Source organism: Arachis hypogaea, chromosome 19 (genome assembly GCF_003086295.3).
Source record: "Arachis hypogaea cultivar Tifrunner chromosome 19, arahy.Tifrunner.gnm2.J5K5, whole genome shotgun sequence".
Lineage (NCBI taxonomy): Eukaryota > Viridiplantae > Streptophyta > Magnoliopsida > Fabales > Fabaceae > Arachis > Arachis hypogaea.
The window spans coordinates 118,821,806-118,888,501 of NC_092054.1; the positions used below are offsets into that span (position 1 = coordinate 118,821,806).

Genomic DNA, 66,696 nt, shown 5'->3' on the forward strand with positions numbered 1-66,696 from the left:
TGGCCGTCCTCAGCATCGGGGTGGTTCATCAGGGGCACATCTGCTGGTCCTAGTGATAGACCCACTGGGCATGCAGCGGCAGAGACCCAGGAGGTTTCTTTTACACATGTTTTCAGCTCCCAGATATACCACGACATCGATAGCCAGATGTATGATGACCCGGCGGGTCCGACTTTCACGATGGATATGGACCATGAGGTTGGGACTTCACAGTTCTATTCCGACTTTGCAGATCTCATCCGGGATGACGGCCCTCCATATTTTCATCAGCAGACCCCACAGGATTAGGTGCCTGAGACCCAGCCCCAGATGGACGTTGTGCAGGGCTACCACCCAAACATGGATGATTGGCAGTGGTACCAGCCACAGATGTCTGACCCTCATGGATTCCAGCCCCAACTACATGTAGACCTGAATGAGCCCGTTGGCAGCCCGTATGACAGTAGGTTGGGATTGGGTGGGACGCCTGCATCTGCATATGGGACAGGGTCGCATATCGATCCTCCAGCATAGCAGCACCAGAGGCACACCAGAGTGAGACGGGCCGCTCGATGTGGGACAGGGTCGCATCTCCTGGGCGCATTTGGACATGACTCTGCCGACGAGGATGAGGATAGGCAGGGGCCGTAGCTTACTATTTTATGTTTCCATTGATGATACCTATGTATGTCGGATTTACCATGTACTTTTGTATTATATGTGTTTGTACTTAGTTTATTTCTATTGAATTAGGTGTATGTAATGTATGTTTTTTGTTAACCTCACATGTAAGACCCAGAAATTTTGGAAAATTTTTTTATTATGAGCCAATTTCAAATTTATTTATTTATTAGAGATTTTATTTTCAAAAATTATTTCATTGAAAATAATTAAATCAGGTTTTGATAAATAAAATATAAATTTTACTTAATTTCATTATTGTTGAATAATTTTCTATACTTAAATTATAAAATTTAGCAGTTGTAAAAGAATAAGAATTTTATATGATTTAATTTAAAAAATTGAGATTTTAGAATTTAATATTTTAATTTCATAAAAATAAATTATATCATCTCTAATTTTAAATTAAGATACTTTATTAAAATCTAATTAGCAAATTGATAATTAAGTAATATTTTTTAAAGTAATTTAAAGGGATTAAATTAGATTTCGAATTAATAAAATATACCCAAATTTGATTAGAATTACCAAATCCTAATTAACCCAAATATTCCCAAATTAAACCCTAACCTTCCTAATACTAACAGCACCGTGACCACCCCCCAAAACCCTCAGCTGCTCACCCCTTTCACCAAAACAAAACAAAAAAAAAAGAAAAAGAAAGAAGAGGGAGAATGGAGAAGGGACAGAGAGGAGAGGGGGAAACTGAGAAGAAAAAAGTGGGAAGAGAGGAAGAATGCCCTGGCGCGTGGAGGGTCTTGCTGCCGTCGTCGCCGCTAGTCCAGCCGCGTGCGAGAGAGAGAAGGTTCGCAGATGAAAGGCGCAGTGGGATGGAAGAGGACCCACGCCCTATCGTCGCTGTTCACGGGGGTCACAAGCCGCGTCGTTGTCGCTGAGGAAGGAAGGAGCACGAGCTTCCGCCACCATCGTCGCTGGCGATGTCGCAAAGAGGAGAGAGAGAGATCGGGCAGAGGGAGAACGATTCACGCTGTCAGCTGCATCCACGGGAGGAATCGCCGCCATTCGTGTCTCCTGTAGCTGTCAGCTTCGCGTCGAGCTCCCATGGCTGTCGCCGCCGAAGCCTTCACTGTCCTTGCCACTGGAGCTGGTCACTGGAAGAGAGGAGGTGACGGTGGTGGGAGATGCCGTTACTATTCTATCTTTGCTCATTGAAGGATGCAGGAAAATGCTGTTGCAGTTGTAGGAGGACGCTCTTACCGTTCCAAACCCATCTGGTTCTAGTTTTGGTACTGGACCGATTTATTTAGGCTGGTTTCGGTTCTTCTGAGTGCTGGAATTGCCGCCGCTGCTCCGTTTCCATGGGTCCCTAATTACAGTAAGCTATTCTCGTTCCGAACATCCATAATCGTCATTCTGTTATAAGTTACTGAGGAATTTATGGTGGTATTTGTTATATAATTGAGTTTCGGTTATTATAGGTGCGATTAGAGTTGCTGTGCTTGCCGGGAGTTGTCACTGAAGCTGTTGGGCCCGCCATGGTTGCACCCAGGTTGCTGCTGCGTCACCGGAGACCACAGCTAAAGCCTCTGTCTTCTTGGGTTTCTATTGCCGCGAGTTACTTAGTTATACATTGTCGCCGAAACCAGGCCAGATTTACTGGTAACTGTTTCTTCCTTTCTTGAATTTGTTCCGCTTCTATTTTGTTCCACTATTCTTATTATTGTTGGTGTCTTTGCTGCCTTAATTGCTCGGAGTGATGTTACTGCCGCTAGGACGGATGCCCGGGTTTGATTTCTATTTTTTTCTGTCGCTGGGAGCAGACACCAGAGCTATTCTTAATGATTCGGGTCAGGTATCTTTTTCGATTCTAGGCTGTTTACATATTTTACTATCTTTTCCATGCTTGTTTTGATTTGATTTTTGTATATGTCTTTGTCTGGGTTTCTTGAAACAGTTCCAGCTACTGTAATTGCAATTTGTAATAATGCGATTACTATAAGAGGCATCAGAATTGTTGCTGTCCTCGTGGGGTTAATGTTATCGCTACTACCATGAATTAAAAGGAAAGGGAATTATCACGATAAGTTATGCGAACTCAGCTAACTGAGATAGGGGTTTTTCTTAAAATCTATTTTACATTACAGAGTTGTGATAAATAGATATTGATGCAAAAAGATATACTTCTGTGATTATATTTGTCTTGTGGACGTGATGGTTTGTTGGACTAGATTATTGGGTGCTTGATTGCATGAGTGGTGTATAGTTGTTGATAAAAACCGGTTTGAAATGTTATTTACTTGATTATTATGAAAGATGGATTTTCTTGATTTTGGAGTTTACTTGGAAATATAAATGAATCGATTTTGGAAATAATTTGAGATATGAAAATTGATTCTGAGAGCGGTTTGATTTTGAGTTGGTTTGATTTTTATAAATGATTTAATATTTGAGCTGATTTGATTTTAAAAAAGAGTTTTATTGTTGGAATTGGTTTGATTTGAAAATAATTTGATATTGGAACTGGTTCAACTCGGGAAAATGATTCAGATTTGGAATTGGTTGATTTGAGGAATGATTGGATGGGACCCGAAAAGGGTGGCAATGTCCAAGTTTTAGAGGAGATGCTACCGAAATTTTATAAAATTAGAAGTTTTATTTGAAGTAGTTATTTTAAAAAGGTTTAATTTTAAGAATTATATGGTTTAAGATTACTTTATTTATCAAAGGAAGAGTTATGTTTTGGATTGGGAATTGTCAGCGAATGGAATGGAAAGAAGGATGATGAGGATTTTCTGTGAAATATGATTTTGAATGAAATTGGAAATTGGAAATGAAATATGGATTGATGAATGATGATGATGTTGAGAATGACTTAGACATTGATGAATGTTCAATGAATTATTTATATAGCTTATGAAATTGAATTATCTGAGACACGAGTTTCCTTGGATAAAGTGACGTGGCTTGCCACCACGTGTACCAGGTAGAGAACTCGATACTCTCTTGACCCTACGACGTAAGTGTGGCCGGACACTATATAAATTCCCAGGAATGTTACCCCATTGAGCAATATTAATTATTTGAGAAAAAGCTATGCATAGACTCTTGGGGATGCACATCGGGGGACAGTCTAAGGACAATTCAGACTTGTCGGGCTGACTGGATAACCGACAGACGAGCCTCATCAATCATAGGACAGGCATGCATCATATGCATTTGTATGCTTTGCTTGGGTTTGAACTTGTTTTGGCTTGCCTAATTGCTAAACTGTTCTTAACTGCTACTTGAACTATTTGCTGTAACTGCTACCTAAACCTGTGCTTTCCTTGTTTGTCTTGCCTGTGTTTGTCCTGGCGTGCTACACTTGAGAATGAACTTTGGTGCTGAATTAATGATTGTGTTGTTTGATTGCGTGGTTGGTTTTTGATTGAGATTTTCTTATAAGTGGTATGCGAAATTGTTACTCAGGTTGTGAATTATTATTCGAAATTGATTCCCTGGCAATGGCACCAAAAACGGATGCACAGAACCATGGTCTAAACATATCTTCACAACTTCGCATAACTAACCAGCAAGTGCACTGGGTCGTCCAAGTAATACCTTACGTGAGTAAGGGTCGAATCCCACGAAGATTGTTGGTATGAAGCAAGCTATGGTCACCTTGTAAATCTCAGTAAGGCGGATATAAAATAGTTATGTAGTTTTCGAAATGTAGTAATAAAAGAAGGATAGAAATACTTATGTAAATCATTGGTGAGAATTTCAGATAAGCGTGTGGAGATGCAATCGTTCCTCTGAACCTCCGCTTTCCTGCTATCTTCATCCAATTAGTCTTACTTCCTTCTATGGCTAGCTTTATGCAAGGGCATCACCGTTGTCAGTGGCTACATCCCCTCCTCTTGTGAAAATGGTCCAAGATGCCCTGTCACGGCACGGCTAATCATCTGAGGTTCCCGATCATGCTGGAATAGGATTCACCCTCCTTTTGCGTCTGTCACTACGCCCAGCAATCGCGAGTTTGAAGCTCGTCACAGTCATTCAATCATTGAATCCTACTCGGAATACCACAGACAAGGTTTAGACTTTCCGGATTCTCTTGAATGCCGCCATCATTCTAGCTTACACCACGAAGATTCCGATTAAGATATCTAAGAGACACTCATTCAATCTAAGGTAGAACGGAAGTGGTTGTCAGGCACACGTTGACAAATGATTTTTTTTTCCGGTATAGAAATTATCAAATGATCAATCGTAGTATAGTCTAAACCGACGCAAAATCCTTTATCAAACAAATCTACAATCTATATCCGAGAGTACTAGTCTCCCGAGTCGTTCTCCCTTGGAATTGCCAAAGTGTGCATCTTATTGATTTAGTAAGCCTTGTTGGAATTCTTTGAAGGTTTTAGCAAAGTAATGAGAAACAAACAATCAATTATCAAAAGACTTGGCTTAGGGTTGGCATTAGAAATTCTATCCTTATAGTCCATTCAATGTTGACAACAATTAGGCCTTGCTTCATTTAGTTATCCCCTAGGTATAGAGGGAGGTCAAATGAAAGCAATCAACTTGAGTCACAAGTCCTAGCTTCACCTTATGGGAATCTAGCTTTAGTGCACTCCAAGCCAACTAGCAATCCCTAATTCCAAATCAACTATTGATACAACTATTCAACTTCTTCCAAGGACCAAACCCTATGCCAAGTGTGAAAATTCTACTCCACAGCTAGTGTTGTCATTTTATCAAACATGTGATGAGCAATAAGGAAAGTCATAGTAAAATGAGAAGGAAAGTCAAATTGAAAGTATTGCAACACAAAGATCTAACAACAAATCTCAACGAGTAGTAACGAAAGTCCAAAATAGAGACGAAATCCAAATTACAAAGTTGAATTCTAGATCTATGAGAATTGATCAATTGCATCTACTACTTGAAATTGGAGAAGAAAATCTATGACATGAACAAGGTGGAGTGAGAATTGTAGTGGATCTCACCAAAAAGTCATTGAAAATTCAGAAATTAGATGAGGATGAACCCTAGTGAAGCTTGGAATCTCCCTCTTCTTCTCCCAAAAAGTGTAACTCACTCTCTTCTCCCCAAAATATCTAGATCTAGAAAATGAACTAACTAAGTGTGCTTAACCCTTGTTCCTTTGGTTTTCTTAAGCTTTTCCCGCCAAGGTGTTTCTCCAAGAGTGGGATCCTTAACTGCCTCCACGCCTAAGTCACGTGACTTCTAAAAGAAATCATATTCGTAAATCGGCGCGCACGCGCCGTTGAGACGTCTTGTAATGTGCGCGGAGGCGTGATGTACGCGTGCGCGCCCATGAAGATCCTGGCTTAGCCGCTTCTCAAGCCGGCTCTTGGCTTTGGCTCCACGTTGCCCTATCCGCGCGGGCGCGCAAGGTGCGCGCACGCGCCCATGCGGAAATTTCCAAAGCTCAATCCTCATGCTTCCTTCCTTTGTACCTGTCTTCCTCCTCTCTTTCGGTCCATTCCTACTCTATATCCTGAAACCACTTAACACACAAGTCACGGCATCGAATGGCATCAAGAGAAGATTAGAAATGTATCTATTTTAGTGCGAAATAAGCATGTTTTCATTCATGAGGCGAAACTAGGAAAGGAATGCAAAATCTTGTATTTTCATATAGAAAGTGTGTGGAATCATTGATAAAACCCCCGAAATCGGCACAAGATAAACCCTCAAATTGGGGTTCGTCACACGTTCATAGGGAATGATGATAATTGTCACATTCATCACATTCAGGTTGAAGTACGAATTAATATCTTAGAAGCGAAATAAGATGAATTGAATAGAAAACAGTAGTACTTTGCATTAATCTTTGAGGAACAGCAGAGCTCCACACCTTAATCTATGGAGTGTAGAAACCCTACCGTTGAAAATACATAAGTGATAATGGAGTTCATTGGTCTCGGTCCCAGAGGGGAACCGGAGTAACCAAGACTGCGAATACAATGATAAAAAGTTCTATTTATAATAAACTAGTCACTAGGGTTTACAGAAGTAAGTAATTGATGCATAAATCCACTTCCGGAGCCCACTTGGTGTGTGCTTGGGCTGAGCTTGAATGTTACACGTGCAGAGGCTCTTTCTGGAGTTGAACGCCAGGTTGTAACGTATTTCTGGCGTTCAACTCTGGTTTGTGACTTGTTTCTGGCGTTTAACTCCAGACAGCAGCGTAGAACTGGCGTTCAACGCCCTTTTATGTCGTCTAAACTTGGCCAAAGTATGGACTATTATATATTGTTGGAAAGCCCTGGATGTCTACTTTCCAACGCAATTGGAAGCGCGCCTTTTTGAGTTCTGTAGCTCTAGAAAATCCACTTTGAGTGCAGGGAGGTCAGAATCCAACAGCATCAGCAGTCCTTCTTCAGCCTGTGAATATGATTTTTGCTCAAGTCCTTCAATTTCAGCCAGAAAATACCTGAAATCACAGAAAAACACACAAACTCATAGTAAAGTCCAGAAATGTGAATTTAACATAAAAACTAATGAAAACATCCCTAAAAGTAACTAGATTCTACTAAAAACATACTAAAAACAATGCCAAAAAGCGTATAAATTATCCGCTCATCACAACACCAAACTTAAATTGTTGCTTGTCCCCAAGAAACTGAAAATCAAATAGGATAAAAAGAAGAGAATATACTATAAATTCCAAACTATCAATGAAACATAGCTCCAATCAGATGAGCGGGACTTGTAGCTTTTTGCCTCTTGAATACTTTTGGCATCTCACTTTATCCATTGAAGTTCAGAATGATTGGCTTCTATAGGAACTCAGAGTTTAGATAGTGTTATTGACTCTCCTAGTTCAGTATGATGATTCTTGAACATAGCTATTTTATGAGTCTTGGCCGTGGCCCTAAGCACTTTGTTTTCCAGTATTACCACCGGATACATAAATGCCACAGACACATAATTAGGTGAACCTTTTCAGATTGTGACTCAGCTTTGCTAAAGTCCCCAATTAGAGGTGTCCAGGGTTCTTAAGCACACTCTTTTTTTGCTTTGGACCTTGACTTTAAAACCACTCAGTGTCAAGTTTTCACTTGACACCTTCACGCCACAAGCACATGGTTAGGGACAGCTTGGTTTAGCCGCTTAGGCCAGGATTTTATTCCTTTAGACCCTCCTATCCACTGATGCTCAAAGCCTTGGGATCCTTTTTATTTACCCTTGCCTTTTGGTTTTAAGGGTTATTGGCTTTTTGCTCTTGCCTCTTGGTTTTAAGAGCTTTTGGCTTTTTCTGCTTGCTTTTTCTTTCTATTTTTTTTTTCGCCTATTTTTTTTTCTCTTTTTTTTTCTGCAAGCTTTGTTCTTTGCTGCTTTTTCTTGCTTCAAGAATCATTTTTATGATTTTTTCAGATTATCAAATAACATGTTTCCTTGTCATCATTCTTTCAAGAGCCAACATATTTAACATTCTTAAACAACAACTTCAAAAGATATATGCACTGTTCAAGCATTCATTCAAAAAATAAGAAGCATTGTCACCACATCAATATAATTAAGCTAAGTTCAAGGATAAATTCAAAACTCATGTACTTCTTGTTCTTTTGAATTAAAACATTTTTCATTTAAGAGAGGTGATGGATTCATAGGACATTCATAACTTTAAGACAAAGTTACTAACTACTAATGATCATGTAATGAAGACACAAACATAGATAAGCACTTAACATAGAGAAAACGAAAAACAGAGAAAGTAAGAACAAGGAATGAGTCCACCTTAGTGATGGTGGCGTTTCCTTCTTGAGGAACCAATGATGTCCTTGAGCTCTTCTATGTCTCTTCCTTGTCTTTGTTGCTCCTCCCTCATTGCTTTTTGATCTTCTCTTATTTCATGAAGGATGATGGAGTGCTCTTGATGTTCCACCCTTAATTGTCCCATGTTGGAGCTTAGTTCTCCTAGGGAGGTGTTGATTTGCTCCCAATAGTTTTGTGGAGGAAAAGGCATTTGAGGCATCTCCGGGATCTCATGGTGATGAGCTTCATGCGCCTCTTGAGTTCCATGAATGGGCTCTCTTGCTTGCTCCATCTTTTTCTTAGTGATGAGCTTGTCCTCTTTAATGAGGATATCTCCCTCTATGTCAATCCCAGCCGAATTGCATAGGTGGCAGATGAGGTGAGGAAAGGCTAATCTTGCCATAGTGGAGGACTTGTCAGCCACTTTGTAGAGTTCTTGAGGTATAATCTCATGAACTTCCACTTCTTCTCCAATCATGATGCTATGGATCATGATGGCCCGGTCTATAGTAACTTCAGACCGGTTGCTAGTGGGAATGATTGAGCATTGAATGAACTCCAACCATCCTCTAGCTACAGGCTTAAGGTCCAGTCTTCTTAGTTGAACCGGTTTGCCTTTTGAGTCAATCTTCCATTGAGCTCCTTCTACACATATGTCCATGAGGACTTGGTCCAACCTTTGATCAAAGTTGACTCTCCTTGTGTAGGGGCATGCGTTCTCTTCCATGTTTGGCAAGTTGAACGCCAACCTCACATTTTCCGGACTAAAATCTAAGTATTTCCCCCGAACCATGGTGAGATAATTCTTTGGGTTCGGGTTCTTACTTTGATCATGGTTCCTAGTGATCCATGCAATAGCATAGAACTCTTGAACCATTAGGATGCCGACTTGTTGGATGGGGTTTGTTAGAACTTCCCAACCTCTTCTTTGAATTTCATGTCGGATCTCCGGATACTCATTTCTTTTGAGTTTGAAAGGGACCTCGGGGATCACCTTCTTCTTGGCCACAACATCATAGAAGTGGCCTTGATGGGCTTTGGAGATGAACCTTTCCATCTCCCATGACTCGGAGGTGGAAACTTTTGTCTTCCCTTTCCCTTTTCTAGAGGATTCTCCGGTCTTAGGTGCCATCAATGGTAATGGAAAAACAAAAAGCTTATGCTTTTACCACACCAAACTTAGAATTTTGCTCGCCCTCGAGCAAGAGAAGAAAGAAAAGATGAAGAAGAAGAAGAAGAAAATATGGAGAGGAGGGGGAAGGTGTGTTTCGGCCAAGAATAGAAAAGAGGGTTGTGTTGTGTGAAAATGAGGAAGAATGGAAGGCTTTATATAGGGAAGGGAGGGGGGTAAGTTTCGGCCATTTAGGGTGGGTTTGGGTGGGAAATTGGTTTTGAATTTTGAAGGTAGGTGGAGTTTATGAGGTAGGTTTATGGGGAAGAGTGGATGGATGTGAGTGGTGAAGAGGTGATGGGGAAGAGAGATTATGGTGATTGGTGAAGGGTTTTGGGGAAGAGTGTTTATGGGATTGTGTGAAAGAGGGGTGAGAAGAAGTGAGTGGAGGTAGGTGGAGATCCTGTGGGGTCCACAGATCCTGAGGTGATCCTGTGGGTTCCACAGATCCTGAGATGTTCAAGGATTTACAACCTTGCACCAAATTAGGCATGTAAAATGCCCTTGCACACAACTCTGGGCGTTGAGCGCCAGGTTGGTGCTTGTTCTGGGCGTTCAGCGCCAGCTCTCCTCCAGGGTGCATTTCTGGCGTTCAAACGCCCAGATGCTGCCTATTTCTGGCGTTCAGCGCCAGAACCATGCTCTGTTCTGGCGTTGAATGCCCAAAACATGCTTCTTACTGGCGTTTAAACGCCAGTAAGGTCTTCCTCCAGGGTGTGATTTTTCTTCTGCTGTTTTTGATTCCGTTTTCAATTTTTATATTTATTTTGTGACTCCACATGATCATGAACCTAATAAAACATGAAAAACAAAAATAAAATTAGATAATTAAACATTGGGTTGCCTCTCAACAAGCGCTTCTTTAATGTCAATAGCTTGACAGTGGGCTCTCATGGAGCCTCACAGATGTGCAGAGCTTTGTTGAGACCTCCCAACACCAAACTTAGAGTTTGGATATGGGGGTTCGACACCAAACTTAGAGTTTGGCTGTGGCCTCCCAACACCAAACTTAGAGTTTGACTATGGGGGCTTTGGTTGACTCTGCTTTGAGAGAAGCCTTTTCTGCTTCCTCTCCATGGATGCAGAGAGAGATCCTTGAGTTGTAATCACAAGGTTGTCCTTATTTAATTGAAGGATAAATTCTCCTCTGTCCACATCAATCACAACTCTTGCTGTGGCTAGGAAAGGTCTTCCTAGGATGATGGATTCATCCTCTTCCTTTCCAGTATCCAGGACTATGAAATCAGCAGGGATGTAAAGGCCTTCAACCTTTACTAACACGTCCTCTACTTGTCCATAAGCCTGTTTTCTTGAATTGTCTGCCATCTCTAATGAGATTTTAGCAGCTTGCACCCCATAGATTCCCAGTTTCTCTATTACAGAGAGGGGCAAGAGGTTTATTCCTGAACCAAGGTCACACAGAGCCTTAAAGATCATGGTGCCTATGGTACAAGGTATTATGAACTTTCCAGGATCCTGTCTCTTCTGAGGCAATGTCAGTTGATCCAGATCACTTAGTTCATTGGTGAACAAGGGAGGTTCATCTTCCCAAGTTTCAATACCAAATAATTTGGCATTTAGCTTCATGATTGCACCAAGGAACTTGGTAGCTTGCTCTTCAGTAACACCCTCATTTTCTTCAGAAGAAGAATACTCATCAGAGCTCATGAATGGCATAAGGAGTTCAATGGAATCTCTATGGTCTCTAGATGAGCCTCAGAGTCCTTTGGTTCCTCAGAGGGAAACTCCTTATTGATCACTGGACGTCCCAGGAGGTCTTCCTCCTTGGGATTCACATCCTCTCCTTCTTTCACAGGTTCGGCCATGGTGATTAATTCAATGGCCTTGCACTCTCCTTTTGGATTTTCTTCTGTATTGCTTGGGAGAGTACTAGGAGGGATTTCAGTGATCCTTTTACTCAGCTGGCCCACTTGTGCTTCCAAATTTCTAATGGAGGACCTTGTTTCATTCATGAAACTCACAGTGGCTTTAGATAGATCAGAGACTAAATTTGCTAAGCTAGATGGATTCTGCTCAGAATTCTCTGTCTGTTGCTGAGTGGATGGTGGAAAAGGTTTACTATTGTTAAACCTGTTTCTTCCACCATTATTAAAGCCTTGTTGAGGCTTTTGATCCTTCCATGAGAGATTTGGGTGATTTCTCCATGATGGATTGTAGGTGTTTCCATATGGTTCACCCATGTAATTTACCTCTGCTATTGCAGGGTTCTCAGGATCATAAGCTTCTTCTTCAGAAGATGCCTCTTGAGTACTGTTGGATGCAGCTTGCATTCCATTCAGACTCTGAGAAATCATATTGACTTGCTGAGTCAATATTTTATTCTGAGCCAGTATGGCATTCAGAGTATCAATTTCAAGAACTCCCTTCTTCATAGGCGTCCCATTACTCACAGGATTCCTCTCAGAAGTGTACTTGAACTGGTTATTAGCAACCATGTCAATGAGTTCTTGAGCTTCTGCAGGCGTTTTCTTTAGGTGAATGGATCCACCTACAGAAGTATCCAATGACATCTTTGATAGCTCAGATAAACCATCATAGAATATATCCAGGATGGTCCATTCTGAAAGCATGTCAGAAGGACACTTTTTGGTCAGCTGCTTGTATCTTTCCCAAGCTTCATAGAGGGATTCACCTTCTTTCTGTCTGAAGGTTTGAACATCCACTCTAAGCTTGCTCAACTTTTGAAGAGGAAAGAACTTGGCTAAGAAAGTCGTGACCAGCTTATCCCAAGAGTTCAGGCTATCTCTGGGTTGAGAGTCCAACCACACTCTAGCTCTGTCTCTTACAGCAAAAGGGAAAAGCATAAGCCTGTAGACTTCAGGATCTACTCCATTAGTCTTAACAGTATCACAGATCTGCAAGAATTCAGTTAAGAACTGAAAAGGATCTTCAGATAGAAGTCCATGAAACTTGCAGTTCTGCTGCATCAGAGAAACTAGCTGAGGTTTCAGCTCAAAATTGTTTGCTCCAATGGTAGGAATGGAGATGCTTCTTCCATGTAAATTGGAATTAGGTGCAGTAAAGTCACCAAGCGTTCTCCTTGCATTATTGTTGTTGGGTTCGGCTGCCATCTCCTTTACTTGTTTGAAATTTTCAATAAGGTTGTCTCTGGATTGTTGTAATTTAGCTTCTCTTAGTTTCCTCTTCATAGTCCTTTCAAGTTCTGGATCAGCTTCAACAAGAATGCCTTTTTCCTTGTTCCTGCTCATAAGAAAGAGAAGAAAACAAGAAAAGAAGAGGAATCCTCTATGTCACAGTAAAGAGGTTCCTTATTGTTAGTAGAAGAAGAAAAGGAATAGGGGTGAAGAAGAATGAAGAATCCAAACACAAGGGTAAGGATAGGAGCAGTGATGTGAGATGAAGATGAGTGTTAGTAAATGAATAAATAAAATAGAAGGAGATGAGAGAGAAGGATGATTTTCGAAAATAATTTTTGAAAAAGAGTTTATGATTTTCGAAAATAGTTTTTGAAAAAGGTTAGTAATTTTCGAAAATAAAAAATCAAAAATTAAAATAATTAGTTAATTAAAAAGAAATTTTGAAAAAGGGGAAAGATATTTTCGAAAATGAGAGAGAGAGAGAGTTAGTTAGGTGGTTTTGAAAAAGATAAAAAACAAACAAAGAGTTAGTTAGTTAGTTGAAACAAATTTTGAAAATCAATTTTTTTGAAAAGATAAGAAGATAAGAAGTTATTTTTGAAAAGATATTATTTGAAATTAGTTTTGAAAAAGATTTGATTTTTAAAATTACAATTAATGACTTGATTCACAAGAAATCACAAGATATGATTCTAGAACTTAAAGTTTGAATCTTTCTTAACAAGCAAGTAACAAACTTGAAATTTTTGAATCAAAACATTAATTGATGATGTTATTTTCGAAAATTATGATATAAAATTAAGAAAAAGGTTTTTGAAAAATATTTTTGAAATTTTTGAAAATAACCAAGAAAAATGAAAAAGATTTGATTTTTGAAAAAGATTTTGAAAAAGATAAGATTTTTAAATTGAAAATTTGATTTGACTCATAAAAAATAACTAGATTTTAAAAATTTTTGAAAAAGTCAACTCAAATTTTCGAATTTTATGAGAGAAAAAGGGAAAGATATTTTTTTGATTTTTGAATTTTTAATGATGAGAGGGAAAAACATGAAAAAGACTCAATGCATGAAAATTTTAGATCAAAACAATGAATGCATGCAAGAATGCTATGAATGTCAAGATGAACACCAAGAACACTTTGAATGTCAAGATGAACATCAAGAACATATTTTTGAAAAATTTTTAATGCAAAGAAAACATGCAAGACACCAAACTTAGAATTCTTTAATACTTAGACATAAAGAATTCAGGAATGCATATGAAAAACAAGAAAAGACACAAAACATGCAAATGCAAAGATCAAACAAGAAGACTTACCAAGAACAACTTGAAGATCATGAAGAACACTATGAATGCATGAATTTTTTCGAAAAATGCAAGATGAACATGCAATTGACACCAAACTTATAACATGACTCAAGACTCAAACAAGAAACACAAAAAACATTTTTGATTTTTATGATTTTCTAATTTTTTTGTATTTTTTCGAAAATTATTTGAAAAACAAAAATAAGGATTCCAAAATTTTTAATATGAATTCCAGGAATCTAGCATTCTTAGTCTAAAGCTCCAATATGAGGGTTAGGCATGGCTTAATAGCCAGCCAAGCTTTAGTATGTAACTCAGACATGACACGCCTAACATGCCCTACAGTCGTGGCTTTACAGCCAACCAGGCTTCAACATGCTTCATGAAACACTAGAATTCATTCTTAAAAATTCTGAGGAAAAATATTTTTTTTGAAAACATTTTTATTATATTTTTTATTTTTTTTTTCAAAAACAAAGGAGAAATTTTTGAAAAATTTTTGAAAACAAAACAAAAAGAAAATTACCTAATCTGAGCAACAAGATGAACCGTCAGTTGTCCATACTCGAACAATCCCCGGCAACGGTGCCAAAAACTTGGTATGCGAAATTGTTACTCAGGTTGTGAATTATTATTCGAAATTGATTCCCTGGCAATGGCACCAAAAACGGATGCACAGAACCATGGTCTAAACATATCTTCACAACTTCGCATAACTAACCAGCAAGTGCACTGGGTCGTCCAAGTAATACCTTACGTGAGTAAGGGTCGAATCCCACGGAGATTGTTGGTATGAAGCAAGCTATGGTCACCTTGTAAATCTCAGTCAGGCGGATATAAAATAGTTATGTAGTTTTTGAAATGTAGTAATAAAAGAAGGATAGAAATACTTATGTAAATCATTGGTGAGAATTTCAGATAAGCGTGTGGAGATGCAATCGTTCCTCTGAACATCCGCTTTCCTGCTATCTTCATCCAATTAGTCTTACTTCCTTCTATGGCTGGCTTTATGCAAGGACATCACCGTTGTCAGTGGCTACATCCTCTCCTCTTGTGAAAATGGTCCAAGATGCCCTGTCACGGCACGGCTAATCATCTGAGGTTCCCGATCATGCTGGAATAGGATTCACCCTCCTTTTGCGTCTGTCACTACGCCCAGCAATCGCGAGTTTGAAGCTCGTCACAGTCATTCAATCATTAAATCCTACTCGAAATACCACAGACAAGGTTTAGACTTTCCGGATTCTCTTGAATGCCGCCATCATTCTAGCTTACACCACAAAGATTCCGATTAAGAGATCTAAGAGACACTCATTCAATCTAAGGTAGAACGGAAGTGGTTGTCAGTCACACGTTCATAGGGAATGATGATGATTGTCACGTTCATCACATTCAGGTTGAAGTACGAATGAATATATTAGAAGCGAAATAAGATGAATTGAATAGAAAACAGTAGTACTTTGCATTAATCTTTGAGGAACAGCAGAGCTCCACACCTTAATCTATGGAGTGTAGAAACCCTACCGTTGAAAATACATAAGTGATAATGGAGTTCATTGGTCTCGGTCCCAGAGGGGAACCGGAGTAACCAAGACTGCGAATACAATGATAAAAAGTTCTATTTATAATAAACTAGTCACTAGGGTTTACAGAAGTAAGTAATTGATGCATAAATCCACTTCCGGGGCCCACTTGGTGTGTGCTTGGGCTGAGCTTGAATGTTACACGTGCATAGGCTCTTTCTGGAGTTGAACGCCAGGTTGTAACGTATTTCTGGCGTTCAACTCTGGTTTGTGACTTGTTTCTGGCGTTTAACTCCAGACAGCAACGTAGAACTGGCGTTCAACGCCCTTTTATGTCGTCTAAACTTGGCTAAAGTATGGACTATTATACATTGCTGGAAAGCCCTGGATGTCTAATTTCCAACGCAATTGGAAGCGCGCCTTTTTGAGTTCTGTAGCTCCAGAAAATCCACTTCGAGTGCAGGGAGGTCAGAATCCAACAACATCAGCAGTCCTTCTTCAGCCTCTGAATCTGATTTTTGCTCAAGTCCTTCAATTTTAGCCAGAAAATACCTGAAATCACAGAAAAACACACAAACTCATAGTAAAGTCCAGAAATGTGAATTTAACATAAAAACTAATGAAAACATCCCTAAAAGTAACTAGATTCTACTAAAAACATACTAAAAACAATACCAAAAAGCGTATAAATTATCCGCTCATCAATAAGAAAGGAAATGTTTCGGATTTCTGAAAGAATAAACATTATTTCTCTGAAAAGGTTTTAAACGATTACCTATTGGTTTTTAAAAAAGATCCATAAGGCAATGATAATCACTGAGCTTGAAAATAATTTTCTTATTAAATATCTTCTTATGACAACTTTGAAACTCCAAGGTGAGACCGTGTAGTTAGGTTCTCACCCCCCTACGGCTTTACCTTTTCAGGAATCGAATGAAGAAGCATTAAGAAGAGTTATACTGTGTTTGATTTATATGTTGTTGTATTAATTAGATTATTTTCTTCCCTCGTCTTTGTTATTACAATTTTGTGAGAGGGATAGGAGTTGTATGTTTTAGATATATATTATATTATAAGATATTATGTAAGAAGTCTTGTATATGAATCTATGCCTGCTTGTTTTTTTTTAAGATAAAGTATTTATTTCCGGTTTTCAAAGAAATCAGCGATATGGTGTTGAGTCATAGGCTCCTATTTTAATATTAAGTATATAAAGTAGTCGTAATACTTTTTGCTATCAGAGTGGCGCAGTCGAAAGCATGACATTCTGGTAGTGAGGGTGTTACATCACACTTTGTTTTATGTTTAACATAAATATTTATAGTAATGCATAAACCGCTATACCCCTATCGCGATTTATGGACAATTCACGCATACACGTAAACTGCGACACCCCTATCGCGATTTATGACCAGTTTTGCTTGCACGTAATCTGCGACACCCCTAGAGCGAATTACGTGTATTTTGTAAACCGCAGGACTCTTGTTGCGATTTATATTGATTATACAAAAAATACATTTTGGTATTCATTTTTCATTTTATACATTCGGATAAAATTGGTTTGCATTTTATTTATTATAGTAAATTGCCCTAAAATCTTACATGATTATAACTCCTACATATAATCATATAATAATAAATTAATAATAAAATATTTAAAATTTAATACCTTTTTCTTCACTATAAAGGAACTCCTTCGAGTTTGGAAATAAGTAATAAATGTGTTTAATAATTCAATTTTTTAAAATATTATTGTTTTAATTGAAAAATAAAATTAGAATAATACTAAAAAACTAACACTTTAATAGTCAATTTTAACTAATATTATAACAAATTGTTAAATAAATTCAGTATAAAACTTATTAAAAATAAATATTTGTCAAAATTTAAATGTTCTAAATTTAAAAAATATAAAAATTTTAATATTAAATATTAACTGTCATGTTAGTTGTATAATGTTTATTCTACATATTTTGTAACAGGTCTGTTACACATACAAGTCTTTTTGACTTACAAGCTATATAAGTTGGTTCAAGTCCAAGAAAAAAACACGCACACCACTCTTTTAGAATCGAGCGTCCAACGCACGCGCCTTAATCACCCTTTCCACAATACGTTTACTCTTCCTCTTCTTCCTCAATCAAAACGCAAACCGTCAAGATTCAAGCTACATTTGAAACAAATTACGATTCTGCAGAAACGTTTCAACTCCTCGCGAAGAATAGAAGAAATCAAGAAGAAAAGATACAAATCTCCATAAAAATCACCAGAAAAAACGAAGAAACATTATTCAAGGTACTGTTTTACTGTTCTTCTAGGTTTTTTTGCTAGATTGTCTCAGCCATGTGCCTCATCCTTAACCAGCAAAACATTAAAAGATTTCAAAAAAAAAAAAATATACTGTCTCCCCCATATTTTGGGTGTATTTCTTAAATCCTTTGGGTAACGGTTTGGGTGTATTTCTGTAATTCTTTCTGTAACTGTTTGGGTGTATTTCTAAAATCGTTTGGGTGTATTTCTAAAGTTCCATTATCTTCAAAACGATTTCAAAGCTTGATTTCAGAAATAATGAAAATCGAAAAAAAAACGAAGCAAGAATATAGAGAGAGAAAACGCATGTAAATGACAAAGAAGAAACCAGTGATAAACGCAGGTAAAATAACGAATGAAAAGGCAAAGAGAGAACGCACGAAGGAGATCCAACAAATTAAACAAAAAACTCGAAAAAAGAAACGAAATCTTTTGAAAAATGGAAGTTATATATTTGCGCGTTAATTGATTTAAATTAATTTAAAAGTCTGTTAAAGAGTCACATAACATAAGCAGCGCATTTAGTGGATTTCGTTTTCTTCATGCTTATAAAGCTTGTAATCGCAAAACACTTGTATGTAGAGATTTTCTTATTTTGTAAATCTCATTCTCTTACAAATAAATCACAAACCAATTAATCTTCTTCGAATAAACATAGTAATCATCGATAACACTGAGATCGCAACAGTAATTAATAGACCGAAGTGCCTAAAGATTCCTTAAACCTCAATAAAATAAACTGCAAAAGAAATGATAGGAATTGACTCACAGGGAGTGAATCTTCTCACTTTTTTCTTTAATTGTTTAAGAAAATATACTTTTTTTATTATTTAATATTTTTAATATATTTTTTATTTAAAAATAAAAAATAAAAAATGATATTTTATTAAATAATTAAAAAAAATTGAGAAGATGTATTAATCTTAAGACAAACAGTATAGGCCTACAGGGCAAGACCAACAATGAGATCCGCCGTACCTATATGTCAGTGTGGGTCCCAATATCACAGATCTTCAACTTCTCGTGTCTTACGTGTCATGATCTCATTGGCTAAGAGCCACAGGCCCCACATCACTAACCGTGCGCCGCCCCGCACCCACCCCCTCAGCAAACCGTGACGTTCATATATTTGCTACTACTAACTACTAATAACCCTTCTTCATCCTTATTCTTATTCATGGCCATGCTTTTTTTTCCGTTTTCCTTTTTTCTCCTTTTCATATATTTAATCAGCCACACGCTATTATTCATCCCTTCGTTGAAACTAAAACAAAAGTACAAGACAAAGCTAATTAGTGTATAAACAGGAATATACTAATCAATTCAGAACACCCACATAATCGTACCTTTGTTTCTTTCATGAAGACAGATGCCAATAGAAGGGTGATGTTTTTTTTTTCAAATAAAATACACTGCTATTATTGTTTTGGGCATTTTTCTTTTCTTCTGGGGAATCTGATTCCTCAGTATAGTGGTTGAAAACTGGGAAGAAAGAAAACTCGAATTTTGAGGCTTGACTCGGATACCCTATAGGCTGTTTGATGAAATGCGCGAGAGGGGGTTGTGTTGTATAGCTGGTGAATTGCATTGAGCTCAAGGTGTTTGTGAAAAGTTCTGATTTGTTTCTGGGCATTGAAGGTTGGAAATTGAGGTATTGTTTTTTGGGGCATGTGAATTGCGTTGGTGGAGGATAAGAGAGGAGAGGGGATGGCAAGGGACGGGAGCGTAGTCCCTGCGGACCCGCAGGCGATGGCGTTAGTGAAGAAGAAGACGCAGTCATCGCGAAGTTGGATTCTGTTCGATGCGTCTGGGCAAGGGTCTCTTCTTGATGTGGACAAGTATGCCATCATGCACAGGGTTCAGATTCACGCTCGTGATCTCAGGATCCTTGATCCCTTGCTCTCTTACCCTTCCACCATACTTGGTCGTGAGAAGGCCATTGTTCTTAACTTGGAGGTGACCTAAACTTATCATCATTTCTTTACTTCTTTTTGTTTTAATGGTTTTTCGAGATGCAATTTGTTCTCTGTTATTGATTTGGTTTTGCTTTTTTCTTTTTTCCCAGCATATCAAGGCAATTATCACGGCTGAAGAGGTTAGTTAGTCAGATTATTTAATTATTTTTTTTTCTGTGATTTTTTTTGGGGTTGACTTTTTCTGATAGTTGGTTGAAACTTATTTCTGGAGTTTACATCAGGGTGTGTTGAATTGAAGAAAAACTGGTTGGAAACAATTTCTCACCATGAGACTTTTTTCTTTAAAATATATACGTTCTCTTGTCAACTGGTATTAAAAGAGATCCATAAATGTTTTATATACTTGTCTCTTCAGTATACCAATCGGCTAAAGCTGAAAGAACTTGACTTGTTCTAGCTGCACGGGTCACAATATTCTTGCTGTTTTTACATGGACTACTTGTTAAATATAAAGTCGTTCACGTGCTTCCACTCAATAACTTATAAAGTATTTGAGAGAGAGCGAGCTTTATGACATAGTATGAACTTATTTGATCCTTGTTGTTCCCCATTCTTCTAAATATAAATTGATTCCCAGCATTCGGTGTGAAGACATGTTAGATATAAAAGCATTCAATTACCTGTATCCAATAGTTTAAACTTTTGGGAGACAGGTTTTGATACAACTAGAATATTGTGAAGTCAGCCTCATCAAATTCATTTACGTTGTTCTCTGACCTGGTTTGTGTATTTGTGATCAATGTATCAAATATCAACCTTTTGCCTGTGTGGAACAGACTGTTTATACAGATTGAGATGGATATCTGTTTCTGGATTGTAACCGTATTTAGATTATTGGATAGGTATTGCTGCGAGATCCAACGGATGATAACGTGGTCCCTGTTGTCGAGGAACTGCAAAGACGACTTCCTCAAGTAGGTTCTGGTCATCAACAAGAAGGGGATGGTAAAGAGTACAATGTTGGTCAACATGATATGGAAGGAGCTGAAGAAGATGGTACGTTACATTATAGACGAAGCATGGCAATATGATGTCAAACATTTTGACTTTTTGCTTCTATGGGAAATTTATCCTTCTATTTGCATCATCTCGTGACCTTGTTATTTGTGAATGAGCATTGATATACTAGATATTAGATTTAATTCTTCTCCAACATTTTTTATTTTATTTTTCCTTGGCATCTGAATGTTCTAGATTAAGCAATGCAGAGTCACCCTTTGAATTTCGGGCTTTGGAGGTTGCTTTAGAAGCCATTTGTAGTTTCCTTGCGGCACGTACAACAGAATTGGAGATGGCTGCTTATCCTGCATTGGATGAACTTACCTCTAAGGTACATATATAATTGAACTCCATATTTTATTTATTTATGTTGGTTCTGAGCTGAAACCATATTAAAATTTTCCTTCAACCCCCCCCCCCCCCCCCCCCCCAAAAAAAAACAAAAATCTGCACTCTGTTATCAACGGTTTTAGTCTCTTGGTTCTGCAGATTAGCAGCCGTAATTTGGACAGAGTTCGAAAATTGAAGAGTGCAATGACTAGGCTGACTGCTAGGGTGCAAAAGGTCAGAGCAGTAAATTATGTATTTGGAAAATCATCTTGCATGCCAATAAATTTGCACCTGCTGCCCCTCACTTCAATGTTTTTGATACTCTGGACTTTTTTTGAATTGAAATAGGCTATTCGGTTTGTAGTGATGCATGAGAAATTTATAATGCTTTTATATCAGTTCACTAGTTCCAAAATTTCATTAAAGATCAGAAGATTCAATTCTCAATACTTCATTGACCCTTTCGTGTTATTCTTTAGTGGTACATAAAGGTGAAAGATATACAAGGGTATCTTTGCTTCTCTTTTGAATTAATGCTTTATTATATACCACTCTAGCATGTATGAATCTTCAAAATGGTACATAGTTTGATACTTGTTTACACAACTAAACTTAGTAGTTACTTATTTCTTCCTTTTTTGGTGAAATAGATTATGTCAATCTCTTGTACTTCTACATGTGATAGTTAGTACTTAGTACAAGTTCAGGATTTTTTTTGTTTCTTTCCTAGTTACTTCATCCATTTTGTTTTCTTCAAGAATAAAAATGACAACTTTGGTGTGCCAGGATCTTGTGTAAAGTTTTACCTAATTTCGTCTTTCAAGCCACTGTATACCAATTTGGGATGCTTATTATTTTAAGAGAATTACAAACATAGGATCCAAATGTTCCCAATTTAAAATTTTATTTTGTCCTGTAGAATAGCAATTTTTAGAGATAACAGCCAGTTATTGACAGTGAAAGATCATGTACATCTCCATCAGTAGAGCAAACATCTTAATATATGAGATATATTTTGAAGAGTGACGGAGGAAAAATGTCGGTAAAGATTTTCACAAAAATTTGCGCTGCAAGTATAGTTCTAAACCGACAACTAAATCTCAGTCAATGTTTAAATTGTTTGTCACTTAAGCAAACCCAATAAAATTAACCGAAGTATTTAAATCTCGGGTCGTCTCTCAAGGGATCGCAGGGAAGTATGTTACTATTGGTTATGGAAAAGTATTGTTGGGGTTTTTGTGATAAGAGACAAGTAATGTAAATAACAAGGAAATAAAATAACAACTAAGAAAAGTCCTAGCAAGGATTGAGAATTGGAATTCCTATCCTTATTATCATCATCAATTGTGATGGTAATTGCCTTTTGCTTTCACTTATTTAACCTCTAACAATGAAGGAAACTCAAGTGAGCAAAATCAACTTAAGTTCACAAGTCCTAATCAAAGACTAGATTTAGTGAAACCTAAGCCAACCAGCAAGCCTCAATCACCAATCAACAAAAGAATTTTGATAACTCAAGAGTCTCTAATTGATCAATCCAAGTTAAGAACATAAAGATCTAATTTAAAATCCAACCAAACATTTTATCAAACACTTGGAAGGTATAAAATAAAAACAGATAAAACTAACAAGACATAGCAAAATCTAAGACTAACCAAAGCAAGGAAATAACAATAACAAGGCAATCGAACAATAAGAAACGTGAAACATAAATTGCATTAATGAAAGTTGAGAGTAACACATGAGTTCATAAACTAAATTAGCAAAATAAAGGAATCAATAAGAGAAGTAGATAACTAAAGTGCTAGAACAAATAAGAGTAGAAGAAAACTAAATTAAAGCAAGGTAGAATTCTGAAATTGAGAAGAAACAAGACTAAAATCCCTAAAACCTAGAGAGAGGAGAGAGCCTCTTTCTCTAGAAAACTACATCTAAACCTAACTAATGTGAATGAAAGTATGAATGATTGATTCCCCCTTCCAGCTCCACTCTGCAGCCTCTAATCAGTATTTTCGGACCTGAAACTGGGTCCAAAGCAGCCCAGAAATCGCCTCCATCGTTTTCTGATATCTGCAGCACGTGACGCTCTGTCACGCGTACGCGTCGCTGGTCTTTTTACTGGCCACGTGTAGGCGTTAGCCACGCGTGCGCGTCGTGCGTCGAATGCACAAGTCATGTGTGCACGTCGTCCATGCGTGCGCGTCGCTACCAGATTCTGAAATACTTCATTTCTTGTGTTCCTTCCATTTTTGCATGTTTCTTTTCCATCCTCTAAGCCATTCTTGCCCTGTAAACCCTGAAAACACTTAACACATATATCACGGCATTGATGGTAATAAAAGAGGATTAAAAATTAGCAAAATTAAGGCCAAAGAAGCATGTTTTCAATCATAGCACAAAATCAGGAAGGAAAATGTAAAACATGCGAACTATATGAATAAGTGTGAGAATAATGGATAAAATCCACTCAATTCAATACAAAATAAACTGTAAAATAGCGGTTTATCAAAGAGAACCCTACATTTTATAAACCAGTTTAGACAGCTTATGCTTTTTTTTAGTTAAATAACAATACATAATACTTAAAACCAGGATTCCCTGAGAAACTATATACTTAATCTTTACTATCTATTCTAAACCCAGTGCTGTTCATTCATTCCTTTTCCATCTTTTCATTATTATTGTAATATTTTCTCCAAGGAGTTTATAAGTAGACTATATTAGTTTATAGGTATTATCATTGTTGTAAGAGTGATGTCCTTTCAACCCTAAACAAAATACTTCATCTATCTAATCATAATATTAGATTAATTTCTTCACAATGTGTTCATCAACGCATTGCTCAACTGTATATGGTGGATTTTGTAAAGCTCAAAAGGACTGTAAACATTCTGGATCAGTTTTAACTGGAATACAACATATATTCTCTTCCCTGTCAAAACATCAGTTCTATCAATTCATAGTTCCTAACTTGTTATCTTCTGTAGGTGAGAGACGAACTTGAACAACTACTGGACGATGATGATGATATGGCTGACCTCTACTTATCAAGAAAGTTGGCAAGCGCATCACCAGTTAGTGGATCGCGTGGCGGTGGTGGTGCTTGGTTTGCTGCTTCCCCCACCATAGGATCAAAGATATCCAGAGCGAGTAGAGCAAGTCTAGCCACAGTTCATTTGGATGAAAATGATGTCGAAGAGCTTGAAATGTTACTTGAGGTTATACTATTTACTTGAGAGAATATAGAAGGAAAGGGTCTTCAGTTCTTGTTTAATGGCGGAAGAAAGCTGTGCTAACTTATAAGTGATGGTTGTTCTATTTTCAGGCTTATTTCATGCAAATCGACGGCACATTGAACAAATTAACCACGGTAGAATCATCTTATCTTATTATTTTGATATGTCAGACACTTGCTAGATTAATTATAATGTATTTCAGGAGATTTCTTTGTACTGATTAAGTAGTTGGACAAAGTTATAATATATTGTGAAGAATATCTCCTATCTAATTTCTAGGCAGTGAACTGAAGGCTAGACCTTTTAGGCAGAGGCTTCTAGTTTTAGATTCGCAAGCATGTTGACGTTTGAACAGATCAAAAAGGGAACTTTTCTTATTTCCGTGGCACAAGAGGGTGATCTTTCAAATCTAGTGTCAAAATTGTGTTGATTCTAGTTTATGCTTTATAGATTTGTTCATGGTGAGATGTGTTAGATGGTCATCATCTTGTGCATTAAGCATATCATATAGGGTCAGAAAACTAAGATGCTTAAGAGAGCAACAGTCTATTTCCAACACCAAACAGCCCGATAAACAAGAAGCAGATAAAAGCCCAATACAGCAATCAGATATTGGCAGTTTTTTCTTTCACCTCTTCTAGAACATTTTAGTTACTATGACTCACCATTTGTGAGATGCTTTTCCATGTGATTTCATTTCAGTAAATTTGTATAGCTTCTCTTAGATTTTATTATTCTTGGCTCTAGCAGCCTTTGCCTTTCATATATGTATATATTGCTTATGTTTTTTATTGATAATTAATGACAGAAAATTAACTTCTTCGTCTTTATCCATTTTCTCAGTTGAGAAAACTGCTGATCCAAATAATCAATCACTATCAACACCCATAGGCATCTCAACACCATTTGTCACTGTTGATGTCACTCAAAATTCTTCAAGTCCCTTTTATTTTGCATTCATCCCAATGAAAGCCCTATCTCTGTCCTAGTTACTCCTGTTCTTAGTGATAACGATTAATCAATTATCAGTCTTGTTCTCAAGCTTTTCAGCTCACCGTCATCGCCTAGAACAAACTCCCATTCCTCACTGGTAGTATCTACAGAAGTATGTTATTAACAAATAGGTTTGCATAAACTGTGATTTTGCCATTTTATCGCAAAGCAACAAAGTTTCTGTGTTTGATTTTATTCATATTCAGATAGTGCACTAAATTTAATCGTGTTAAATATCATATATTTCTAACTTGTAATTACTTTACTATTTATTTTCATTATCAGCTTCGCGAGTATATTGATGATACTGAAGATTATATCAATATCCAAGTAAGTGACCAGAAGTTTAGTGGTACTGGTGTTTTTTATATTTTTCTGGTTGGTATTCGGTGATATGCATGTAATACAAGCAAAGTTTTTTGTTTTTTTTTTTTTTTTTGTTTTTTCCAGCTTGACAATCATCGAAATCAGCTCATTCAGGTTTGTTTATGTGGTTCATCCATCGGTATTCTGTAACGTTATTTTATTTTCTTGTGGATGCTAAGGCGTTTAAACATTTGTATATATGTTATGCAGTTAGAACTCTTCCTTAGCTCTGGAACTGTGTGCCTATCCTTCTTTTCCTTGGTGACTGCAATATTTGGCATGAACATTCCATATACGTGGAATGAAAATCACGGTTACATGTTCAAATGGGTAAGCTTAGACATTGATATTTTTTCACTCAGATGCCACAGCTTTTAACTTATGTTTTTGTGAATACAAAATGAGAGATATCTTATTTATTCACAGGTAGTTATTATCTCTGGAACAATTTCTGCCGTTACGTTTCTGTTGATTATTGCGTATGCTCGTAAAAAAGGGTTGGTTGGATCATGAAAAGAATGAATGAATATTGACTTGCAGTGCCTTGCACTGTTACATTCAAGATGATTCAAGGTTTATTATCTGCCTGGATTCAAGTACCTTAAAACAGATTAAAAGTTGAACAAGTTAATATTTATATGCTTCCATTTCAATCCAATACTACATCTTAGATAGATGTGATTTTTTTTTAACCTCCTATTTTCCCATTTCCTTGATATACAATCCGACTAAATTTTTGAGTTTGTTGCTATAGAAATTCATGTATTATTGACTATTGAGCAATATTCTACGAATTTGGATCTTCTAAATTTTGAATTTTCACTTTAGAAGGTAAAGTGTGATCTCTCATTTTTGATTGGTTTCTCTTTTTTTTTCTCTTGGTTTCACCTATAAAATAAATGGTGAGAGATCACACTTTATCCTTTAAAGTAAAATTCAAAATTTAGAAGATTCAAATCCATATCCTACATAAAATGAAATGGAAATGGGTTTTAGATTTTGATATGTATATATGGCAGCACTCTTCCAGACTTCCCCTTAATTATTTGTCGTCTTTACTATTGGGACATGCATGTTCACATTGTTCTCAGGTTTTTGACAAAAAAGGGTGAGTAGAGCAGTTGAATATATACATGGTGTTTATGCTACCTATGATTACCATGGGTATATAAGTGTTGTTAAAATTAAAATTATATATATATATATATATATATATTCACATTTAGGTAACATTTTGTCTTTTATTTTTAAATTAACATTGTTAAATAATAAAAAATATTACTTTAATGTTAATAACACTTTTTAAGACATTGTGGTCATCAAAGCCATCAAAATATAGACTCATAATATATATAATTTATTTTCATACATCATTAGTATAGAGTTTTACAAACAAATAATTGTGTGTTGTCATATTAATAAAAGTAACTAATTTCTAATCTCATTACTTAAAAAGGTATCGAAATTCATGAATCAGATTGGATAGATGTATAAAATTTTTTACGTGATTAGTATATCAGATTAAACTATATATAATATGATTGAACGGTTGGATTAATTAAATTCATTACGTATAAGAAATTGAACGGTTGGATTATATATATATATATATATATATATATTATTTGAAGAAGAAAAAAGAGAGGCATAAATAGAAGAAAAAAGACTTAATTAAATTTCGTTACAACTTACAAGAATAACATATTTACTTAGTATTTTTTATATATATTATAATAGATCATGTTATGTGTATATTAAAATTAACTATTAAAGTTAGTTATTAGTATAAAATATATATTAAAATATAAATATACTTTAAAAATAAATTAAATTACATACGTATTTATACACAAATATATTAGTAATTGATTTTAGTGACTGATTTTGATGTATTAATAATATTTTTTATTATAATATATGTATAAAGTCAATTTGGCTATGCTCGTAATCTCGTGTAATTGCTAAAGTTGAACACTTTTGAAAACCTATGGGGTTGTTGACCTTGCATTAATTGCTTTCTTTCATTTTACATATTGGATGGGGATAAATAAGCGATAATTTATCAAACACCATTTAAAAAGTCTAGAAAAAAAATATTTTATTGGGTTAATTAAAATATAAATTTGTTTTGTATGAATCCGATTATACTTGTGTTACATAAGGAAGTTTCATCAACTTCTTCTTTTATTTATTCTTTTAATTTTATTTTATAGGTGGTAGGTCATGACTCATGTTAAAAGATTTCCTTTCAAATTGATGTTCTATTATATGCAAGAATAAAATAAGATCAAATAAGATAAAAAATTAAAAATGTTAGCTTTTGTTATAGTAATATAAATATATAATATACTCAGTAATATTATTTGGTACAAGACAAACGTGACATGATTTATGATTATACAAATCATCTGATCGCTCAATCAAAATGAACAAAGTTGTTTCATATATATGTAGATTGGATGATAATATTAAATGTTTTATATTATTGTGAATATATTAAAAGTAATATAAATATACATTTTTTTATACTAAAAATATTGTTATGAGTCTTGCAAAATCAATACTTGAACAAGAATCGCACATTGAGAGACTAACACTTAAAAAAGAGCCTTATACATCACTATTATACTGTTAACAAATCAAAATCAAATTCCAAACTTTGTAGTGATTATAAAGAAGGAAATTATAATCAAACATAACATACAAAAGAGATTTTACATCTCTATCTTTATTTTTGTATCTTTAAATTTCATTTTAAAAAGTAATATCTAAATACAAAATGGAACCTATGTGTTTATACTACCATTAGAAAAAAAACGTGTTCATTATCATACTATTTACTATTAATAAGATAATACAAGATGCAATCTATGTGTTTATACTATCATTAAAAAATGTGTTAATTAATTAACATACTATTTAATATTAAATAACTATCTTACTCACTTATCTTGAGTTTAAATCTTATCTAACAGATTAAACATAAATTAATATGATAATATTTAAAATAGTTTCTAAAAAATTTCACAAATAATCACTCTAAAATAGTTATTTATATTAAAATGTGTTCATAAAAATAACAATTAAATGATAGACATTTATTTTATGAAATAGTTTAGTCAAAAATACTAAATTATCTAATTGATAGTAAATATTTTTTTTTCATAAAAATATATTCATGTAAATAATGAGTTAAATTAAATTTTCAAAAAAACCTAATTCTAATTTTTTTTTAATACGAAATTAACAAATAGATGTAATTTTTAAAGGATCATTGAGAATTAACACAATTGAGATACATTGTAGAGAAAATAAAAGCAAAGTGCATAGAGTTGGATAGAGAGAGGGGGGTAGTGTATCCGACAAAGAACCCCTTCAAATAACACATCACATTCACACGCCGTCGGGAACGAACGAAGAACGCATATATACACTCTTTCTATCTTCCCCTCGTCTTTTCACACACAAGCATATATATATACGTTGTTTTCTGAGCCCCTAACACATTAAAATAAAACGAAAAGAGACTCCACCCGCCCTCATCATCATTGTACCAATCGAAAACCGCACCCGCAGCACGTGCCTTCGATAATCCAAGAACCCAACCCCCTCCCTTGTCCCTTGCTTCTTCAAGAACCGTGCCCTTTCATCGGATCGATCACACAATCCTTCAATCCCTTTTTGTTTTTCCTTTCCCATCATCATCATCAGTAGCTGTGTCGTTCTTCGTCGAGAATGAGGTTGTTTGTATTATTCACCATCATCATCATGCACCATGTCCATGTGGAGCTTTTGTAGTACGTTACCGTACGGAAATCATTAGCTGCTTCTTGTGCCGTATCTTTCTTGTTTATGCTTTTGTTTGCGTCCTTGTCAGATATAGACATATACATACATACATACAAATACATACGTATATATATATATACAGAAAACAAAAGAATGACGGGGCAAGCGGTGAAGCTGAATAGAGCCAAGCTTGAGGCATGCTTAACATGTCCTTTGTGCAATAAATTGTTCAACAATGCCACCACCATTTCAGAATGCTTACACACTTGTCAGTACACCTCCTCCTCCTCCTTTCTTTCCCCTTTTTCTTTTTATTTTATTTTTAGTTTCGATCTGATTTAATTCTCTTTTATCTGGCCCTGTTGTCTCGGTAAATTCAATACAATTTTTATTTATTTTGTTCACTCTTGGATACATTATTTGTTACTGTCAGGTTTTAGTACTTTTCTAATCAATTCTGTGGAAAATGTTTGTATCTATCATCTGATATCTTTTGATGCATTTTTGGCTGTGTCACTGTGAGTATGTTCCATGCAGCATGTAATGTGAGCTGAGTCTGTGTTTGTTGAATAACAGTTTGCAGGGGATGCATAGATAAGAAGCTAATAGATGAGCAATTAAAGCACTGTCCAGTATGCAATGCTGACTTGGGTTGTTCTCCACTTGATAAATTAAGGTACCCACCACCATCAATGGCTAATTTTACTCTTATCATCACATGATTATTATTTTGTATCATCACTTTATTTATTTATATTCTGATGAATGTGAGGGCTAATGATTTAGTTAAGATAGAGGATTTAAATTAAACATGTTTGAGCACTTTTATGTGCTAAAACTATGCAGCTTTTCTTTTGTACTCTGTCTCACTATTTTTCCTGAAATTTTAGTATATGTTGTGTTGAAAATACACAGGACAGATCATAGTTTACAAGATTTGAGGAACAAAATTTTGCCTGAAGAAGGAAAAAAAATTGGCAAGACACCTAAGAATTGTGTGAAAAGAAAGAAGAAATCTCTGTCTTCTCTAGAAGCCAACGCAACAGGAGCAAAAGCTGCTACTCCTGAGAGAGAAGTTTCCGCGCCTTCGCAACCGGATTGTTCTTCTCCTAAGCCTGAAAAGGTGGAGGAAGATGTCAGAAAAGACGAGAAACAACCGCGGAGGATAGGAATCTTGGATGAAGTCTCTACAAAGTTAACTGCAAGAAGAGCTAAAGTTGTAGCAAGAAAAAAGTACCTTCTGAAAGAGTTAACATCATCTTGTGAACCGGATAAAGTAACCGGAGATCAGAGGAAAGAAAATGATGACCGGTTTCAGCTTGAAATTTCCAATGACAGTTCCAAAGCCAGAGTTCAGGTAAATGAGACAAAGTCCTCTTACATTTTTTGGCTCTGTGTTTTCTTGTTCTGAATATATGCTTTGTTTGGATTAGCAGAATCCTTCAAAACCAGATTCAAGTCAACAAATAGTGCCAAACAAGATTCCAATTGACAATGTTGAATCATGGCAAGAAGCTCTTGATTTGTGTGAGCCATTAAATTCCATTGTAGAAGCTGCAAGGAAGAACAAATCTTGCAGTAAGTCCACTATGCAAGAACATGCTGTCATTCCATCAGTAAAGTCAAGTGACAATGATGGCCAGCCTAAGGTTGAAAATGGTGATGAGAATGAATCGAATCGTTCGAGATCATCGGATACAAAAGGAAGAAAACTCAAATTCTCTGAGGACTTGAATGTTCCAGTACAGCAGCAAGTGATTACTTCAAATGGTGAAAGCAACAGAGGGTTTGGTCCAGTTTGGTTCTCCTTGGTTGCTTCTGAAGTGAAGTGAGAAAAAATTACATTTCATGTGTTATTCAATTTTTTAATCTCTTGAAAATTTATTAACTATATTTGTATGTTTGTGAATTATGAATTGCTGGAAACAGTGAAGAAAGTGCAAAATTGCCAAAAATAACCCCCAGCTACTTAAGGGTCAAGTAAGTTATATATATATGTATTCCCATTTTCTATTATTAATTTGCTGTGTTCTGATGTTTGAAATGCACAATGTCATGCATGAAGTAATTAATTTATCTTGATTATGCTTTTGTATGTTCAATTCATAGTATCTGATCTAAACCTTTTTTTTCTCTTCAATGCCTTACTCGGGCATTTCTCTTTGGGACTTATTTTCTATTTTTTTTTCTTGTGTGGTTATGTTAGGATCTCAATAGTATATGCGTAAATTACTACTAGCAATAACTAGTTAAGAGTAGTTAGTTTGTTACAGTTGATTAGTTACTTGAATAGTATACACAGAAGTTACAGGGACACAATTTTGGAAGAAGAAAAAGATGGTTAAGGTTTACGAGTGTATGTAAGAATGAGAAAGATCAGGAACCAATACTTTTTTTTATCAATTTTAGTTAATACTTTGGTCCAATATTTTATTTTTATATTATTACGATCTAGGATATAAGGTTAGAATTTAGTATAAAAATATTTTTGTTGGTCAAGTGTTTGATTAAAAATGATAAATTTTGTTGGTAACGTAGATGTTATGAAAAATTTTGTTCCTCGATGAAATTCCATCACCCCTTTACTTGGAAAGGTCTTCTTTGTGGTGCTCCATTGAAAGCACAAATTAAATGTAATAGTTGTCTTTAGTTTATGTTTTTGTGTAGCATATACTTTATATAGGTGCACGAATTTCCTCTAACCAATATTCAAATTTGTTTATAGGGATGGTAGTTTACTTGTTTCCCATATCAAAATGTATATAGTGAAGAAGCTTGGTCTTGTTAGCGAATCCGAGGTATACTAGTGTTTGTTTATTATTTTTTTGTTTTCACATCTTTCGAAAAATATTGAAAATGAAAACAGAAACCAAACAGATCCTAATTGCTTTCACGAATTCCAGGTGGAGATCTCGTTGCAAGGTAAACCGGTTCTACCTTGCATGCAACTGCAAAACTTGGTAGAGTTGTGGCTGCAAACAAAGCCATTGAATGAGAAGATTCAAACACATGTTGGAAGCTCAGCTAAGGATTTTGTTATGGTCCTTTCATATCATCGAAAGTCTTGAGAGCTCTCATATTAATTAATCACCGTTACATTCTTTTGGAATCAATTTATATACATTGGCATTCTTGAAGGTTGACAATAGTCTTCATCGTTGGTCAAAACAAAGGAATATGTTTTTCTGTTAACTATAACTATATATGACTTCTTCTTCTTATTATTATTATTATGTTTTGTACGCATGCAAAAGAGATCCATGACCAATGTTTTTTGGGTTTTAGTGAGGCTATATACATGTCAGCGATGAGGCTAATTTCAACCTATACATGTTGGTAGTAATCTCAGTGATGATGCTGGCAATTTGATCCTGTTTGTCTTATTACAATAGCACAGCTAGTAACTAAATTGTCATATTAATAAGGTCAACTATATATATGGATCAATGTTATAATGTTTTGTTACAAATTTTCATCCTAGCATCGCAACGAGACAATATTGACAATTAAACAATTTGTAAAATTTAAGATAAGTAAAATAATTTTAAAAAAATTGGTTAATATTAACTGAAAAAAGTCTGTTCCAACATTACTCATTATAATGTTTGGGTACAAATTTCAACTTAATAACGGGACAATATACCCAAGTTCTATTATGGTAAATGTTTATTATTATTTTTATTTTTTTACAGTGATTTATTTCTAAAATACTTGAGAGTTAATTAACACATAAAGCTGTATGCTTGTCACATATGTGAATTCTTTTAAGAATGATATAGTTCAATTTATAATTAAGAGGTGGAAATTAAAACTCCCCTGGCATCCCACTCTCTGAAGGAAATTTTTTTCCATGTTCGTAATAACCCAACCCGGCTAGGGCACCGGTACTAAAGGGTTTAAAATCGATCCAAATCGAATAAAACTGACTAACTGAACTAAACAAATCAAAAATCGAAAAAAAAAAATGATATTTTGCAATTTTTTACGGTTTGATTCGGTTTTCAATTTTTATCATAAAATTTTTAACAGAATCAAACTAGTTACTTAAAAACCCTTAAAACCAACCCCCCAACCCCAAATAGCTGCCACTACCACACTCAGCAACCCTAGTCCCAACTCTTTCCGCTCTCCATTTTTTTCTTGAGTCCTCGACCACTCCACAGCTCCGAAAACTCCTCCTCCCACTCTCACAGAGCTGTCGTCATCTCAGCCATCGACGTCACTGGACAACACCCTCTCGGCGACCCTTTCTCGTCGCGCTTTCCTTTTTTCGCTTCTCGGCGCAGAATCAAACCGAATCGAACCGTAGTTTTAATAAACAATTAGATCAAATGATTTTTTTAAAATAACCAAATCAAACAGCACTACAAACACCCCTACCTGGTGCTTTAGTTTAGGGTTTTAGGTTGCTTATGTTTAGTATCTCGGACTAAATAGTAGTACTGCTGTTTTGTCGATTTTTAGCAAATCGATGGTGGTTCGATTCTAATGGTCTGGGAGCGAAACCTACTCCTCTTTTGCAGGTATCAGTTCTATAAGTGCATCAAAGTGTCTCGAATTAGACGAGTATTAAAACAGGAAATAAGTTCGAAAAGTGCAAAAAGGATAAAAGAAGTGTAAAAGAAAAAATTTAAAAAGTAAACTGACTGAAATCAAAATGACTTGCTGAATTATAAAGAAAACAATAAAGGTGCCTTCGATGGAATCAAAGGGCTTTCAACATGAAAATTAAAGGTACTGAAACATAAATTGGGCAAAGAAGTAAAAGAAAGTTTGAATTTAAATTTGGCAATAAAATTAAAGGATGCTTTAAAGATAAATCTGACAAGGAAAAGTAAAGTTTACAGAAATTGTAAATGGAAAATTAAAGACAATGGAAGAAATCCTACAGAAATCGAACTCGAATGCAAACTCAGAAATTCGCTAGGGATGTGAGTGTACTTGAGTGTATTTCTGAAGAAAAGTTCCAACCCTTATTTCCTAAAACTTATTAATATTTATAGCCCATATCTGTAACCGACCCTTAATTACACGACGCTGCCTTGCATGCGGATTCTTAGGTAACTGTTCCCGCTCTTTTATTCACAGACGTTACCCATAAACTCCTCATTCAAAGAAAGCCTTCAACTTCTCTACTTAATGTAACCGCTCGATTCTTTATTCGAACACTTGTTCGATTCTTCAATCGAATACATGTTCGATTTACCAAGGTGTCTAAGTCGAGTCCGTGACAAACAACTTCTAATAAATGCCTGCACGTGCGTCATTTCGACCTTTGCTTCTTTTCTAACCCTTCACTAATGTTTTGAATCAGCTTAATCCTTCGAAATAATTATTTTGACTAACAAATTGCCCCTAGGATTAATGTGTTTGTCTTCGAAATCATTTCTTGGAAGATGAAACACTTAATCCTAATCCAAATGTCAGTCTCCTTAACCGATAATAATTACCATTCATCTTCTCTATTAATTCTGACCCGTTTGACACGTCTCCCACGATTCACACTTTCTCTCTCCACCACTTCGCCTTCTTCGCAAAGTTACCTCCTTTTCCTTTGAATTCCCTCTGCAATAACGGCTAAACAAAAACTTCCTTTAAATTGGACACTTCTGTCTTTGCTCATTGATGAACGGATTTTTGACGGTTTAGAATTTCACAAATGAAATCTCGTTGAAGTATAGTCTCTAAACCAACAATAATACTTTCATGCAAAAATTTGTTTGTCACAAGTACAAACCCCTAAAATCTATAAACCGAAGTATTTAAACCTCGGGTCGTCTCTCAAAGGACTTGCAGGGTAGTGTTCTTGTTATTGGTTATGGACTTGTTTATTTTGGGGTTTTGGATGAGGAATGTGAATAGTAAATGGTAGGAAAACTTTATTCACAAAATGGTCTTGGCAAGGTTTGGTTGTCAAGGGTCTTCATCATTATCACTAGCCACAAGTATGGTAGTTGCAAGGATTAATCCCACTTAGTCATCCTTAAATCGATTAACAAAGGAAAGTCAAGTGAGTTATATCAATCCTAGTCCATAAGTCCTAGCTTTCCACTAATTGGATTAATGAAGGCTAGAGTTAATGGCTATCAACTATCAATCAATTGGACACTAGTGACCCAATAAATCCTAAGTTACCTTCTCAAGCCAAGAACATAAAATTCTAGTCTAACATTCTTCCAAGCATTTAATCAAACACTTGGAAGGCACAAAAGAAAAGCAAAGTAAATTGATAACAAAAATAGAATCTAACAACAATTATGGCACAAAAGAAAAGTATAGTCAATCACAACAAGAATGAATTCTAACTACAATTGAATGTAAAGAATTAACAACAACAATCAAGGAAATCACAATTATCATGAATTACCTCAAATTGCATTATTGAAAGAAAATAAAGAGAACAAGAGTATCTCAATTATAAAACCTAGAAACAAAATAAGAGAAATTACAACAAGAGAATAGGGATAGAGAAAAGAACCAAAGTGTAGCAATCATCAATTGAAGGTAGAAGTAGAAGGAGACTTGAATTAAACCTAGAACTATGAGATCCTAATCTAACCCTAATTCCTAATCCTAATTCTAGAGAGAAGAGAGAGCTTCTCTCTCTAACTCTAACTACTTCTAAAACTAAACTATGACTAATGATTAAAAGTAAAAGTAAAGTATGAAAAGTATGTTGATTCCCCTTCAATCCTTGGCTTAAATAGCATCAGAAATGAGTTGGATTGGGCCCACAAGGCTTCTAAAATCGCTGGCCACGTTTGCATTAAGTGGGTCATGTGCCACCATCGGCGCGTCCGCGTACCGTGCGCGTGCGCGCCCTTATGCGCGATGCAACTATGGCAAATCTTATATCGTTTTGAAGCCCCGGATGTTAGCTTTCCAACTCAACTGGAACCGCATCATTTGGACCTCTGTAGCTCAAGTTATGGTCAATTAAGTGCGAAGAGGTCAGGCTTGACAGCTTTTTGGTTCCATCATTTCTTCATGAGTTCTCAAACTTTACATGCTTTTTCTTCATTCCCTTAATCCAATCTTTGCCTCCTAAATCTGAAATCACTTAACAAACATATCGAGGCATCTAATAGAATCAAGGTGAATTAAATTTAGCTATTTTAAGTCCTAAAAAGCATGTTTTCACTCTTAAGCACAATTAAGGGAGAAGTTATAAAACCATGCTATTTCATTGAATAAATGTGGGTAAAAGTTGATAAAATCCCCAAAAATCAATACAAGATAAACCCTACAAATGGGGTTTGTCAACCTCCCCACACTTAATCCAAGCATGTCCTCATGCTTAAGCCAAGAGAGAAACAAAGAGTATCAACATTTATTCCATGTAAATGAACTATATGCAACTAAATGCAAAATGGTTTTACCTACTTGGTTAAAAATAAATCAATCCTCCAAGTCATACGTGCACAAGTAGGGCCCAGATCATATAACGATTCATGAATCCTACCAATTCGAATATCAAAATGAAGTTCAAGTAGACTTGCGAGAAGAACGCTCATGAAAGCCGTGAATCAAGGAATTGAGCACCGAACCCTCACCGGAAGTGTTTGCACTCTAGTCGCTCGATGTTTGGGGTTGATTCTCTCAATTCTCCCCTAATCATGCTTTCCAAGATTTGTTTTTCTTCTAACAATCAACAATTATTCAATGCATGCATACATGTATCATGAGGTCTTTTCTTTAGGTTGTAATGGGGTTAGGGTCAAGGTAGGATCATATATGGCTAGTGGACTTAAGGATTTGAATCTTTGATTAACTTAAACTTTCTCACCTAACCTATATAATGACCTATACAATCAAGTGCTAATCTAACTACCCATTCCTCACTTTTTCATATACTCATGCATTTTCTTTTCATTTCACAACACTTATGCATTGATTCTTATTGAGCTTCATTTTGGGGCATTTTGTCCCCTTTATTGCTCTTCTTTTTTTTCTTTCTTTTTCTATATACATTTTTTTCTTTTCTTTTCTTTTTTTTTCTTTTTCACTTTTATTTCTTTTTCTTTTCATTTTTCTTTTTTCTTTCAAACTATACACAAGAACATCAATGCATAAGGTCTATACATTTAATCAATACATGAGTATGTACCAATTCCCCAATATAAAAATACAAAACACAAACACCCTTTTATCCCAACCAATGTCCCAAAGTTTTCCCACTCTTGGATGACACTCACACTCACTAGCCTAAGCCAATCAAAGATCCAAATAAAGGACATTCATTGTTTTCCGCTTTAAGGCTTGTAATGTGCTAAAATAAGAACAAGTGGGTTAAGCGTAGGCTCAAAATCGGCTAACAAAGGAGAGTAAAAGGTAAGGCTATTTGGATAAGTGAGCTAATGAAATGATGGCCTCAATCATATAAATGCATGAATACAAGGAATAATGGGACATATAGATTCAAACAAATCAAAGATTACAATCATAGAAAGAGAACAATTACACGCAAGAAGGAAAATAAGTGGTTATAAGATGTAACCACACCATTAGGCTCAAATCTCACAAGCTTGTGTTCTTAGCTCAAAACCATGTTCCAAAATAAATTCTTTCAAGCAAGTTCAACAAAAATTTTCAAATTGGTGGGGTGCCCTAAAAACATAGTTTTTTTTTTTTTTTTTTTTTTGGAAAAGAAATCATCACCATAACCAAGTAGCCCTAATATGAAAGAAGTGGTAAGAATATGTACAAATTCTAACTAACATGCAACCTATCATGCAATGCAATAGCTACTCCAACAAAGAAAAATAAAGAAATTTGGTGTTGAAAAGGAAATTGTTACCCATGGAGATCGGTCGAATGACCTCCCCACACTTGAAGATTGCACCGTCCTCGGTGCATGCAAAGAAGAGCAAGGTGGATGGGTTGCTACAATTGATGAGCTTCTTCGGAAGGTTGTGCGGATGACTTGTTCGTTGCCCCATTTAAAATCTTTTCTGTTTCCTCCTTTCTTGATGGCCAACCTAAAAGGAGAGAAACAGAAAGAAAATTAAGCCTACAATAAAGATATCAAAGTAAATAGAACATAGGCGGGGGCTAATGCCAAATAAGAGTATGATTCTCTACTACATGGTAGCTACAACATGTGAGTGAGAAATCAATATAAGCAAAAGGCATATCAACTAATACTTGATGCAAGAGTAAAGTGAAAGCATGGAGAGTATATTGAGCATCAAGATCAAACAAGAATTGACACAAACAAGATTAGTGATACGCATGAAAGCATTCGATTCTATCCTAACTCAATGACGAAGCGGTACAAGAAAAAAAATAAAGGGTAATGAATTAGGAAGGACTAAAGCACTAATCTTGTGTGTTGACAAATATTACAATTAATGTAACAAGTCATGAAGCACCAAAACAAATACAAGAAATTCTCAACAATTGAGTGAGAGAATTCAACACCATTATTAAAATGAGAAATTTAGAAAAGAAAATGAGAACAAATAGAATTAAAATGCAAAGAATAAAAGTATGCAAATTTAATAGACAAAAGGAAATGGAAGAAGAGAAAAAAATTTTTTTTTTATATTTTTAATTTTTTTAGTATTTTATTTATTTATTTATTTATTTGTTATTATATATATATTTTTTTTATTATTAATTTTTTTTATTTACATTAAAAGAGAAAAGAAAAAAAAAATCTTTCAAGAGAGGAAGAAGAAAAAAAAATGAGAAAGAAAGAAGAAGAGAAGAGGAAAGAAGGAGAAAGGAGGGAGGAGAAAAGCAGGGTGCAAATCCGCGCGCGCGCGCACAGCGCGCTTATGCGTGGATGCAGCAGGGACAATCCGCGCGTGCGCGCACAGCGCGCTTATGCGTGGATGCAGCAGGGACAATCCGCGCGCGCGCGCACAGCGCGCTTACGCGTGGATGAGGTTGTGCTCCCAGCACAATGCTGGCACAACGCGCGCACAACTCTCTGGTTTTTGTGCTAGAAGTTGCAGAAGTGCAATCCGTGCGCGCGCGCACAGCGTGCTAGCGCGCCGATGCCCTTTTTTTTTTATTTATTATTTTTTTTTTGGCCCAAAAAGCAGAAAAATTGCCCAAGAGCTCCCTATAATGTCCAAAACTCTTCTTTATTCAATCAAATATCAAACAATTCACAAAAATGCAATTTGATTTTAGGATTTATTCATCTACTACTAATGAATACAACATACTAACAACCAATCTTTACAAACAAATCAATATGAAATGAAAATCTACCTACAATGGCAACTCAAATCACTTATTATACAAAACCAAAAGAGAATGGAAAGAGGTTACCATGGTGGGGTGTCTCCCACCTAGCACTTTTAGTTTAAGTCCTTAAGTTGGACATTTTGAGGGGCTCATTGTCATGGTGGCTTATGTTTGTACTCATCCTTGAATCTCCAAGGATCTTTGCCTCTCAATTGGTTGACAGAATATCCAACCGTCTTCACCAAGCTTGGGCAAAGTTCAACCCAAGATATGAGTCCCCATAGTTGGTTTTCACATAGCGAACCGGGATCCCATATCTTGTCTTCACACCCATCCGTTAGTTGAGTTTCATGGTTTTGTCGGATGAGCGGTTGACATAAAGGTGATTGACTCATAGAATTCTCTTTACTCCACCAATGCTTCCTCCTAGATCCGTATAAAGTAATCCTTGTCCCAACATCATCCCTATACCTTGAGGCCTTGGCCTTGATAAGCTTAACACCTATTCTCCAACCACTACACAACTCGTTTTTACTTTTAATTCCACAAAGAGTTCTAAGTTGTCCATCTGTTTCAATCAAACCATATTCAAGCGAGAAAGTAAAGCTTATGGATAAGAATTTTACCCACTTGAATGTTGTGTTGGATGGTGACTCGGGAAGGGAGACCTCCCCACACTTAGATAATGCAAGGTCCACTTCCTTGTGCTCTTCTTTGTGTATTTCCACCTCTTTGCGAGCTTCCTTGATTTCAACCTTTCCCCTTTTATCACATAGCTTGGTGTTATCTTCAAGAACTTTGATTTCTTGCCTAATGGGAGGTGGTTCAATTTTGGATAGAAATTCATTGATGAATAAATCCATTTCTTGGTCAACCTCTTCATATTCTTCAATTTCGATATACACCATGTCAACGTTTTTCTCTTGGTAGCTCTCTTTCTCATTGCTCACCAAGGGTATGGGAGGTTGTGCACACTCTTTTATACTTTCAACTCCATGTCCAATGGGAGAGGATTCCATTGTAGAGAGAAATTCATCCATGATTGAATCCATCTCTTGATAAGCCTCTTCCAAGTCTCCAACGATGATATGCCTTGGGGGTTGCGCACCTTCTTCAACTTCAATATCAAGCTCCTTGGAAGAGTGCTCCATGAGACTACATTCCCTTGGACTTTCAACATCTCCTAAATCTTCAACCACTTCTTCCTTTTCTTCAATGATTATAGGTTCCTCTAGTTGCTCCAATACAAAATTTGACTCCTCTTTCTCCACCGAATTTTCCAATTTCACCTTCATACTTTGCTCTTCTTTTGACTTTTCACATGTGGTCACGGAGGTACCTTGAGTATTCAAGCATTGGTGGGCTAAAGTGTGCACCACCTTGGTCAAATTGGTCACAAACTCAAGTGTATCCCGCTTCATGGCTTCTTGTCCTTGGAGTAACAAAGTGAGAGGATTGTCTATTGGGGCTTGGGGTGAATAGGAAGGTTCATTATTTTGGAGGGGGGGTTCATGGTAGGAAGGTGGTTCTTCTTGGTAAAGGAACAGAGATGATGAGTATTGAGGTCGTTCTTGGGAGTAATCTTGATATGGTTGTGGTGATTCTAGAGGTTCTTGCTCATAATGGCCATAAAAATATGGTATGGATGATTGGTTATATGATGGATATGGATCATAGGGTGGTGCTTGGTGATGAAAGGCTTGTGAGAATGGTTGAGGTTCATGTTGAGGATGAGATTCATAGGCATATGATGGTGGTTGTTGAGTGTCACAAAAAGAATCATCATAGCCGCTAAGTTGGCATGCATTAGGATGGAGATTATACCTATAAGTATCCGGAGGTTGTTGCCAATAGGAGTGATCAATTCCTTGAGGCTCTTCCCATCTTTGTTGGTTCCATCCATGGTACATGTTGCCATTAAAGTCCACATTTCCTACAACACACTTAGAACCAAACTCAAAGCCAAAGTGGTGAGAATTCATAATGAGAGAACAAAATAAAACTAACAAAAATTAAGAAACAACAAAAGATAAACCTATTCACAATATTCACATATATACAATAACCAATAACATAACACCATTGCAAATCCCCGGCAACGGCGCCATTTTGATGAACGGATTTTTGACGGTTTAGAATTTCACAAATGAAATCTCGTTGAAGTATAGTCTCTAAACCAACAATAATACTTTCATGCAAAAATTTGTTTGTCACAAGTACAAACCCCTAAAATCTATAAACCGAAGTATTTAAACCTCGGGTCGTCTCTCAAAGGACTTGCAGGGTAGTGTTCTTGTTATTGGTTATGGACTTGTTTATTTTGGGGTTTTGGATGAGGAATGTGAATAGTAAATGGTAGGAAAACTTTATTCACAAAATGGTCTTGGCAAGGTTTGGTTGTCAAGGGTCTTCATCATTATCACTAGCCACAAGTATGGTAGTTGCAAGGATTAATCCCACTTAGTCATCCTTAAATCGATTAACAAAGGAAAGTCAAGTGAGTTATATCAATCCTAGTCCATAAGTCCAAGCTTTCCACTAATTGGATTAATGAAGGCTAGAGTTAATGGCTATCAACTATCAATCAATTGGACACTAGTGACCCAATAAATCCTAAGTTACCTTCTCAAGCCAAGAACATAAAATTCTAGTCTAACATTCTTCCAAGCATTTAATCAAACACTTGGAAGGCACAAAAGAAAAGCAAAGTAAATTGATAACAAAAATAGAATCTAACAACAATTATGGCACAAAAGAAAAGTATAGTCAATCACAACAAGAATGAATTCTAACTACAATTGAATGTAAAGAATTAACAACAACAATCAAGGAAATCACAATTATCATGAATTACCTCAAATTGCATTATTGAAAGAAAATAAAGAGAACAAGAGTATCTCAATTATAAAACCTAGAAACAAAATAAGAGAAATTACAACAAGAGAATAGGGATAGAGAGAAGAACCAAAGTGTAGCAATCATCAATTGAAGGTAGAAGTAGAAGGAGACTTGAATTAAACCTAGAACTATGAGATCCTAATCTAACCCTAATTCCTAATCCTAATTCTAGAGAGAAGAGAGAGCTTCTCTCTCTAACTCTAACTACTTCTAAAACTAAACTATGACTAATGATTAAAAGTAAAAGTAAAGTATGAAAAGTATGTTGATTCCCCTTCAATCCTTGGCTTAAATAGCATCAGAAATGAGTTGGATTGGGCCCACAAGGCTTCTAAAATCGCTGGCCACGTTTGCATTAAGTGGGTCATGTGCCACCATCGGCGCGTCCGCGTACCGTGCGCGTGCGCGCCCCTATGCGCGATGCAACTATGGCAAATCTTATATCGTTTCGAAGCCCCGGATGTTAGCTTTCCAACTCAACTGGAACCGCATCATTTGGACCTCTGTAGCTCAAGTTATGGTCAATTAAGTGCGAAGAGGTCAGACTTGACAGCTTTTTGGTTCCATCATTTCTTCATGAGTTCTCAAACTTTACATGCTTTTTCTTCATTCCCTTAATCCAATCTTTGCCTCCTAAATCTGAAATCACTTAACAAACATATCGAGGCATCTAATAGAATCAAGGTGAATTAAATTTAGCTATTTTAAGTCCTAAAAAGCATGTTTTCACTCTTAAGCACAATTAAGGGAGAAGTTATAAAACCATGCTATTTCATTGAATAAATGTGGGTAAAAGTTGATAAAATCCCCAAAAATCAATACAAGATAAACCCTACAAATGGGGTTTGTCACTCATCTTTCTCAAACTCTTATTCTCTTAATTTTTGTTGCATTCACCCCTCTGTCTTTGTTTTTCAACCTTCATTCTTCTTTATTCATCAATGGCTGCTTCTTCATCCCATATTGCTACACAGGACAAGGGCAAAGGTCCCATGGTGCAACCACCGGCTCCCCCAGCTCTTCATGTGTTGAACCAGGTCAATGATGAAGTCATTGATGATCTACAGCTCCATATTGATGACCCTAGAATTCTTATTCCCTTTACTATGGGTGGAGATACCCATTGTTTTGTTAGTCCTATCGAAAATCTAGAAAGGGCAAACAAAAAACTCCTTTTCTTCCCTAGTGCTCAAGGGGAGGATCTGTTGACCAATCAAGATCTTGATATCTTTTTCTTCACCAACCAAAAACCCTTTAGAAATAACCTAAGATCACTCCTCGAGGACTTGACTTTATAGCCTGGTATGAGCGCCTTGCCCCATCGAAGAGCGCTGCTTGGGGGGCTCTCAGAATTCAAGATCTTCTGAGACTTTCTCACTTTTCTCCTTCGACGCTCCCTTGGATGATCGGAGCCGTGACCTTCTTCTGGAACAGGACTACCAATAATTTCCACCTCCCATGTGGGATGATCGGAATGTCACTTCTAGATGTGGCTGCTATTACAGGACTCCCGATCAGTCCTCCAGACTTCACCTCAGACATGCAGCCTAGGCAACAGTACAACATTGTCCCTACAACTTTCTACAGTGACTTTATTGCTCATCACATGGGTGCAGAGGACACTGCCATTACAGATGATGAACATGTAGCCTTTCTATTCTACTGGTTGAATGCAACTGTCTTCTGCTCTCGAAGTGTTCAAATACAGAAGCTCTTCCTTTCTCTTGCTGCTCTACTTCATGAAGGGGACAACCTTAACTTGGCCAAGTTACTTTTAGGGCACATTTTTGAAAAAACTTGGTCAATTCGTTAATTGTCTTTGAAACAATTACTTGATCAGCACAGGAGGCCCGCTCTGGCTTCTCCAACTTTGGCTTAATGCCATCTTTGAAAAATACATGATTAAATCTGGAGGTGGTGCTACAGACAAACAACACATTGAAAGTTTTTGATTGGCTAACTTCAAGCCAAATTTTCTAGAGGCTCAATCAGATGAAGATCGATTTTGGGCTGTCTTTTCTCTTTTTCACTATTGTAAAGACTTCCACAATGAGGACCTTAATTTCACCCCTTTTTGCGTCGAAATTGTGGTCCTGCCTGGCTCGAATGCCTTCTCTTTCCCAATGATGCTGAAGAGAGTGAACTTGCTAACAGGAATTGGGCAAATTTGCTAGCTGTACAGGTAATTCCAACGGGGCTACCTCTGCACAAAAAAGAACGTTTCAAAGTAACCCTGTATGGTCGTCATTATGCAGCTAGACAGCTAGGTTTCTCACAAGCTATTCCCACTCCACTTCTCAGGAAGAACAAACCCTTTTGCTACATCACTTTGACCTCAAAGAAAGAGCTCGATATTTGCCTCTCGAAAAATCAACAACAAAGGGAGGGCTATCACCATCTTATCTATGATCGAAGCTCATTCATCACCAAGTCTTGCTTCAATTGGTGGACTACTTACTATTCCAAGTACAGTTGTACTTTGGAAGAGATTAAGCGTTCTGTCATCCGAACAATCCCTGCTGCTGAAGGTTCTCCTAAAAAACCTCAAAAAAGAAAGGCCGAAACCACAGTCTCCTCAAGACAGCCACTAAGAAAGAGTCGAAGGACTCCTACAAGGACTTCCAGGAGGGTAACTACTCTCTACTCATACATATATACTTAAACTGAAATTTTTTGAAAATTACATCTACTTACAAACCTCTTGATTTCAATCTTTTCTCAGTTACAATTGCAATCATCGAGCGAAAGTTCTGATGAAAGTGAGCCATCTATTCGGAATATCCTTGCTGCATCCTCACAGTCGAAGGATACAATAGATTCAGATTCCGGCTCTCAATTGGTTCGAAGATCAAGACCCATTCCGGTAACGTTACATGATTTTCACATATATTTCAATTTAGTTAAAATAAATCCTGACTTATTGTACCTTGCATTTCAACCCGTTACTGCTGCTCAATCGATCACCTCATCTCTGGCACTTGACTAGCCACATCATCAACAACAACAGGACTTAGGACAAACCACATCTCATTCATCAATCCAAGCCACAGAGTCTGTTCTGCCTCTTCAAGTCGCTTTTCCAATTCCAACTGTAATGCAGGTAGTTGACTTAACAAAGGAGCATACCCCTCATTCCCCAACACAAACTTTGATTGTTGGACATGTTTCTCCAACAAACCAGGCTGATACTTCTGCCAGATTCAAGGTGGCCCCTGATTCGGATTCTCTCTCTCGAGTTGTGGTGCACGGAATTGTGATCACACTTTTCACAACACTGGTGCAGCTAACCAGCAAGTGCACTGGGTCGTCCAAGTAATACCTTACGTGAGTAAGGGTCGATCCCACGGAGATTGCCGGCTTGAAGCAAGCTATGGTTATCTTGTAAATCTTAGTCAGGAGATTAGTGATAAAAATGATTTTGCTTATGAAAAGTAAATAACATGAAATGAATGATACTTGTGATTCAGTAATGAGGAACAGGTTGAGATTCTGGAGATGCTCGGTCGTCTGAATTTCTGTTTCCTACTGTCTTCTTCTCCAAACACGCATGGCTTCTTTCCATGTAAAGCTGTATGTTGGTGGATCGCCGTTGTCAATGGCTACCATCCGTCCTCTCAGTGAAAATGGTCCAGGTACGGTTTCTGTATCAACTGTCGGATCTCTCGTCTCGGATGAAAAATACCAGGCACAGCTACCGCATGGCTAATCATCTGTCGGTTCTCACTTGTGTCAGAATAGGATCTCTCTATCCTTTTGCACACTGTCACTGATGAGTGGACTTTTGACGGTTTAGAATTCACAATAAATTCTTGTTGCAAGTATAGTTTCTAAACCAACAAAGAATCCTTTCATACAAAAGATTGTTTGTCACTAAAACAAACCCCTAGAATATATAAACTGAAGTATTTAAATCTCGGGTCGTTTTCCCTAGGAATTGCAATAAAGTGTCCTTGTTATTGGTTATGAGATATTTTGGGGTTTTTGGGATAAGAGACATGAAATGTAAATGGCAATGAAAATAAACTAACAACTAGAAAGGTCTTGGCAAAGGTTGGTGGTCAAGGATATCTATCCTTATCACTAACCACAACATAAAAATTGGCAAGGATCAATCCCACTAAGTCATCCCCTAACTAATAGTAGAGGAAAGTCAAGTGAGCTATATCAATCCAAGTCTATAAGTCCTAGTTCTCCACTAAATCAATTAGTGAGATCTAGAGTTAATGGCTCCCAATCGTCAATTACTTGGACATTAGTAACTCAAAAGTTCCTAAGTTACCTTCCCAAGCCAAGAGTATAAAATTCTACTCTAAAATGCAACCAAGCATTTCATCAAACACTTGGAAGGCACAAAAGGAAAGCATAGTAAAATTGTAAGGAATGTAAATCTACACTACTCAATTGTAAGGAAATTAACAACAATAATTCAATTAAGCAATAAAGGAACATGAATCATAAATTGCAATAAAGGAAAATAGAAGAAACAAAAGTGCATCAAAGAGAAATAGAAGAACAAAAGTGCATCAAAATAAAAGTAGAGAATTACAAGAATTAAATGATAAACTAGAGAGAAGAGATGTAGAAGAAGAAGAATTACAAAAGGGAAAGTAAATCTAAGCATAAAATTAACCTAGATCTCAGAATTCCTAATCTAGATCTAACCTACTCCTAATTCTAGAGAGAAGAGAGAGCTTCTCTCTCTAGAAACTAAGTTTTCCTCCAAAACTAATCTAAAACTACACTAGTGTCTAAAGTGTGTCATCCCCTTTCAATTTATTGGTTAAATAGCATCAGAAATGAGTTGGATTGGGCCCACAAGGCTTCCAAAATCGCTGGCCACGAGTTGCATTAAGTGAGTCAATGTGCACCCATCGGTGCGTACGCGTACAGTGCGTGTGCGCACCCCTATGAGCGATGTAACTATGGAAAATCTTATATCATTTCAAAGAACTAGATGTTATCTTTCTAACACAACTAGAACCGCATCATTTGGACTTCTGTAGCTCAAGTTATGGTCAATTGAGTGCGAAGAGGTTGGCTTGACAGCTTTTGCGATTCCTTCATTTCTTCATGAGTTCTCCATTTTTTACATGCTTTTTCTTCATTCCCTTTATCCAATCTTTGCCTCCTAAATCTGAAATCACTTAACAAACATATCAAGGCACCTAATGGAATCAAGGTAAATTAAATTTAGCTATTGTCAGACCTAAAAAGCATGTTTTCACTCTTAAGCACAATTAAAGGAGAAGTTATAAAACCATGCTATTTCATTGAATAAATGTGGGAAAAGATTATAAAACCCTCTAAATTCAACACAAGATAAACCCTACAAATGGGGTTTATCAGTTACAGTCATCTCGTCCCAGATCCTACTCGGAATACCACAGACAAGGTTTAGACTTTCTGGATCTCAAGAATGCTGCCAATTAGTTCTAGCCTCTACCACGAAGGTTCTAATCTCACGGATTCAAATGCTCTGTTGTCAGGAGAGGCAAGTCAAATTCGTGGATCAGAAACCCAGGAGATACGCACTCGAGCTGTCGCCCAATGACTACGTTGAGCTCAGATAGAACGGGAGTGGTTGTCAAGCACGCGTTCATAAATTTGAGAATGATGATGAGTGTCGCGGATCATCATATTCTTTATATTGAAGTACGAGTGAGTATCTTAGAACAGAATCAAGTGTGATCGAAAAGAAAACAATAGTAATTGCATTAATCCATTGAGACACAGCAGAGCTCCTCACCCCCACCTATGGGTTTAGAGACTCATGCCATAGAAGATACAATATGAGATGTAAAATGTCATAAGTTCCTCTAATACAATAGTAAAAAGTGCTATTTATACTAAACTAGTTACTAAGGATTACAGAAAATAAGTAACTAAGTACAGATAGTACGGAAATCCACTTCCGGGACCCACTTGGTGTGTGCTTGGGCTGAGCATTGAGCTTTACACGTGCATAGGCCTTTTCTAGAGTTAAACGCCAGCTTGAATGCCAGTTTGGGCATTTAACTCCAGTTCTGGTGCCAGTTCTGGTGTTTTACGCTAAAAAATGGTCTCTAGCTGGCGTTCAAACGCCAGTTTGGGCCATCAAATTTCAGGCAAATTATGGACTATTATACATTGATGGAAAGCCCAAAATGTCTACTTTCCAACGCCATTAAGAGCGCACCAATTGGGATTTTGTAGCTCCAGAAAATCCACTTCAAGTGAAGGAGGGTCAGAATCCAACAGCATCTGCAGTCCTTTCTCAGCCTCTGAATCAGACTTTTGCTCAGGTCCCTCAATTTCAGCCAGAAAATACCTGAAATTACAGAAAAACACACAAACTCATAGTAAAGTCCAGAAATATGATTTTTGCATAAAAACTAATAAAAATATAATAAAAAGTAACTAAAATATGCTAAAAACTACCTAAAAATAATGCGAAAAAGCGTATAAATTTTTCGCTCATCACAACACCAAACTTAAATTGTTGCTTGTCCCCAAGAAAATAAAAACAAAATAAGAAAAAAAAGAAGAGAAAATACAATAAATTTCAAAAATATCAATGAAGATTAGTTTTAATTAGATGAGCGGGACTGGTAGCTTTTTGCTTCTGAACAGTTTTGGCATCTCACTTTATCCTTTGAAGTTCAGAATGATTGGCATCTTTAGGAACTCAGAAATACAGATAATATTATTGATTTTCCTAGTTAAGTTCTTTTTGATTCTTGAACACAGCTTCTTTATGAGTCTTGGCTGTGACCCTAAGCATTTTGTTTTCCAGTATTACCACTGGATACATAAATGCCACGGACACATAACTGGGTGAACCTTTTCAGATTGTGACTCAGCTTTGCTAGAGTCCCCAGTTAGAGGTGCCCAGAGTTCTTAAGCACACTCTTCTGCTTTGGATCACGACTTTAACCATTCAGTCCCAAGCTTTTCACTTGGACCTTCATGACACAAGCACATGGTTAGGGACAACTTGATTTAGCCGCTTAGGCTAGGATTTTATTCCTTTTGGGCCCTCCTATCCACTGATGCTCAAAGCCTTGGATCCTCTTTACCCTTCCCTTTTAGTTTAAAGGGTTACTGGCTTTTTCCTCTTGCCTTTTGGTTTAAAGAGCTATTGGCTTTTTCTGCTTGCTTTTTCTTTTTCTTTCTTTTTTGCCCTTTTTTTTCGCAAGCTTTGTGTTTTTCACTGCTTTTTCTTGCTTCAAGAATCAATTTTATGATTTTTCAGATTATCAATAACACTTATCTTTTTTCATTATTCTTTCAAGAGCCAACAATTTTAACATTCATAAACTTCACTATAAAAAATATGCATTGTTCAAGCATTCATTCAGAAAACAAAAAAGTATTGCCACCACATCAAAATAATTAAACTATTTTCAAGATAGAATTCGAAATTCATGTACTTCTTTTTCTTTTTTAGAAAACATTTTTCATTTAAGAAAAGTGAAAGATTCATGGAACATTTATAGCTTTAAGACATAGGCACTAAACACTAATGATCATGTAATGAAGACACAAACATAGACAAAGCATAAAGCATAGAAACGAAAAACAGAAAAATAAGAACAAGAAAATTAAAGAACGGGTCCACCTTAGTGACGGCGGCTAGTTCTTCCTCTTGAAGATTCTATGGAGTGCTTGAGCTCCTCAATATCTCTTCCTTGCCTTTGTTGCTCTTCCCTCATGGCTCTTTGGTCGTCTCTGATTTCATGGAGGATAATGGAGTGCTCTTGGTGCTCCATCCTTAGTTGCTCCATGTTGGAACTCAAATCTCCTAAAGAGGTATTGAGTTGCTCCCAATAGCTTTGTGGAGGAAAGTGTATCCCTTGAGGCATCTCAGGGATTTCTTGATGAGGGACTTCTCATGCTCTTGTTGAGGTCCATGAGTGGGCTCTCTTATTTGCTCCATCCTCTTTTAAGTGATGGGCTTGTCCTCTTCAATGAGGATGTCTTCTTCTATGACAATTTTGGCTGAATTGCATAGGTGACAGATGAGATGAGGAAAGGCTAACCTTGCCAAAGTGGAGGGCTTGTCAGCCACCTTGTATAGTTCTAGAGGTATGATCTCATGAACTTCCACTTCCTCTCCAATCATGATACTATGGATCATGATAGCCTGATCCATAGTTACTTCGGACCGGTTGCTAGTAGGAATGATAGAGCGTTGGATGAACTCCAACCATCCTCTAGCCACGGGTTTGAGGTCAGGCCTTCTCAATTGAACCGGCTTGCCTTTTGAGTCTCTCTTCCATTGTGCTCCTTCCACACAAATGTCTGTGAGGACTTGGCCAACCTTTGATCAAAGTTGACCCTTCTAGTGAAAGGATGAGGATCTCCTTGCATCATTGGCAAGTTGAATGCCAACCTCACAGTTTCCGAACTAAAATCCAAGTATTTCCCTCGAACCATTGTGAGCCAATTCTTTGGGTTCGGGTTCATACTTTGATTATGGTTCTTAGTGATCCATGCATTAGCATAGAACTCTTGAACCGTTAAGATTTTGATTTGTTGGATGGGGTTGGTGAGAGCTTCCCAACCTCTTCTCCAAACCTCACGTCGGATCTCCGGATATTCACTCTTTTTGAGCATGAAGGGGACCTCGGGGATCACCCTTTTCTTGGCCACAACTTCATAGAAGTGGTCTTGATGGATCTTTGAGATGAATCTCTCCATCTCCCATGACTCAGAGGTGGAAGCAACTGCCTTCCCTTTCCTCTTTCTAGAGGTTTCTTCGGTATTAGGTGCCATTAATGGTTATGGAAAAATAAAAAACATAGCTTTTTTCCACACCAAACTTAAAAGGCTTGCTCGTCCTCGAGCAAAAGAAGAAAGAAAGGAGGAGAAGAAGAAGAAATAGAGGAGATAGAGGGGGTGTTTTGAATTCGGCTAGGGGGTTTAAGTGTTTATGATGTGTGAAATTGAAGGTGGTAAGGAGGGGTATTTATAGGGTAAGAGAGAGAGGGAATTTGTGTAAGAAGGGGTTGGGTTTGGGAGGGAAATGTTTTGAATTTGAATGGTGAGGTAGGTGGGGTTTTATGATGGGTTTTTGGGGAATAGTGGATGGATGTGAGTGGTGAAGAGATGATGGAGAAGAGGGTAGGATTTGATAGGTGAATGGGGTTTGGGGAATAGGTATTGATGTGATTGGTCAAGGGTATTTGGGAAAGAGTGTTATGGAAAGGTGTAAAGAGGAGAGAGAGTGAGTTGGGGTAGGTGGAGATCCTGTAGGGTCCACAGATCCTGAGGTGTCAACGAATTCTGATCCCTGCACCTTTCTGGCGTTTAAACGCCAGCTTTGCAGCTTTTCCTGGCGTTAAACGCCAGCCAGACACCCTTTTCTGGCGTTAAACGCCAGTCTGTCTGTCAATTCTGGCGTTTAACACCCAGAATGCTGCTAGACTGGGCGTTAAACGCCCATTCTGCTATCCTTACTGGCGTTTAAACGCCAGTTAGCCTGTCCTCCAGGGTGTGCTATTTTTGATGCTGTTTTTGATTCCGCTTTAATTCTGCAGCTGTTTTTATGACTCCATATGATCATTAACCTAAAGAAAGCATAAATAACAATGGAAAATGAAATGAAAAAGTAGTTAACATAGATAAATATGATTGGGTTGCCTCCCAATAAGCGCTTTGTTACTGTCAATAGCTTGACATTACTGAGCTTTAATCTAGTCTCAGTCTTGAGCATTCTTGCTCAATATTTCCTTCAAGATAATGCTTGACTCTCTGTCCATTAACAATGAACTTTTTGTCAGAGTCAATATCCTGAAGCTCTACATATCCATATGGTGACACACTTGTAATCACATATGGTCCATTCCACCGGGATTTCAATTTCCCAGGGAACAATCTGAGCTTAGAGTTAAACAGCAGAACCTTCTGTCCTTGCTCAAAGACTCTAGATGATAGCTTTCTGTCATGCCACCTTTTTGCTTTCTCCTTGTAAATTTTAGCATTTTCGAAAGCATCAGAGTCTGAACTCCTCCAGCTCATTCAACTGGAGTAATCTTTTCTCTTCAGCTACCTTAGCATCAAGGTTTAGGAATCTGGTTGCCCAATAGGCCTTGTGTTCCAGTTCCACTGGAAGATGATAGGCTTTTCCATACACAAGCTGGTATGGAGAGGTCCCTATAGGAGTCTTGAATGCGGTTCTATATGCCCACAGAGCATCATCCAGACTTCTTGCCCAATCCCTTCTATGGATACTTACAGTCCGTTCCAGAATTCATTTTAGTTCTCTATTTGAGACTTCAGCCTGCCCATTTGTCTGTGGATGATATGGAGTTGCCACTTTGTGGTTAATTCCATATCGAATCAGAGCAGAGTCAAGCTGTTTACTGCAGAAATGAGTGCCTCCATCACTGATCAGTACCCTAGGGACACCGAACCTGCTGAAGATGTGCTTCTGGAGGAACTTCATCACTGTCTTAGTATCATTAGTGGGTGTTGCAATTGCCTCTACCTATTTAGAGACATAGTCTACTGCCACCAGAATATAAGTGTTTGAATATGATGGTGGGAAAGGCCCCATGAAGTCAATACCCCATACATCAAACAACTCAATCTCTAAGATCCCTTGCTGAGGCATGGCATAACCGTGAGGCAGATTACCAGCTCTCTGGCAACTGTTACAGTTACGTACAAACTCTCGGGAGTCTCTATAGAGAGTAGGCCAGTAAAAGCCACATTGAAGAACCTTTGTGGCTGTTCGCTTACCTCTGAAATGTCCTCCATATTGTGATCCATGGCAATGCCATAAGATCTTCTGTGCCTCTTCTCTAGGCACACATTTATGAATTATTCCGTCTGCACATCTCTTAAAGAGATATGGTTCATCCCACAAGTAGTACTTTGCATCAGAAACCAATTTTTTTGTTTGCTGCTTACTGTACTCTTTGGGTATGAATCTCACAGCTTTATAGTTTGCAATGTCTGCAAACCACAATACTTCCTGAATAACAAAGAGTTGCTCATCTGGAAAGGTTTCAGAGATCTCAGTAGGAGGGAGGGACACTCCTGCTACTGGTTCTATCCGGGACAGGTGATCAGCTACTTGGTTCTCTGTCCCTTTTCTGTCTCTTATTTCTATATCAAACTCTTGCAGAAGCAACACCCATCTTATGAGTCTGGGTTTTGAATCCTGCTTTGTGAGGAGATATTTTAGAGCAGCATGGTCAGTGTACGCAATCACTTTTGATCCTACTAAATAAGATCTGAACTTGTCAATGGCATAAACCACTGCAAGCAACTCCTTTTCTGTAGTTGTGTAATTCTTCTGCGCGTCATTTAAAATACGGCTAGCATAATAAATGACATGCAGAAGCTTGTCATGCCTCTGTCCCAATACTGCACCAAGGGCATGGTCACTGGCATCACACATTAGTTCGAATGGTAATGTCCAGTCTAGTGTAGAAATGACTGGTGCTGTGACCAGCTTAGCTTTTAGAGTCTCAAAGGCCTGTAAGCACTCTGTGTCAAAGACAAATGGTGTATCAGCGGCTAGCAGATTGCTCAGAGGTTTTGCAATTTTTAAAAAATCCTTTATAAACCTTTTATAGAATCCTACATGCCTCAGAAAGCTTCTGATTGCCTTAACATTAGCAGGTGGTGGTAATTTTTCAATTACCTCTACCTTAGCTTGATCCACCTCTATTCCCTTGTTCGAAATTCTGTGCCCAAGGACAATTCCTTCAGTCACCATAAAGTGACATTTCTCCCAGTTTAAAACCATGTTAGTCTCTTGGCACCTTTTCAAAATAAGTGCTAGATGGTCAAGACAGGAGTTGAATGAGTCTCCAAATACTGAGAAATCAACCATGAAGACTTCCAGAAATTTCTCTACCATATCAGAGAAGATAGAGAGCATGCACCTCTGAAAGGTTGTAGGTGCATTGCACAGACCAAATGGCATCCTTCTGTAGGCAAATACTCCAGATGGACATGTGAATGCTGTTTTCTCTTGGTCCTGAAGATCTACTGCAATTTGGTTGTAACCTGAATAGCCATCCAAAAAGTAGTAGTATTCATGACCTGCTAGTCTCTCTAGCATCTGGTCTATGAATGGTAAAGGAAAATGATCCTTTCTGGTGGCTGTATTGAGCCTTCTGTATTCAATACATATACGCCACCCTGTAACTGTTCTTGTAGGAACCAGTTCATTATTTTCATTATGAACCACTGTCATGCCTCCCTTCTTGGGGACAACTTGGACAGGGCTCACCCAGGGGCTATCAGAAATAGGATAAATAATCCCAGCCTCTAGTAACTTAGTGACCTCTTTCTGCACCACCTCCTTCATGGCTGGATTTAGCCGCCTCTGTGGTTGAACCACTGGCTTAGCATCATCCTCCAATAGGATCTTGTGCATGCATCTGGCTAGGCTAATGCCCTTAAGATCACTTATCGACCACCCAAGAGCTGTCTTGTGTGTCCTTAGCACCTGAATTAGTGCTTTCTCTTCCTGTGGCTCTAAAGCAGAGCTTATGATTACCGAAAAAGTGTCATCTTCTCCGAAAAATGCATATTTCAGGGATGGTGATAGTGGATTGAGCTCGGGTTTAGGAGGCTTCTCCTCTTCCTGAGGAGTTTTCGGAGATTCTTCTGTTTTCTCTGGTTCCTCCAGATCAGGCTGAACATCTTTAAAAATGTCCTCTAGCTCTGATTCGAGATTCTCAGTCCTATTGACCTCTTCCACCAGAGAGTCAATAATATCAACACTCATGCAGTCTTTTGATGTGTCTGGATGCTGCATAGCTTTGACAGCATTCAACTTGAACTCATCCTCATTGACTCTCAGGGTTACCTCCCCTTTTTGGTCGTCAATGAGGGTTCGTCCAGTTGCTAGAAAATGTCTTCCTAGAATGAGAGTTGTACTCTTTTGCTCCTCTATTTTCAGCACTACAAAGTTAGTGGGAAAGGCAAATGGCCCAACCTTGACAATCATGTCCTCAATTATGCCTGATGGAATTTTTATGGAGCCATCAGCAAGTTGGAGACATATTCGGGTTGGTTTGACTTCTTCAGTCAAACCAAGCTTTCTGATAGTGGATGCAGGTATCATGCTGATACTTGCCCCAAGATCACATAAAGCTATCTTGGTACAAGCATCCTCTAATGTGAATGGTATCATAAAGCTTCCTGGATCTTTAAGCTTCTCTGGTAAGCTTTTTAAAATGACTGCACTGCATTCTTCAGTGAGAAAAACTTTTTCGGTCTCCCTCCAACCCTTCTTATGTCTTAAGATCTCATTCATAAACTTAGCATAAGAGGGTATTTGCTCAAGTACCTCTGCAAACGGAATCTTTATTTCAAGAGTCCTGAGATAGTCTGCAAAGTGAGCAAATTGCTTATCCTGTTCCGCTTGGCGGAGTTTCTGAGGATAAGGCATCTTGGCTTTATATTCTTCAACCTTAGTTGCTGCAAGTTTATTTCCTACAAAAGTGGTTGGAGAAGCCTGCTTAAGGGGGTTGTTATCAGCACTTGCAGGTGGCTGATCCCTCATTGGCATTTGAACACCAAAATTGGGTGCTGTATGGGCATTCAATGCCAGATTGCTACCCTTTTCTGGTGTTTGAACACCAGAATTGGCCATCCACTTTGCGTTCAACGCCAACTTCTCACCCTTTTCTGGCGTTTGAACGCCAGAATCATTCCTCTCTGGGCTCTTACTGTCCTCAGATGGATTTTGGGTAGTGGTTTGGTCATCCTCTATTAGTTGTTCCTTTCTTGGCTTTCTGCTGCTTTGAGTTGAGACATTCAATGTCTTCCCACTCCTTAAATGAACAGCTTGGCATTCTTCTGTTATCTGTTTAGATAACTGCTATCCTATCTGATTCAATTATTTTTCCATATTCTGGTTAGCATCTTTGGTTTCTTGTAGTATCTTTTTAAATTCTGCTAACTGTTTTGTTATAGAAAATAGTTGCTGATTGAGTTCAGCAATTTGTTCTGGAGGACTAAGTTCAGTGGATACTGCCTCAGCCGCTTCTTTCATGGAGGTCTCACCACTTGAGTACAGGTGCTGATTTTTGGCAATTGTATCAATGAGCTCTTAAGCTTCTTCAATTGTCTTTCTCATATGTATAGATCCACCAGCTGAATGGTCTAGAGACATCTGGGCCTTTTTCGTAAGCCCATAGTAAAAGATGTCTAACTGCACCCATTCTGAAAACATTTTAGAGGGGCATTTCCTTAGCATCTCTCTGTACCTCTCCCAGGCATTATAAAGAGATTCTTTTTCCTCTTGTTTAAAGCCTTGGATGTCCAGCCTTAGCTGTGTCATCTTTTTTGGAGGGAAGTATTGATTCAGGAATTTGTCTGATAATTGTTTCCATGTTCTTATGCTTGTTGTGGGTTGGTTATTTAACCACCTCTTAGCTTGATCTTTTACAGCAAATAGAAATAGTAATAATCTATAGACATCCTGATCTACTTCCTTATCACACACTGTGTCAGCAATTTGTAAGAACTGTACCAGAAACTCAGTAGGTTCTTCCTGTGGAAGATTGGAATACTGACAATTTTGCTGCACCATGATAATGAGCTGAGGGTTTAGCTCAAAATTGCTGGCTCTGATGGGGGGGAGGTATACAGATACTACTCCCATATGAAGGGAGATGATGTGGATTGTAAATAAAAATTTTTCTCTTTTTTTTTTAAAACCAAAATTAAAATAAAATAAAATAAAATAAAATAAATAAAAAATTGAGTATAAGTTCAAAAATTAGAAGAAAAAGAAATAAAAGAAAATTGAAGACTAAAATAATTAATTAATTAAAAAGATTTGAAAAATTGTGGTTGAGGACTTTCGAAAAATGAAGAGAGAGAAAGTGGTTAGGAAGTTTTGAAAAAGATATGTCTTAAAATTAAAGATACTTGTAAGAAAATAAATAAAAGAAAAGATTTGAAAAAGATATGATTTTAAAATTTTAAAGATTGAAACTTTCTTAACAAGAAAACACCAAACTTAAAATTTTTCAATCAAAATAATAAAATAGGACAAGTAATTCGAAAATTATAAAAAAAGAAAAAGATTTTGAAAAATTTTATAAAAGATTTTTGAAAAATATAAAAAAAAATTGAAAAATAATTTATTTTGGAAAAAAATTAAAAAGATAAATTTTAAAAATTGAAATTTTGACTTGACTAACAAGAAACTACCAAATTTTAAAAATTTTGACTAAGTCAACCTAAGGAATTCGAAAATGATGAGTAAATAAAGGAAAAGATATTTTTTTTGAATTTAATGAGGAAAGAGAAAAACAATAAAATGACACCAAACTTAGAATTTTTAGATCAAAACAAAGAAAACAAACAAGAAAACTTTGAATGTCAAGATGAACACCAAGAACACTTTGAAGATCAAGATGAACACCAAGAACAAATTTTGAAAATTTTTAAGGAAATAAGGACACAGAAAACACCAAACTTAAAAATTTTTATACTTTGGACAATAATAATTCGAAAATGTATAAGATAAACAACAAAAGACACCAAAAAAGAAAATTTAAAGATCAAATAAGGAAAATTATCAAGAACAATTTGAAGATCAAGAAAGAACTAAGAACATGTAATTAAAAATATGAAGAAAAATAAAGACATGCAATTCGAAAAATTGAAGGAAAATAAAAACATTCAATTGACACCAAAACTTAAAACATGAAACTAAACTCAAACAGAAGACCCAATTTTAGTGACTCTAAACCAAAAAGATAAATTTTTCCTAATCTAAGCAACAAGACGAACCGTCAGTTGTCCAAACTTGAACAATCCCCGGCAACGGTGCCAAAAACTTGGTGCAAGAAATTGTGATCACACTTTTCACAACTCTGGTGCAACTAACCAGCAAGTGCACTGGGTCGTCCAAGTAATACCTTACGTGAGTAAGGGTCGATCCCACGGAGATTGCCGGCTTGAAGCAAGCTATGGTTATCTTGTAAATCTTAGTCAGGAGATTAGTGATAAAAATGATTTTGTTTATGAAAAGTAAATAACATGAAATGAATGATACTCGTGATTCAGTAATGAGGAACAGGTTGAGATTCCGGAGATGCTCTGTCGTCTGAATCTCTGCTTTCCTACTGTCTTCTTCTCCAAACATGCATGGCTTCTTTCCATGGCAAGCTGTATATTGGTGGATCACCGTTGTCAATGGCTACCATCCGTCCTCTCAGTGAAAATGATCCAGGTACGGTTTCTGTACGGCTAATCAATTGTCGAATCTCTCGTCTCGGATGAAAAATACTAGGCACAGCTACCGCACGGCTAATCATCTGTCGGTTCACACTTGTGTCGGAATAGGATCTCTCTATCCTTTTGCACACTGTCACTATGCCCAACATTCGTGAGTTTGAAGCTCGTCACAGTCATCCCGTCCCAGATCCTACTCGGAATACCACAGACAAGATTTAGACTTTCTGGATCTCAGGAATGCTGCCAATTAGTTCTAGCCTCTAAGGTTCTAATCTCATGGATTCGAATGCTCTGTTGTCAGGAGAGGCAAGTCAAATCCGTGGATCAGAAACCCAGGAGATACGCACTCAAGCTGTCGCCCAATGACTACGTTGAGCTCAGATAGAACGGGAGTGATTGTCAAGCACGCGTTCATAAATTTGAGAATGATGATGAGTGTCACGGATCATCATATTCTTTATATTGAAGTACGAGTGAGTATCTTAGAACAGAATCAAGCGTGATCGAAAAGAAAACAATAGTAATTGCATTAATCCATTGAGACACAACAGAGCTCCTCACCCCCACCTATGGAATTTAGAGACTCATGCCATAGAAGATACAATATGAGATGTAAAATGTCATAAGTTCCCCTAATACAATAGTAAAAAGTGCTATTTATACTAAACTAGTTACTAAGGATTACAGAAAATAAGTAACTAAGTGCAGATAGTGCAGAAATCTATTTTCGGGGCCCACTTAGTGTGTGCTTAGACTGAGCATTGAGTTTTACACATGCATAGGTCTTTTCTAGAGTTAAACGCCAGCTTGGATGCTAGTTCGGGCATTTAACTCCAGTTCTGGTGCCAGTTCCGACGTTTTACGCCAGAAAAGGGTCTCTGGCTGGCGTTTAAACCCCAGTTTGGGTCATCAAATCTCGGGTAAAGTATGAACTATTATAAATTGCTGGAAAGCCCAAGATGTCTACTTTCCAACTCCATTAAGAGCGCGCCAATTGGGCTTCTATAGCTCTAGAAAATCCACTTCGAGTGCAGGAGGGTCAGAATCCAACAACATCTGCAGTCCTTTCTCAGCCTCTGAATCAGACTTTTGCTCAGGTCCCTCAATTTCAGCCAGAAAGTACCTAAAATTACAGAAAAACACACAAACTCATAATAAAGTCCAGAAATGTGACTTTTGCATAAAAACTAATAAAAATATAATAAAAAGTAACTAAAACATGCTAAAAACTACCTAAAAACAATGCCAAAAAGCGTATAAATTATCCGCTCATCAAGTTGCTGAAACTGTTGCTCCCGATTCAGATTCTCCATATCGAGTCCTGGAAACTCTCCCTTCTCCACAACGAACCTCCAGTCCTTCCAAACAAGCTAAACTTTAAAGTTTCCCTGGTCAGGGATCTGGAGGTTTGGGTGTTTCTACTGAATCTACAGATGCCAGCATGGTTAACATGGTCACCACTCTGAATGAAGCTATTCAGGAAGATAAGGTGCTTCTTTCTACTCCTGTACTCATTGGTCCCTCTACATCTGGTCCTTTATCCAATCTAAATGCTATTGCTCAAGAATAACTTCTATCACTTCTCAAACTCCTGGACCATCCACCCATCAAATGGTCCAATGATGTAACCCTGAACAAACTTCTGTATGATATTTTAAGTTCATCTCTTGATCTCCATGTCCCGTCCCCATACTCTACCATAGTCAAATAATTCATACAAGTTTCCAACAGGAGCGTAACTACCCAAGAAAAACTGCAAGAGATCAAGGGTACAGTGGCTCAATTTAGAACTGAATCCGAAAGCCATGCTGCAGCCTTGCAGCCAATCAAGGCTTCCCGTGAAGAATTTGACTTCAGAATCTCTCGGGCCCTCTCCGTTCAAGCTCACTATGATAATAAAGAGAGAAAACTTGAAGTAGAGTTGGCCCAGACCAATGAAAAACTGGCAAAAATTTGGAAGAGGAGAGCAGATATAGCCACACCTCTGGCCCCTGTGCAGCATGAACAACACCAACTTGTACAAGAAATCGCTTCTATTGAGGCCAAACAATAAGAATGTGTGAAGCAACTTATCAAGGCCTAATATGAAGAATTCAGGCATGCTGAGACACTTTTAGTTCTGGACAATGAAAGGGTAAAACTACGCTCAGACTTGGCAGAGCTCATGGCGCCTTACATTTCTTCACCTTAGACTTCAGTACTTGTAATAGTTTTCTTTATTTTCAGACTTATGCATTTTAATCTTAATTTAGCAAACAATGATATTGCTTCAAATACTTTCCATTTATCGAATTGATTATATTTCCAAATTCGATATCCTTGATTTGATATACGTTTTCTGAATATAATCATATCACTTGGAAAGGGCCTTCCCAAGTTTGGGACCTGGTGGACGCGTTATCGCCGGTTAGGAATCTTCCTTCAAAATAGGAATCACTTCGTTGGTAGCATAGTCTCAACCGACAATCAACTCCCCATCAAAGTTTGGAAGGACAAAGGATGTCACAATTCAAAACCAATATAAATTTCGAGAGTTTTAATTTCCGGGTTGTCTCCCAAGGACCTAGTGACCAACGAGTGCACAATTTCGGTTGTGAAGGCAACACGATTTTCAATGAAGATATAGACAATTAAAGGAATAAAAGAACTCAAAATTGCAAGTAATAAAATAGTAAAGGAATTAAAGAAGTAACTATGTAGTATGAACAAGTAAACTATAAAAGTGATTGATGTATGTATGTAAGTGTGTGATTGTGATTCAAAGCATGAATGGGATCTTGACTTGGGATGAGCTAGGGATCCTTTCCTTGTTGGAATCACAACTATGACAATTGTAATGGATTAATCTCACTTAGTTAACCCTCACATCGGAAAGTATATCAAATGAGCATAATTGTTCTTAATCCACAAATCCTAGCTCACTTGCTAATTGGCTTAGTAACAAGTTAGCGTTAGTGGAAACAAAAACAATTAACAATACAAAAATTATCACTAAATGTTGGACATTCCAACTCTAGGAACACGATTGCTCATTTTTCCCAAGCCAAGAGGTGGAAATTTTGCCCATAATCAAAATTGACATTTTCACAAACACTTGGTGGGCATAAATGCAAATCATGGTAAAATTCATAAATTGCTTGAAACTATGAGCAAAAAATGATCAAAAGCAACAATAGCAACTCAACTAAGCATGTAATAATCATCAATAATCAAAATTGTCAACAAGAAATCAAAATTGTAAAAAGTGTATATATTAACACTAAGACTTTAATTACAAGAAAGAGTATCAAAATTGTAACTATAAAGAGTAGTAATTAAGAAAAACTTACAATGGAGGCTAGCAAAATCCAAGATAAAAAATGGAAATGGCACTTGAAATGTAAAACTCTAATATAAACCCTAATGGAGATGAGAGAAAACTTATAGAAAGACTACACTAAAGCCTCCTACTACTACTCCTAAAACTACCCTAATGATATGCTATGGTATGGTGTTGTTTTCCTCCTCCATTATGTGTTATTGGCTTCAGAGTTGGGACTCTAATACATAAAAAATGCGAGTCACATGCATTTTTAATGAAGGCATGTTCGGGTACTTGTGCGTATGCACAGATGTGTGCGCACGCACACTCGGCTAAAATCTCTGGTTGTGTGCATGCACACTTCACGATGCTTTGGGCACAAGATGCCGCGTGCACGCACGCTTCTCTCTGCTTTGGTACCTGTGCATACGCACATAGGTCTGTGCGTACGCACACATTGCATTGTTCTTCTCCTTTGATTCTTTATGTTTCCTCTTCCTTGCATGCTTCTCTTCCATTCTCACCAAGCCATTCCTACCTTATACATCTGAAATCACTCACAAACAATATCAAGGTATCAAATGGAAGGCAAACAGAATAAAATAGGCTAAATTAAGCACAAAAAAGCATGTTTTCACAATCAAGCACAATTTAGGAGGAAAGCTCAAAGGCATGCTATTTAAGGGGAATAAGTGCAGGTTTATATGATGAAATCCACTCAATTTCAACCAAAAATCATCATCAAATATGGATTCATCAGGACCATTTGCCAAAAAATCTCGATTTCTTTTCCATTGGCAAAATAACTTTAAAAACCAACTCACCTATACTGAAGCATTTCTCCTTTATTAGACGATTGTAATTTTGAGCGACACTTTCTTTTTGTCGGATCATGTTTTCAAGTGCCAATATTCGCTTTGAGTCTAATTCATTCAACTCATTAAACATTGCATTCCAATAATCATCGACTGACATGTTGTTCTGTTTTGACACCCTCAAGGTATTAAGATTGATTTCCAATGGTAGCATAACACCATGGCCATACACTAATTTATAGGGCGACGTACCTGTCGACCCTCTTGGAATTTCGATAAGCCTATAGTACTTGACTTAACGTTTCATGCCAAGTTCGAGACCTATTTCCGATATATTTTTTAACCAAACTTATGAGAAACTTATTTGCTGCCTCAACTTGCCCATTGGCCTGTGCATAATAGGGGGTTGAAGTCACCATATTGATATCCCTCGAAGCTGCAAAATTCTTGATCCGTTGACCAGTAAACATAGTCCCTTGATCAGTGCTCAATGTCTGAGGAATTCCAAATCGATGGATTATATGTTCCTCAATAAAATTTATTATTTTATTTTGCCCAACTTCTATTAAAAGAACTGCTTTGACCCACTTTGTAAAATAATCAATTGCTACCAGAATAAATTTATGATGTTTTGATGAAGGAGGATGAATCAATCCAATTAGATCCAAAGCCCAACCCCTAAATGGCCATGGCTTTATAATCGAATGCAACTCAGATGCTGGGATCTGTTGTATCAATCGATGCTTTTGACATTCTAGACACGCCTTTGCATATTCGATACAATCTTTGATCATGGATGGCCAATATATGTGATTTCGATATAGCACCCATTTCATCTTCCTCCCAGCCTGATGAGCACCACATATCCCTTTATGGACTTCAGCTAAAGCAATGTCTTTATCATCTTGACTTAGACATCTCGACAGACTTCCATCGATTCCTTTCTTATACAACTCATCAGCCATCAAGACAAAATTTATTGCTTGCAATTTTACCTTTCTATCGACTGGGATACTGGGATTCTTTAATATTCAGCAATAGGCTTCCTCCAATCATCATCTTCCCATTCGCCTATACACAAAGCCTCCTTTCATTCGCAGGCACCAAAATTTGATGGACACTGGATAATTTTCTTAAAGTTTCTGGTCCAATTTTATATCTCGAAGAAATTTGGGCTAATTCATTAGAGATCTCATTATGAATCCCTGGGATATACACTAAAGAAACTTTTCGAAAAGTGGTTAACAATTCCCAACCCATTGCCAAATATTTTTGCAACTTCTCATTATTACATTTGAATTCCTTCGATAATTGTTTCAGGACTAACTGGGAATTTCCTAGGATTTGGACTTCCAAAGCCCCTTTTCCAATCAATATTTTAAGGCCCAAAATCAAAGCTTCATACTCTGCCATATTATTCGAGCAACGATATTTCAACTCGAACAGGAATTCTGATGGAATCCCTTCTGGCGAGATAATAAGAATTCCAACCCTTGCACCATCTTTGTGCTTCGATCCATCAAAATACAACTTCCAATAATCGACTTTAATGTCGAGCATATTTGTCTCCAGGTCATTCAGATTATTCGAATTATCAACTAAAAAATCTGCAATGACTTGAACTTTCACAGCCTTGGCAGGGACATATTATAAATCGAATTCTGTCAAAGCTAACATCCATTTTCCTAATCGACCTCGTAATATTGGAAAACTCAACATATATTTGACGAGATCAGTTTGTGCTATAACTTTTACTGATTTAGCCACCAGATAGCACTTTAACTTCATGCATGCATAGTATAGGGATACACACAATTTTTCTATTTGAGAATACCTTGTTTCAATATCAGTCAAAACACGACTAACTTAATAAACTGTCCATTCATGCCCATTTTCATCATCTTGGGCCAGCATACACCCAATTGTGTTTGTGGATGCTGCGATATACAGTTTCAAGGGCTCATGAGGACGAACATTTGCCATTATTGGAGCCTTAGATAAATAAGTCTTGATTGACTCAAATGCCTGTTGATGCTCATGAGTCCATTCGAACTGTGAATTGTTCTTAAGTTTAACTAAAGGAGCAAATACCCTGGTTCGATCAGAAAGATTCGAAATGAACCTTCGAAGATAATTGACGTTCCCCAAGAATGATTGCACTTCTTTTTTCGATTTAGGTGCAGACAATGCTAATATTGCATCAGCCTTGCTCTTATCGATTGCAATCTCTTTTTTATGAACCACAAAGCCTAGGAAATTCCCGGTTGACACACCAAACGCACATTTCAAAGGATTCATTTTTAATCCTTTCTTCCTCATAGTGATAAATGCTTTCCTTAAATGATCAATGTGTTGATTGACCGAAATCGATTTGACCATAACGTCATTGATATACACCTCTATAAATCTCCCAATATACTCATGGAATATGGTACTCATTGCTCGCTGGTAAGTGCACCAGCACTTTTCAAACCGAAAGGCATAACTACCCACTCATAAGTGCCTAGTGCCCCGGGACAATGAAAAGCAGTTTTGGACACATCATCTTCTGCAATGAAGATTTGGTTATATCCCAAATAACCGTCCATAAAACTTAAAATTTCATTTCCCGCCGCAGAGTCGATCAACATATTTGCAGTTGGCATAAAATACTCATCCTTTGGGGTAGCATTATTCAAATCTCTAAAATCAATGCACACCCTTAGTTTTCCATTTTTCTTCATCACGGGCACAATATTTGAAACCCATTCAACATAACGTGCAGTTCGAATAAACTTTGCTTTAATCAACCATTCTATTTCTTCCTTAATCTTTTGATTGATTTCTGGAGCAAAACGACGAGGAGTTTACTACACCGGTCGAGCATTTAGTTTCAATGCTAATCCATATTCTACAAGAGAATGATCGAGACCAGGCAACTCATGATAATCCCAAGCAAAAAAATCTTTGAATTCATGTAAAAGATGGAAAAGTTCAGTTCGAAATGGGTCTTCGAGACCTTTGCAAATATAAGTGATTCGAACGTCATCAAGAGACCCCAAATTAATTTCTTCTAGGGGATCTTGAGATTCAAATCCTTTTAAATGATCCTCATCTTTTACTGAATATTTTTTGAAACCCAAAGATTTTAAATCAAAGATGCAATCAAAAGAGAAATCAACAGATTCATTAGGAATAAAATGAACTTGATCATATGCTAGATTAACATCAACTTTATTTTCAACACAATGGACTTCTGCTATTAGATCAGCAGTTTGACTAACAATATCCTTTGCATTACACAATGAAGAAAAACTTAGGTCATGACTAAACTCAATTATAGACATCGAGCTGTTGCTACTAAGAGAAGAAATTACATTCCTAAATAATTTCGCTTCATCAGAAGAATCACCTTTATTTTCTACAAAAGGAAAACTACTTAAATAATCAATTAAAGTTACCAGGTAATTCGAGACAGCTTGAACACGGTTGATAAACCCCATTTTTAGGGTTCATCTTATGCTTAATAAGTGGATTTTATCTACTATTCTCACACTTATTCATAGAATTCGCATGTTTTACATTTTCCTTCCTAATTTTGTGCTATGATTGAAAACATACTTCTTTGGCCTTAAATTTGCTATGTTTAATCCTCTCTTATTACCATTCGATGCTGTGATATGTTTGTTAAGTGTTTTCAGGGTTTATAGGGCAGGAATGGCTTAGAGGATGGAAAGGAAGCATGCAAAAGTGGATGGAATACAAGAAATTGAAGGAATTGCTAAGCTGTCAAGCC

At 37.0% G+C, this 66,696-nt stretch overlaps 2 protein-coding genes and 1 non-coding gene across 3 annotated transcripts; all 3 read left to right on the top strand.

The window, feature by feature from the left end:
• Nucleotides 1–12,147: 12,147 nt before the first annotated feature.
• LOC112781466 (small nucleolar RNA R71) lies at nucleotides 12,148–12,255 on the top strand. Its single transcript, XR_003192242.1, has one exon. It is a non-coding gene; the product is annotated as a small nucleolar RNA R71 (small nucleolar RNA).
• A 6,713-nt stretch (nucleotides 12,256–18,968) lies between these two features.
• LOC112776191 (magnesium transporter MRS2-I) lies at nucleotides 18,969–26,416 on the top strand. Its single transcript, XM_025820239.3, has 11 exons — nucleotides 18,969–19,780; nucleotides 19,890–19,919; nucleotides 20,643–20,796; nucleotides 21,009–21,130; nucleotides 21,289–21,363; nucleotides 24,117–24,347; nucleotides 24,455–24,499; nucleotides 25,644–25,688; nucleotides 25,809–25,838; nucleotides 25,935–26,054; nucleotides 26,151–26,416. Exons 1-11 carry the CDS (start codon nucleotides 19,532–19,534, stop codon nucleotides 26,235–26,237), a joined length of 1,188 nt encoding a protein of 395 aa, XP_025676024.1. The 5' UTR covers nucleotides 18,969–19,531; the 3' UTR covers nucleotides 26,238–26,416.
• Nucleotides 26,417–28,975: 2,559 nt separating this feature from the next.
• LOC112780060 (E3 ubiquitin protein ligase DRIP2) lies at nucleotides 28,976–32,795 on the top strand. The gene is made up of 7 exons (XM_025824403.3): nucleotides 28,976–29,781; nucleotides 30,090–30,189; nucleotides 30,429–30,870; nucleotides 30,950–31,341; nucleotides 31,443–31,493; nucleotides 32,239–32,311; nucleotides 32,417–32,795. Exons 1-7 carry the CDS (start codon nucleotides 29,577–29,579, stop codon nucleotides 32,579–32,581), a joined length of 1,428 nt encoding a protein of 475 aa, XP_025680188.1. The 5' UTR covers nucleotides 28,976–29,576; the 3' UTR covers nucleotides 32,582–32,795.
• Nucleotides 32,796–66,696: the final 33,901 nt, after the last annotated feature.

What these genes read in the sequence shown, in the direction of transcription:
- LOC112780060 (XM_025824403.3), top strand. Translation starts at nt 29,577, where the DNA reads ATGCTTTTGTTTGCGTCCTTGTCAGATATAGACATATACATACATACA. An exon ending in GTTCCAAAGCCAGAGTTCAG is followed by an intron (nt 30,871 to 30,949) that starts GTAAATGAGACA and finishes TTGGATTAGCAG; the next exon opens with AATCCTTCAAAACCAGATTC. An exon ending in CCCAGCTACTTAAGGGTCAA is followed by an intron (nt 31,494 to 32,238) that starts GTAAGTTATATA and finishes ATTTGTTTATAG; the next exon opens with GGATGGTAGTTTACTTGTTT.
- LOC112776191 (XM_025820239.3), top strand. Translation starts at nt 19,532, where the DNA reads ATGGCAAGGGACGGGAGCGTAGTCCCTGCGGACCCGCAGGCGATGGCG. An exon ending in GGAAGGAGCTGAAGAAGATG is followed by an intron (nt 20,797 to 21,008) that starts GTACGTTACATT and finishes TAAGCAATGCAG; the next exon opens with AGTCACCCTTTGAATTTCGG. An exon ending in ACGGTTACATGTTCAAATGG is followed by an intron (nt 26,055 to 26,150) that starts GTAAGCTTAGAC and finishes ATTTATTCACAG; the next exon opens with GTAGTTATTATCTCTGGAAC.